Source organism: Gobio gobio (assembly GCF_949357685.1).
Source record: "Gobio gobio genome assembly, chromosome: 17".
In the NCBI taxonomy this organism is placed as follows: Eukaryota; Metazoa; Chordata; class Actinopteri; order Cypriniformes; family Gobionidae; genus Gobio; species Gobio gobio.
The window spans coordinates 52,998,054-53,070,142 of NC_137110.1; the positions used below are offsets into that span (position 1 = coordinate 52,998,054).

Consider the following 72,089-nt stretch of genomic DNA (forward strand, 5'->3'; position numbering starts at 1 on the left):
ATCGCGTGTCAAACCGCCAAACTGCTGATATTTGGCGATCCAAGCCGCTGAATCGACTCACTGATTCATAACGCTTCGAAGCTTCATGATGCCTTGTTTTGAAATCGTCATCACTATATAAGTCGTTATTTAGGGTTTTTTTGCGCACAGAAACTATTCTCGTCTTCATAAAGTTATTGTAGAGCCGCTGTAGTGAGATGGACTTTGTAACTTTAGTCTTTAGTGTCTTTTAAGGGTCTTGAGAGTGTAAAGTTGAGCCAATGGAGGCCTTTCAGAGCATCAGATTTACACTAAAATATCTTCATTTGTGTCTGAAGATGAACGGAGGTCTGACGGGTGTCCAACCACATGAGGCTCAGTCATTAATGACACAATTTACAGTTTTGGCTGAACTAACCCTTTAACTCTTCTCATGCCTTTCCGCTCAAGGTTACTCAGTTGATGAAGCGGTGGCAGGAGTGTGTGGGCGAACGCAACACAGGCCACAATGTCTGGCCTTGACCTGATTCTTTCACGTTCTTACATTTGTTAGAAAATGCATCTTCAGTTCCCGGTGACCTTCACTTCTTCTGCTTCGGCCTGACTCACGGGCGAGTGGGCATCTCCTTATCCTTTATATCCGTTGGAGGCATCTCCATCTTTTTAATCTATAACTCTCTGTCTACACACACACACACACACACACACGTACTCGAAGGCTCCCGTGAGCGAGGAGAGATCAGTGTGTTGAAGAGGTTTGGAGAATATCAGCGCTGTCATTTGAATACTGTGGCGAGATCCGAGTGCTGATGAATATTCATGAGTCGACGCCTCTGCAAACGGTCCTGCTGTCCTCATCTAAACACTCACATGGGGAACAATCGCATGTTAGGACGCTGACGGGAATTTGACACAAACACAAAATGTTTTGAAAATAGTTCAGAACGATGACGTATCAGTCATTCATTCTCATGGGCCCACGCCGTTAATTCTGTTGATGAGTTGACCAACAAACTGACTTCATTCCAGCCTTAACTTAACGTTTGGCTTTGACTGACCCATGGATCGCAGCAGACTCACACCTTGTCCAACTGGGCAGGTCTACTCATTCTCTCCATCTCTTTTCCTTGCAATTACACCTCTTTTGTACATCATGCCATCACTACATTTACATTTAGTCATTTAGCAGACGCTTTTATCCAAAGCGACTTACAAATGAGAGCAATAGAAGCAACTAGGACAGTCAAGGGCAACAGTATGAAAGTGCTGTAACAAGTCTCAATTAATATACAACCCCAAATTAGAAAAAGTTGGGACAGTATGGAAAACGCAAAAAAAAAAAAGAAAAAAGAAGTGATTTCTAAATTTACTTTGACTTGTATTTCATTGCAGACAATATGAACACAAAATATTTCATGTTTTGTCTGGTCAACTTCATATCATTTGTAAATGTGCATCCTTTCCTGTCATTCAGACCTGCAACACATTTCAAAAAAAGTTGGGACAGGAGCAATTTAGGGCTAGTAATGAGGTAAAATGGTTAAATAATGATGTGATTTGAAACAGATGATGTCAACAGGGGATTGTAATTATGATTTGGTATAAAAGCAGCATCCAAGAAAGGTCTAATCCTTTAGGAGCAAAGATGGGCCGAGGATCGCCAGTTTGCCAACAAATACGAGAGAAAATGTTTGAAATGTTTAAAAACAATGTTCCTCAAAGAAAGATAGGAAGAGATTTGGATATTTCACATTCAACAGTGCATAACATAATTAAAAGATTCAAGGAATCTGGAGGAATTTCAGTGCGTAAAGGACAAGGGCGCAAGCCTAAGCTGAACAACCGTGATCTCCGATCCCTCAGGCGGCACTGCATCAAGAATCGTCATCATCTAGAAGCCATATCACCACATGGGCTCAGGACTACTTTGGCAAACCTTTGTCAAGTACCACAATACGTAGTTACATCCACAAATGCCAGTTAAAACTGTACTGTGCCAAAAGGAAGCCCTATGTTAACAGTGTCCAGAAGCGCCGTCGACTTCTCTGGGCTCGGAGGCATCTGGGATGGACCATCACACAGTGGAAACGTGTACTGGGGTCAGATGAATCAGTATTTTTTGGGAGGAATGGACGCCGTGTGTACCGGACCAAAGAAGAAAAGGATCATCCAGACTGTTACCAGCAACAAGTCCAGAAGCCAGGGTCTGTCATGGTATGGGGTTGTGTCAGTGCCCTTGGCAAAGGTAACTTGCACTTCTGTGAAGGCACCATTAATGCTGAAAAGTGCATAGAGATTTTGGAGCATAATATGCTGCCTTCAAGAAGACATATTTTCCAGGGACGTCCATGCATATTTCAACAAGACAATGCAAAAGCACATTCTGCACACATTACAAAGTCCTGGCTGCGGAGGAAGAGGGTTCGGGTACTTGACTGGCCTGCCTCAGTCCTGACCTGTCTCCAATAGAGAATGTGGACAATGAAGACCCCGAACTGTTGCCCACCTTAAGACTTGTTTGCAGGAAGAATGGGACAAAATTACACCTGAAACACTTCATCACTTGGTGTCTTCAGTCCCTAAACGTCTTTTAAGTGTTGTGAAAAGGAATGGCAACATTACAAAGTGGTAAATGCTTTAATGTCCCAACTTTTTTTGAAATGTGTTGCAGGTCTGAATGACAGGAAAGGATGCATATTTACAAATGACATGAAGTTGACCAGACAAAACATTGACTAGTATTTCATTGCAGACAATATGAACACAAAATATTTAAAGTTAATTTAGAAATCACTTCTTTTTTTTTATTTGCGTTTTCCATACTGTCCCAACTTTTTCTGATTTGGGGTTGTAGAACAGAACACACAGGATTTTTTTATTTAGTTTTTTTTATTAAACAGACAAACAGAAAATGAATAGAGTGATAAGTGCTATTCTTGATTGGTTAGGTGCTGCTGGAGAAGATGTGTTTTTAGATGTTTCACTAATCCAGCCTAACTTGTGGCCATATCCCGTCCACCAGGTCAACTAGAAACGTCCTGGTGAAGTTAGATCTGCTGCGATCATCTTTTCCGGAGGACGGCACTCCATGTGTCATTCTTTGTGACTTCAACATCCACTTAGACTCAAGCAACTGACTTCCTTACTCTTCTGCCTTCATTTTGTAACAGATCAAGGATGGTTGGACTGTGACTGTAGTTCTATTCCTAAACACTAGTGGGCAATGACTTTAGGTATGAGGGTGAGGTCACCGATATAAGGAGAGAGCAAGTGAAGTTAAGGAAGTGTGGTAATATGAAATCAGGATGGTTGAGCTATAGCTCACTGTTTTCATCCTTTGTGAAACAGTTTCTGAAAGGCCATGATGGGAAAATGTGTTTATTTGTGCTGATCATCAGAGCCATATGTTTAAATTAAGTTTGTATTAAACGAGATCTTGAGTTAAGTTGCTCTATCTGACTAGTTCAACCGCTTAATGCGTGTGGGAAATGCCATTGGATTGTTGCCTGGAACTGGTAAACCTATGGAGAAGATACTAACTATCTGTGGAGTCGTCGTGGTTGGCGGTTTTGGAACGCTTCGGACAATCCGATTGGCAACGGCCAAACAGTGCTGGAAACCCAGGTTTCTTTGTAGGATTCCATTGACTGCTTTGAATGAACTTTTTTGTATATATTATGGTTAGGGGTGAAAACGGCTGTTTTTGTGTGAAGGTGGATTGTTTGTACTTTAGATATGAGGGTATCAAAAACTCAACGGTCCACATTTTCATTGTGTCTTTCTTTAAACTGCAATTTAGGAACGTTTATTACAATTTGACCTCAAGAGACGGGTGTAGCAACATTGAGTTTCGGGGAATAATTAATTCAAATGGTATAAATATTCATGAGTCTATGAATATGATTTGCTTGTTGTACAGACAATCTCAACGTATAACGGAACCTTTCGGTAACGATAACGGAATTATCAATCTTACAAACCTTAAGAAACATTAATCTGCTTGATCAGGACAAATAATATCTCTTATGTTTGTACAGTTTGTATCACTGAAGTAGTAATACAAGAAAATCAAGCTTAAATGGGTAGCTAAAATCTTACGTCTCATTGACTTTGATATTTGTGAGCAAAACAATACGGATTCACTTCAATGCAATCATTGGGTTTTAATAAAACAACTACAGTTTACAAAGCTACGAGTCATACGGGGGAAATATGCATATATATGTAGGAGAAAACAAACAATATGGTACAAACAAGGAAACATGAAACTTAACGAATAAGGGAAAAAGAATGATGGAAAGAGAGAATTAACGAGAGACAGAGAGAGACAGACAGAGAGAGAGAGAGAGAGAGAGAGAGAGAGAGAGAGAGAGAGACAGCTTCATAGTCCTTTCGCAAGAGCCCTCAAGGAATTAACAATTAATAATTCAGACAACCTTTTACAAGCAGTTGGATTGTGAAATAGAATACTTGCATTACTACGGCTTCTCGTGTAAGTGTCTGAGTTCGAATCGTCGGGGAAGTTCGCTAAGGATTTGCGGGTCCAGGAGAATTTCTTTGAAGTTTAGGAAAGTCGCTCCAGAAGTCTGCCGATTTCTCTCTCCGTGCAGGGAGGCCTTCTCTCAGGGTTGGTCTTCCCCTCCATGGCGAAATGCCAAGAGGTCCGTTCCTTGTGGTGGCGAAAATGCAAAGAGTTGATGGTCGCTCCTGTTCTTATAGAGGGGATGGCCGACGCCCAAAGAGTTCAACGCTCCAATCTCTTGCGGCTACACGATGACGCCTCGGATCTAATCAGCGTAGATGATTACATCAACACACAGGCCCTTTGTTTAAGTATGATTTGATTAGAAAAGTCATGAGGGCTGTGAGGTGTTCAGACTTTGGCCTTCCTGCTAGACGACTGATTGAATCATTACTGTTACACGGGTCACACTCCTGCAGGTCAAAGAACTGCACCATCCATCTTCTGACTCTACTACATCTCTCTGACCACTTCTCTCTCCATCTCTCTGACCCCTCCTCTGGTCTCCTGTCGTCCTAACCTCCGCTCTCTCTCTCCTACTCTCTTTTCCTCTGTGGTCTGGGTATCCCATTGCCCACTTCTCTTCTCTATGCTCCACACTAACATCCTGCCTTGAATATATCTGTCCTCTCACCTCTCACCAGTCCCCGGCTCACAGATGCTCTCCGTGATGGTCAAACAAAGCTCAGAGCTGCTGAGAGGAAATGGCACAAGACTAAACACCTGCTGACCTGAGCTCGTCCCATTCTCTCCTGTCCTCTTTCTCCTCTAGTGTTTCTGCTGCCAAGATATCCCACTCCCAAAACAAAATCAGCACCTCAGACACCCGGAGACTATTCAAAACATTAAGCTTCTCTTTCACAGAACAACCTTCAGTCTGGCTACGCCACGGAGACTCTTCGGCTGGCAAGAGTGAACGTAAAGAAGTCACCTTTTCTTATTCTGCTTGAACTTTCTGTGGCCTTTGACAGCGTTAACCCCCAGATCCTCCTGTCCACCCTCTCAGACTGTCCTTCAGTGGCTTCAGTCAGACCGCACTGCCAGATCAAGCTCACATCAGCTAATCACAGGGTGTGCCTCAAGGTTCAGATGATACACAGCTCTATCTTTCATCCAAACCCGATGACCACACCGTCTCATCTCGTATCTCTGCTTGGATAAAGGAGGGTCATCTGCAGCTCAACCTTGCAAAGACAGAGCTCCTCGTAATCCCTGCAAACCCATCAGCTGACCACAACATCACAACACGGACACCACCAGGACAGCAAGGAACCCGGGCTTAGTGTTTGACGACCAGCTGAGCTTTCCACCCACATCTCAACAATGGTCATGCAGGGTTAGTCTGAAATCTGACCATTCCTGTTAGAATATGCGGCACAGCTACTCGCCCAAGCTCTTGTAATTTCAAGACTGGACTACTGCAATGCTCTACTAGCAGTAGGGATGTGACGGTGAGGAAATTTTCCCACCGGTTAATTGATGTGTGACAACACCGGTAATACCGGTATCACCGGCGGAGGCTTTTAAATCACTAATTCTATCTAACCGAAAGTAACATGGAAAGAGAGAATTAAAATTTTCAAATCTTGCCTTAAAACTCATTTTTTTAGGGTAGCTTTTTATTGAACGTTTGTATCAATTTTATATAGTTTTTAATTGTTTTTGATATAACATTTTTCTTTTTAATCATTTTTCTTTTTTGTTTATTTCTACTTTTGTTTACTATGTTTTGTCTGTTTCTGTAAAGCGCTTTGAGATGTACATTTAAAGGCGCTATAGAAAATAAAGATTTATTATTATTATTATTATTATCTCACTCCGAGTCCAGTCGACGGTTCTAACGGTTGGTTTTCAGGACTAGCACTGGAACAGCTCAACCCACTGCCACCAATGTGTGTTGGTCCTGTGTTGGTCCTGTGTTCGTCTTCTCTGAGCGCAGGTCCACCATCTGAACTGGATACGGCCTGGATCCGGCTGACTGCAGTAAACCGCGGGATAAACAGAGAGACTAACATTAGCGTAGATGCCATTCTTCTGATGATGTCACGAGTACATCAGGTGTTATGGGAAGTGTTCCCGGTTCCGGCTGACCTAGTTAATGCAGCCTAACAATCATTTTATTGAAAAAGCGTTTTATGTGTATGCCACAGTAAAGAGATGTGTTTTTAGTCTAGATTTAAACTGACAGAGTGTGTCTGCTTCCCGAACAATGTTAGGAAGAGTTCCAGAGTTTAGGAGCTAAATAGGAAAAAGATCGACCGCCTGCAGTTGATTTGGATATTCTCGGTATTATCAACTGGCCAGAATTTTGAGACCGCAGTAGACGTGATGGAGTATAATATGTTAAGAGCTCGCTCAAGTATTGGGGAGCTAAACCATTTAGTGCTTTGTAAGTAATAAGTAAGATTTTAAAATGTATGCGATGTTTAATAGGCAGCCAGTGCAGTGTTGACAGAACTGGGCTAATATGGTCATACTTCCTGGTTCTAGTAAGAACTGGAGCTGCTGCGTTTTGGACCAGCTGGAGTTTATTTATTAAGCGAGCAGGGCAACCACCCAGTAGAGCATTACAATAATCTAACCTTGAGGTCATGAACGCATGAACTAACTGTTCAGCATTTTGCATTGAGAGCATGTGCCGTAATTTAGATATATTTTTAAGATGGTAGAAAGCAGTTTTACAGATGCTAGAAACGTGGCTTTCAAACGAAAGATTGGTATCAAAGAGCACACCCAGGTTCCTCAAGACAGCCATCAAGTGTTAGACAGTATTCTAGGTTACTACTTGTGGAGCTTTTTTGTCCAATAATTAAAAATTCATTTTTTTCTGAATTGAGTTGCAGGAAATTACCGGTCATCCAATGTTTTATATCAGCTATGCATTCCGTTAATCTTGTGAATTGGTAAGTTTCTTCAGGGCGTGAAGAAATCTAGAGCTGAGTATCGTCAGCATAACAATGAAAACTAACGCCATGCTTCCTAATGATATCTCCCAATGGTAGCATGTAGCAATTCTTCTTCTCCTATAGCAGTGAATGAGTGTAATTTTTCCTCAGTGACACTACAATGCTCTGTCTGATGTGATGCTGTATTAGACGGCTGCATGGTTAAAACATTTTTCCTAATATTATCAATCTTACATGTGAAGAAGTTCATAAAGTCATTACTGCTGTGCTGTTTACAATCATCAGAAGTTGAAGCTTTATTTTTGTTTAATTTAGCCACTGTATCGAATAAATACCTTGGGTTGTGTTTGTTTTCTTCCAAGAGAGTTGAGAAATAAGCAGATCTAGCAGTTTTTACGGCCTTTCTGTATGTGATCATGTGCTCTTTCCACGAATTACGAAATACCTCTAATTTTGTTTTCTTCCAGCTGCGCTCCATTTTTCTGGCTGCTGTTTTAAGGGCCCGGGTGTGCTCGTTGTACCACGGCGTTGGACTATTTTCTTTAATCTTCTTTAAGCGCAGAGGAGCAACTGTGTCTAAAGTGCTGGAAAAGAGAGAGTCAATAGTTTCTGTTGCAACATCGAGTTCTTCTATACTATCTGGGATGCTGAGCAGATGATACTGATGAGGGAGATTATTTAAAAAGCAATCTTTAGTAGCGGCAGTGATTGTCCTGCCATTTTTAAAGCGAGGGGGCGGCTTTGCAACCTTAGCTAAATTAAGTATACATGATACTAAGTAATGATCTGAGATGTCATCGCTCTGCTGCAGAATTTCAACGGTATCAACATTTATTCCATGTGACAATATTAGGTCTAAAGTATGATTATGGCGATGAGTGGCTTCTGACACGTGTTGCCTAACTCCAATAGAGTTTAGTGTGTCTTTAAATGCTAATCCCAATACGTCTTTTCCGTTGTCTACATGGATATTAAAATCACCAACAGTTAGTACTTTATCTACGGCCAGTACTAACTCTGATAGAAAATCAGCAAATTCTTTGATAAAGTCTGTATTATGCCCTGGTGGCCTGTATACAGTAGCTAACACAAATGTTGAACGGGTTTTATCATGTACACTACATAGCGTTACATAAAGCACCAAAACTTCGAAGGAATTATATTTGAAACTAGACTTCTGAGTAATACTGAAGATATTATTATAAATTACAGCAACCCCTCCCCCTTTACCTTTCAGACGCGGCTCATGTTTATAACAATAATCTTGGGGGGTGGACTCATTTAAGGTAATGTAGTCGTCAGGTTTTAGCCAGGTTTCTGTCAAACAGAGCACATCTAGATTATTATCTGTAATAATATCATTAACAATAAGCGCTTTTGGGGAAAGGGATCTAATATTCAGCAACCCAAGCTTTATCAATTGTTCATCTGTATTATATCTTTTGTTTATTTGTTGGACGTCAATTAAATTTTTACTGTTGAATGGTTTTGATGTTTTTTTGTATTTACTAATTCGGGGAACAGAAACAGTCTCTATATGATAATATCTAGGTGAAAGAGTCTCTATGTGCTGGGATTTATCTGACTCCGGTAACGTGAGACAGCTAGCAGACGGTCGGTTTAGCCAGTTTGTCTGCTTCCTGACCTGGGCCCTAGTGAGTCAAGGTTTAGCTCTAAGACTATGTGCCAGATTACTAGAGAGAAGAGCGGCACAACCCCAAGAGGGATGGATGCCATCCTTCTTCAACAGGTCAGGTCTGCCCCAAAAACTTTTCCAATTGTCTATGAACCCTATGTTATTTTGCAGACACCACTTAGACAACCAGCCATTGAGTGATGATAGTCTGCTAACTATCTCATCACTCCTTTTTACAGGGAGCGGTCCAGAACAAAAAACAGCCTCTGACATCGTACTAGCGAGTTCACACACCTCTTTAATGTTTATTTTGGTGATCTCCGACTGGCGAAGTCGAACATCATTAGTGCCGACGTGAATAATAATCTTAGAGAATTTACGATTAGCTTTAGCCAGCACTTTTAAATTTGCTTTGATGTCAGGTGCTCTGGCTCCCGGTAAACAAGTGACTATGGTGGCTAGTGTCTCTATCTTCACGTTCCGTGTAATAGAATCGCCAATGACTAGGGCACTTTCAACAGGATACTCAGTGGGTGCTTCACTGAGAGGGGAGAACCTGTTTGATGTTCTAACCGGAACGGAAAAGCGGTTCTTTGGTCTGCGACTATGCTGCCTCACTGTTACCCAGTTTCCCTGCTGCGAGGGCCCTGCAGCCGGAACCGAAGAATGTGCAGAGTTCACTAAGCTATTCGCATCCAAATCAGTGTCTAAAGCTGTTACATCCTCACTACTCTCAGATAAAGTATGGATGTGTGTTTCTAATTCTGAAATCTTCTCCGTCAGCCTAACTATCTCCTTACATTTATCACATGTGAAGCTCTGTTCGCCAGCGGAGAAGCCTATACTGAACATGCGACATGCGGTGCAAGTGATAATGACAGGAGAAGACATCACTTACCGTGTTTGTTGATTAATCCAATTTACCACTTACCACAATCGTTTGCTGGACACAATTTACTAATCCAAGTTATGGACTCAGAAAAAGGGAGACCCGGGTGCAGAGATAACAAGCTAACAGGCTAGCGAAATGCTAATGTGTGATGGTGATTTAGATTAAAAGCTAGCGATGTCAAATTTAACGTGATAGGCAATTTTTAAACAATGTATGGTGAAGAGTAAGTTATATTTAGCAGTATAAGAAAGAGGAAATATCAAAATAAAGATTCAAACGTAAGCAAGGCTCTACAGAGCTACAGACTTGAGCTACAGAGCAACAGACACAGCAGGCAGACAGGAGCAATCGATCAGCAAACTTCTCCAAATTCCTCAGCAAATTGATCAAAAATCAAGTCAAGAGAGTGAACAACGCACATCAAGAAAGGAATGTTATTCCACTCTTTAAGATGACACGTTTGGTATCCGGTGTGGAAAACACAACCCCGAGCTCTGTGACAGCGAGCTAAGTTATGTTCACGTACTATCACATTTAAACACATGTTTTTCTCACATTAGTGTGTTGCTTCATTCATTCATGTAATCTCATCCTGTCTCCAATCCAGCCTCTTGTTTACAAACGAATCCGCGGTGAAATGAAGGAACAGACGCAAAGTCTTCCCCTCGTGAGCTGGATCTTCATTAAAAATAGAGTTCAACCACACATTCCTAATATTAGAATCCGGAGGAAGCTTATGCAGCGACTGTTCTTCCACATCCGACACAGCTCAATATCTCGCTATCTTCGGCATCTTTATTACTCGGATCCGTTTAGCTCCACGAGGCGGTGGGCGGGGCTACAAAATTAGGCGTTCTTCTTCTTCTGTTGAGGCGGCGTTTCACCACACAATGACATCACAGCCGGACACATTCTGAGATTGAGCGTTTGCTGGGCCGGGTGTCTATAAAAGCTTTTCTTTGACTAACAAGGAAGTTTTCAGCTCTGAGACTTACAGGATATTCTTATATCATGATGAACTTCTATATATCAAAGGCTGAATGAAAAGTAGATTTCTCAATTCATGAGCCCTTTAAACACATCTGCATTTCTTCTCTTCTCTAGCTGGTTTCCTGACCTAGTCTAATAAACCTGGTGTTGTTTCCTTCAGCGACTGTTGGCTCTTTGACGAATGCTTTATAAAGTGCTGTATAAATAAACTCTGGATCTCAGAGCTGCTGCAAACACCCACATCTCTATGATCAGATGTGTTCTCACTGCTCATTTCTGTTGTGTGTGTATTTTGTTATTGAGAGGAAAGCTAGCAGCACTTGTTCATCTAAACGTTGCTCTCTCGCCGTCGCGACGTTGTTTATCGATGCTCACGTATTTCAAACTTCTTTACCCCAAAGTGAAAAATGAAAAAGACCTTTGCTGTGAGTATAACGGGCCTTTAGAGCAACACTAGAATGGTGTTTCAATCCATCCCACAGTTCGTCATTTCTAAAACAAGAGTTTCTTTTTCAAATGTTCCTCGCTCTCTCGATGTGTCCTCTGGCTTAAACAGAGATATGAATCAATAAACCCTCAGATATACGCTGACATCCCATGCTAAATTGATTTGTTTATTTTTACTGGCAGTAGAATGACCTTCATGAAGGGTCAGCACTTGGCACCTTGGGGGATTGCTGTATTTTTTTGTTTCATATGTTAAACAAATGGAGGTTGAGAGCGGTTAGAGGCAGAACTTTTGCCAGGAATGGTGCTGTTGCTACGGCAACAAATGGAGCGCTTAGGTAGAGTGAGCTTGAAGAGTTCTTCACTAACCCATCCAGAACGTGTGTGTGTGTGTGTGTGTGTGTGTGTGTGTGTGTGTGTGTGTGTGTGTGTGTGTGTGTGTGTGTGTGTGTGTGTGTGTGTGTGTGTGTGTGTGTGTGTGTGTGTGTGTGTGTGTGTGTGTGTGTGTGTGTGTGTGTGTGTGTGTGTGTGTGTGTGTGTGTGTGTGTGTGTGTGTGTGTGTGTGTGTGTGTGTGTGTGTGTGTTAGCTATAGTTTTGTAGTTTGTATCTTTCTTCAGTTGAATCTGGCAAAACCTCCTTACAGTGACATTAGTTGACATCTTCATTTGGAAAAATGATTCATAGATAAATCATTTTAAAATGAGGGTTTAGTTGGTGTGTCTTGATTTAGATAGTTGTGTGTGTGTGTGTGTGTGTGTGTGTGTGTGTGTGTGTGTCTGTCATCAATTAGCAGTGTAAATGAGTGTGGGTGGTTAATTGTGTGTTTGGGAGGTCAGCTGTAAAGCGCTCAGACACACATCTGGATTGTTTGTTTGGACTAATTGGACAGAAACACACTCTCAGTTAAGCTGATCTACAGAGAGTCATGTGATTGATTGTTCATTATTTGTTGTTCGTGTTCGGCTCTTTTCTGACCTTTTTGGAAACTTCGGCTGATAGTGAGTTCTGGGGAAGATCGAGTCGTCATCGAGCGCTTCCTTTGAGAAAACTCATTACATTTATATGAGCTAATATGAAATGTATGAATGAAGTGAATGTGTAAAGTTTCAACAGTTTTCTTTTAGTGGTAGGGTCAGTGTTGTTTCCGTTAGCAATGGTGATGTGCTCATTTGTGACTAACCCTAACCTTAGACTAAAGACTGAATATGTCCTGTGTGAGAGAGACGAGTCTTTCTTTCATGTTGTCTTATTACCGCATGAAAACCCTTTTTATCACAGATATCCAACTCCAGTATGACCTTGAAGAAATGCTCCAATAAAGCTTCACTGAAGTGAGTGAGTGTAAGGCATTATCCTGCCGTCTCTTCCTTCTGTTTGCTTTAGAAGCATCAGTTCTGTGACCGTTTGATTTATAATAAATACATGTCTAAGATATGTGCTATTGATTTCTTATCAAAATATCTAAACTGCTAAATATCTGTAAATGCTTTAGTGAAGAATGCTGAGCTATAAAAAGTCAGCAGTGTTTTATATTTGACTCCGAGGACGCTGATGGAGTCTCAGTCACTAACACACATTCTGTGACTGAAGGAAGAATACGCTGTTGCTAGGAGCTGCATTAGTGTGTGTGTGTGTGTGTGTGTGTGTGTGTGTGTCACTTGCTTCATTTTCACTTTCAGCATCCATTTTATTCCTCTAATGCCATTGGCTGCATATCAAGCGATCACCCGTCAGATGATCAACACAGATCACATGGGCTGTACAATTAGTGCACATTCTGTTATCCAAATCCAAATGCAGAGATTGTAAACGTTCTGGCAATCATTGCAAATGACAGATTTCTGCAAATTCACAATTTCAAGCTACAAGATTTTGTCATTTCAGTTTAGAAAATTAAAGTATTTTTTATAGTTCAGGGACTTTATTTTCAGATGGTTCCGATTATTTTAATGTCCCCAAACATTGTCCTGAAGTCTTTCTATGTTGATTGGACCTGAACGTGTGTTTTCCGTTGTATCCGGATGAGGGCGGTACAGTTTTACTGCATGCCTGATTAAACAGATCAGAATTCTTCCATATTTAGTGCCATTTAAAAGCTTATTACAATGTGAAAATAATGTGGACACTCTTAATTGAGATATTTATAGTTGTTAATTTATTGTTTGACTCCATGTAAACCCTAGAAAAGAGAAAATGTTTGATAAAGTTTCAAGCCTGTCATGATCTGTGTGACTGAGATGTGATTTATGACTGTAACCACTCGAGTGGGTCCTGACACGTGTTGCCTAACTCCAATAATCGCCGTAATCATACTTTAGACCTGATATAGTCAAATGGAATAAATGTTGATGCCAATGAAATTCTGCAGCAGAGCGATGACATCTCAGATCAGACCTAGTATCATGTATACTTCATTCAGCCAAGGATGAAAGCCGCCCCCTCGCTTCAAATATGGTAGAACTATCACTGCCGCCACTAAAGATTGCTTTGTAAATAATCTTCCTCATCAGTATCATCTCCTCAGCATCCCAGAGAGCTTAGAATAACTCGATGTTAGAAAACTCAGAAACTATTGACTCTCTTTCCCAGCACTTTAGACACCTGCTTCCAGAGGTCATAGATCCTCTTCTTAATATCATTAATTCATCTTTGTCATTAGGATATGTACCGAAAACTTTTAAGTTGGCTATTATTAAACCACTTATTAAAAAAACGCAACTTGATCCTCCAGAATTAGTCAATTACAGGCCAATCTCAAATCTACCCTTTCTGTCAGAAACACTAGAAAAGGCAGTGTCTTCACAATTATGTTCCTTTTTAGAAAGAAATGGTATCTGTGAGGATTTCCAGTCAGGATTTAGAGCGTATCATAGCACTGAGACTGCTCTCATCAGAGTTACACATGATTTACTCTTATCATCCGATTGTGGCTGTATCTCTCTATTAGTGTTACTCGATCTTAGCGCTGCATTTGATACTATCGACCTCAACATTCTTCTGAATTGACTCAAATTAGCTGTTGTAGCAGTTCGTTTTCATTGTTATGCTGATGATACCTCCGCGCGGAGTAACCTAGATTACTGTCTAACACTTGATGTCTGCTCTGTCAAGTGTTGATTATTTATTCTTCATCTCCAACGTCATTCTAAACTAACAAAGTTGTGGGAATTTTAGCATGTAGTAAAAATAACAAACCATGTGTATTAGATCGTTTGCTTGTGGTCGTGTCTGACATTTTAAAAGATGGAAACAATCGAAATACTTTTAATTTATGTTTTTTATTATTTCACTTAATCATAGACATACCGTCTAACTCTAAAATAAAAAAATTAAAACAATGAATGAATCACTGACCATCAACCAAGTACATTTACCAGGTTAGTTCCATTGACAGAGCTGATTGTTATACACTCTTAAACCATCTTAAAAAAAACAAGATTTTGTATATTTGAGACCAGCTTGTGCTGCTTACAAAATATTACACCCATGCACACAAAACACAGGCGAATGACAGGTCTTCATATTCTGTATTAAAATTTCCTTTCATATACAAATCTACTATGAACAGAACGTAGAAGCACACAATCAGTCTGTGCTAATGCTTGAAAACCCATGAACCGGTCAAAGTCTTCATCATGAAGCTCAATGTACCAAAAGTAATGCATGGGACTAAAATCCACCAGCACAAATAAGAAGCAGCAACAATAAAATATTCGGAACAAAGAAAACTGTACAAAGTAGGAATGACAGGAATTAAATTAATTGCTAAAACCTAAAAAAAAGTAACTAAACAAAAACAAAAGCTAAGCATTTTACAAGATTAACCAACTCGATTCTTTTGGAGGTGAAACTGTTGTGAGAGACACGGCTCAAGGTTCGTTTGAGAGCGACGCTCTGGAAGGCAAATAAAATGAACATTTCACATGCACATTGTATTGATTTTGTAGGTACCAATCCCGCCTCATGCATGGGGGTTTCCAACATTATCAAAGCTGCAACGGTTTGTTTGGAGAGCTGAAGAGGAACACGAGCTGATTTGGTACACGGTATTCTCCAGACTGGATCTTTTTTCTCCATGTAAATCCAATGGAATGAGTTTGAGCACAGAGGCAAAATCATTTAACATACACTGTGGTCTTGTGATCAGTCGAACACCTCACTTTTCAAGACTGTGTGTAGAAAAAGGTGCAACACAAGATGCTAACGCATGCTTTGAAATCCTGTTCTCCATTTCATTACAGTTGTTTTGCAGCTTTTTCCTGTAATGCACATGCAGGTCAATAAACGGGTCTGAAACGCCAACGCCTGCCTTCAGCTCTGTGGCGTGACTTTTGGCCACTGTTACAGCATCACTAGACAGTTCTGAGGCATCACTTACAGCAGCGTTTGTACAGCTCATCGAACACCGCTGTCCAAGTAAACATGCTGAAAAGGTGTTCTTTTCTCCAAACACACTGGAATAATGTGTTCATGACATTACTGACTTCAGGCAAAGTTCCTCAGAATTCATTGGCAGTTCCTCCACAAAGGCACAGCCTCTCTGAGAAGCTTCAGAAAAGTGGCGGAGACGAGTCAGGGCTCCACCGTGTGGTCAAACGCTGAAGTGCTTGTGCTGTGACGTTCATCTAGTGTTTCCAGAGCCTGTTGTGGGTTCGTTAGACCCTTGTTTTCCATCCACCCTTCTGGCAGAATGATCTGCTGGCTGATTTAAACGGCCCTCGGCATCTGCGACATATCAAGCCGATAAGACAGAAATCTCCAAAAACAAACACCTCAAGTGACTTCAGCTTGAATGCGTTGCTTTGGGGCCACAGTGCTAGCGGGCTACATCGCTAACATGGTGAGTTAGCCTTTGTGCCCTGAGGACTCTGTGCTGTCCTGCCGCCCTCAGCGAGAGTCTCCGTCAGACGAGACGCAGAAGAGCTCGGACGTTTGTAAACTCCCGTCCCCTACATCGGCGGCTCCTCTTCCATGGGCTCGTCCTCCGTCCTGAGGAGAAACACAACACAGATGGTGTGAGGAGAGGAAAGGCAAGGTCGGGTGAACATGAAAGGAGGGAAAACACTTGTACCTTTTCTCCATGGCCGCCACAGATAAAGAAGCCATCGCCGTCACCGTCTCATTCTCTTCAGAATCGCCCCTCTGAGCTTCCAGCAGAGACAGGCCGAGGCCGGACGCCGGCCGCTGGACGGACCTCCAGTACTGACCTACACACACACACACACACACATCAACCATACGGGATCGGTCCAGGTCCGGCTCTACTGACCGCATGTGTGTCATCAACGGCGGTTAAAATACTTTCATCGTCCCTCCGTTTGTAAAAAGAAGCCAAAGTCTCTGGAGTGAAGAATATCCTGGAGGCGTTACAAGCAGCTCATCATTTTATCAAAGCGTTTGTATATAATCGTTATCATGAATGTCATCTGAGCTGTTTGAACACAATGGACACATTAACTGTCATCGATCCTGTGATAAGTTCTAGCTTTAGTTCCTGCACAGCATGGGCTCCAATCCCCGGCTTCATGCACACCTCACTCTGGATTAAAGGGTTAGTTCACCCAAAAATGTAAATTCTGTCATTAATTCCTCACCCTCATGTGGTTGGACGCCCGTCAGACCTCCGTTCATCTTCAGACACAAATGAAGATATTTTAGTGTAAAGCTGATGCTGAGAAAGGCTTCTGATTGGCCTCCATTGGCATTCAGTTCATTTACACTCACAAGACCCATAAAAGGCACTAAAAACGTCGTTACAAAGTCCATCTCACCACAGTGACTCTACAATAATTTTACAAAGCGATGACAATCGTTTTTGTTTGCAAAAAAATCAAAATAACACCTTTATCCAGCTTGTTCTTGTCTTCCGTGTGTGTCTCCACGACGCATGCGTGAGAATATGAGCAGATCCGGCGTTCGGACACATGACCCAGAAGAGATTTGTTTACGAGCAGAGGAAGACGCGCGTATCTCAGCTGTTGAATTCTACACTGATCGTGCTTTAGGTCTCGCTGTAGAGCTCAAATGGGGCTAAAGTGGCATTTCATGGATTCCCGAACACCGGATCTGCTCATATTCTCACGCATGCGTCGTGGAGACACACACGGAAGACAAGAAGAAGTTGAATAAAGTCGTTATTTTGATTTTTTTTTTGCGTACAAAAACTATTGTCGTCGCTTCGTAAAATTATTGTAGAGTCACTGTGGTGAGATGGACTTTGTAACGATGTTTTTAGTGCCTTTTATGGGTCTTGTGAGTGTAAATGTACTGAATGCCAATGGAGGCCAATCTGAAGCCTTTCTCAGCATCAGCTTTACACTAAAATATCTTCATTTGTGTCTGAAGATGAACGGAGGTCTGACGGGTGTCCAACCACATGAGGCTCAGTCATTAAAGACACAATTGACATTATTGGGTGAACTAACCCTTTAAGGTAAAGGTGTCCATATAGAATATAAAAAGGTCAGTAAGTGATTCTTTCACACTAGTCCTCAGTCAAGCTGACTTCCACTGTAAGTCCATTAATGTGCAGATGATATTTGACTGAACCTGGAAAATTTGACAGAAGTAAATGATTATTTGTGATGATTTAAGACTTGAAATACCCACTGTGACTTTCTAAGACTTTCTCTAAGGACCTGACGGCGTTCTCATTGGGTCTCTGCTTCAGGATGTCTGCTGGAAATGGCTCTGGCTGTTCAACACACAAAGACAAGCGTGAGATCCTAACCACACACCTGCCTCATGCAAATGAAAACTTGCAAAGGATGATGGGAAATCAGAACTACCTCTATTCCCAGGAGCGCTGAGACACAGGCCTCGGACGCGTCACATATGGCCCTGAGGTCGTGACCTCCCTCCAGCGCCAGGACCACGCGACCCCCGGCCAATCCCATCAGCTGCTTGGTCAGGTGACCTAAACCTGTTCAAAGTATGTTGATGGCTTTTACTGAAACGGCCCAAATAATGACTCCACCTGGACAGTTGAGTTCAGGTTTCTAGCTCATAGTACTGAAGGAGGCGGGGCTTACATCTGGAGGTGAGTGTATATCCTCCCAGTGGCGGTGGATGACCCTCCACAGCATCAAACCCAGCTGACACCAGCACCACATCTGGAGCGAACTCGTTCGCGATCGGCATAACCACCGTCCTGCGACACACACACTTCACATTAATGAGCAATGGATGTTTATGTGGCCGTTCCTGATGAGACTCGCAGTCTTCTGCATCTGAGCTCTTCCTTCTGCTCTGCTCAGGACATTAAGAGCTCAAAATAAAATGTTTCCTCAAAACTCCCTGACAACATGACTAGCGCTCGAGCTGTGGCTAAAGCGTGAGAGACTGAGAGGATCGTCCTCATCTGATGGGTCGACACTCGCGATGTCTCGTAAATGATGATGATGATGAGCACGAAAGTGTAAGAAAGACTCGTCATCTTCGTTGAATGGGATTCAATTCGATTTTCTTTTCATGGTCAGAGAAACTGTAACTGTCCTTTTCATTGACACTGCAGTGAATTCTCTTTCATTAAATATTCACACATGAATTAAATAATTTCGCGACAGGACAGAATGAAGGAAGAACACTGCGTTACATTTACATTAGAATTTGTTAACTCGTGAGATTTGAGCTTCTGCAGAAAGCCATCGGTCAGCCAGAGCGCTGGAATCGGCCGAGATGAACACGCGTCGTCCAGTGTTTTCGAGAGAGCCTCTGGTGTGTGTGTGTGTGTGTGTGTGTGCTAGAAACACCGATGATTTACTGTTTTCTGTTCAGTCTAGCTCAGATTTCTGTCCTTGAAACCGCAAGAGCAGGGATGGCAGTGTGTAGAGACTGAGGATCTGTCATCTGCTCTACAAACATGTTGGACACGAGCTGCTCGACAAACAACACACGTGAGTGTCAGAGTGTGTGAATGTGTAAGAGTTTGAGAGAGAGTGTGTGTATGAGTGTGTGTGTGTGTGTGTGTGTGTGTGATGGGTAGGTTTAGGGGCAGGGGCAGTGTGTGTGTGTGTGTGTGTGAGATGGGTAGGTTTAGGGGCAGGGGCAGTGTGTGTGTGTGTGTGTGTGAGATGGGTAGGTTTAAGGGCAGGGGCAGTGTGTGTGTGTGTGAGAGATGGGTAGGTTTAAGGGCAGGGGCAGTGTGTGTGTGTGTGTGAGATGGGTAGGTTTAAGGGCAGGGGCAGTGTGTGTGTATGTGTGTGTGTGATGGATAGGTTTAGGGGCAGGCAGGGGTAGTGTGTGTGTGTGTGTGTGTGTGTGTGTGTGTGTGTGTGTGAGATGGGTAGGTTTAAGGGCAGGGGCAGTGTGTGTGTGTGTGTGTGTGTGATGGGTAGGTTTAGGGGCAGGGGCAGTGTGTGTGTGTGTGTGTGTGTGTGTGATGGGTAGGTTTAGGGGCAGTGTAAGGGGATAGAAAATACGGTTTGTACGGTATAAAAACCATTACGCCTATGGAATGTCCTCACATTTCACAAAAACAAACGTGTGTGTGTGTGTGTGTGTGAGTGTGTGAGAGAGTGTGAGTGTGTGTTCTCATGTAGTAAAACACTAAGCGCTTCCTGAAGTCTTCACCCATCAGGTGAACAGGTGAAGGGTCAGAGTCACTGGTACCTGAATGCTGTGAGATATTCCGGGTCGCCCATGGGCGGCTCCAGACCTCCAGTAAACGCCACATTGACATTGAACCCGACTCCCGGCCCACTGCCCACCTGTTGAAAGGCAGTGAAGTAAGGAAAGACAAAATCCTGCACGCAGTCGACTCGCTCATGATCTCGGCCTCACCTCTTCTGGAGCGCCGCTGCCCGGGAAGAAGTTGCCATCGTCATAGCGATGCAGAGAGACGTACAGAACGCCGGGGTCGCCGTAGAACGCCTGTTGGGTTCCGTTACCGTGATGGACGTCCTGAAGGTATTTAACAAAAACATCAAGAGTTAAAGGGTTAGTTCACCCAAAACTGTAAATTGTGTCATTAATGACTGAGCCTCATGTGGTTGGACACCCGTCAGACCTCCGTTCATCTTCAGACACAAATGAAGATATTTTAGTGTAAATCTGATGCTCTGAAAGGCCTCCATTGGCTCAACTTTACACTCTCAAGACCCTTAAAAGACACTAAAGACTAAAGTTACAAAGTCCATCTCACTACAGCGGCTCTACAATAACTTTATGAAGACGAGAATAGTTTCTGTGCGCAAAAAAACCCTAAATAACGACTTATATAGAGATGACAATTTCAAAACACGGCATCATGAAGCTTCGAAGCGTTATGAATCAGTGAGTCGATTCAGCGGTTCGGAGCGAGTTGAATCAGTGAGTCGATTCAGCGGTTCAGAGCGTTATGAATCAGTGAGTCGATTCAGCGGTTCGGAGCGAGTTGAATCAGTGAGTCGATTCAGCGGTTCAGAGCGTTATGAATCAGTGAGTCGATTCAACGGTTCAGAGCGTTATTAATCAGTGAGTTGATTCAGCGGTTCAGAACATTATGAATCAGTGAGTCGATTCAGCGGTTTAGAGCGTTATGAATCAGTGAGTCGATTCAGTGGTTTGAATCGCTAAAGTCAAGTGATTTCAGCAGTTTGGCGGTTTGACACGCGATCCGAATCATGAATCGACTCACTGATTCATAACGCTCTGAAGCTTCATGGTGCCGTGTTTTGAAATCGTCATCACTATATAAGTCGTTATTTAGGGTTTTTTTGCGCACAGAAACTATTCTCGTCTTCATAAAGTTATTGTAGAGCCGCTGTAGTGAGATGGACTTTGTAACTTTAGTCTTTAGTGTCTTTTAAGGGTCTTGAGAGTGTAAAGTTGAGCCAATGGAGGCCTTTCAGAGCATCAGATTTACACTAAAATATCTTCATTTGTGTCTGAAGATGAACGGAGGTCTGACGGGTGTCCAACCACATGAGGCTCAGTCATTAATGACACAATTTACATTTTTGGGTGAACTAACCCTTTAAACCAAGAGAAAAGAAAATATGATCTTAGTGCCAAGACATTGTTCAAAATGAACTCACCCAATCAACAATCAGAATTTTGCTGACATTGAGTCTTTGCTGTAAGAGTTTCGCTGCTATGGCAACAGAGTTAAAGTAACAGAAGCCCCTGTGATTGGACGAGAGCACCAGTGTTATTGACATGAATGAAGGATAAAGGAAAGAGCGACACAAGCGCAGAGGCGCGGCTCACATTGGCGTGCTTTCCTCCGCATGATGACCTGGGGGCCGAACCACAGCGAAGCCGTTCTGAGGGGAGAAACACGGCACTCTTCGTCAGTCAAATCACACACACACACACACACACACACACACACACACACACACACACACACACACACACACACACAGAGAAGAACAGAGGGAAAGACAGCGGCAGACCTTCAGCTCTCCTGATGCCACTTTGAAGACGAGTTCGACCACAGAACCGACGGCCAGACGTGCAGCACTCGACGAGTGGACCTCATTCCAGACGGTGTCACTGTCCACCTTCAGGAAACAACCCAGAATCCTCTTTAAAGGGTTAGTTCACCCAAAAATGTAAATTGTGTCATTAATGACTGAGCCTCATGTGGTTGGACACCCGTCAGACCTCCGTTCATCTTCAGACACAAATGAAGATATTTTAGTGTAAATCTGATGCTCTGAAAGGCCTCCATTGGCTCAACTTTACACTCTCAAGACCCTTAAAAGACACTAAAGACTAAAGTTACAAAGTCCATCTCACTACAGCGGCTCTACAATAACTTTATGAAGACGAGAATAGTTTCTGTGCGCAAAAAACCCCAAAATAACGACTTATATAGTGATGACGATTTCAAAACACGGCATCATGAAGCTTCAGAGCGTTATGAATCAGTGAGTCAATTCAGCGGTTCAGAGCGTTATGAATCAGTGAGTCGATTCAGCAGTTCAGAGCGTTATGAATCAGTGAGTCGATTCAGAGGTTCGGAGCATTATGAATCATTGAATCGATTCAGCGTTTCGGAGCGTTATGAATCAGTGAGTCGATTCAGCAGTTCGGATCGCCAAAGTCACGTATTTCAGCAGTTTGGCGGTTTGACACACGATCCGAATCATGATTCGACTCACTGATTCATAACGCTCTGAACTGCTGAATCGACTCGCTGATTCATAACGCTCCGAACCGCTGAATCGACTCACTGATTCATAACGCTTCGAAGCTTCATGATGCCGTGTTTTGAAATCGTCATCACTATATAAGTCGTTATTTAGGGTTTTTTGCGCACAGAAACTATTCTCGTCTTCATAAAGTTATTGTAGAGCCGCTGTAGTGAGATGGACTTTGTAACTTTAGTCTTTAGTGTCTTTTAAGGGTCTTGAGAGTGTAAAGTGCATTGAGCCAATGGAGGCCTTTCAGAGCATCAGATTTACACTAAAATATCTTCATTTGTGTCTGAAGATGAACGGAGGTCTGACGGGTGTCCAACCACATGAGGCTCAGTCATTAATGACACAATTTACAGTTTTGGGTGAACTAACCTTTTAATGCTGCACACGATGGAGAGATGGAGAGATGGACCTGGGCTGTGTCCGAAACCCCCCCAATAGCCCTAAATAGGGCCACATTTGAAGGCACTGCCCTTTATAGTGGTGTCCGAAACCGAATGCCCTCATTCAATCCCACAATGCACTGCAAAAATGAGTGTACAACTGATGCACACTCAACAGCTAGAGAATACCCACAATGCACTGGTCGTGCAGAATGAATGCCCGCGTCTCTCCAGAAGATGGCGCCGCAACTCAATCATCCATCCATCCATTTTCCAAGTGGCTACAGCGTAAACTCATATAGATTCCTTTTACTTTATTAAACAATTTGATTACGGTACGCTAGCTTCCATGACCTGGAGCTGAAGTTTCAAATGATTCTTAAACAGCAAAAGCGGCAATCAGTGTCCGAATTCCCTCACTCGTGTTCATTCCCTCCATCAAGGGGACATTATTAGTGGAGTAATGTAGGGAACAGGGAATGAGGGAAAAGGGGGCGATTTCAGACACAGCCCTGGTTTTTGTTTCTACTCACCCCAATACCGCCACACGGCAACCTGACAAACATGGATATGAGCGAACCTGCGACAGGAGAGACAGACAGGTGTGATTATAGTGAAGCCTCTGTCTGTCTGTCTGTCTGAGATCATGATGTCTTTAGGGTTGTGTAAGTCTTACTGTCCAGTTTCTGCCGGAGTGGGTTGGTCCCATACAACATGACATGAGCTTCAGAATGAACCGTCTGCAGCTCCTCTAATGTGGCCTTTCTTCCACGGATACACTGAAAATCCAAGGACAGAGATTGACTAGAGGAGGGGTTTTCAAACCGGGGTCCGGGGCCCCAGGGGTCTTCCATAAAGTTCTAAGCGTTCTAACGCGAGGCGTTATCTCTGTAGCCTATTCCCGGGACATCAGTGCCATATGAAGCCTTGTTTAAGGCTTTTAATAGTGTGGTTTTGGTCAAGTTTACTAAAGTAAACATTGTCGTGTATGTTCTTCTAGCCGCTGTTTCATGATGGTTTATAGAAAAATTACCCCGAGTCGTCCTCTGTCGTTTCAAAGAACAACACAACGGAGAGCGCAGGAGGCCGCGTTAGGGTTGTGCTGACATTGTGATGCCACGCCCCCGTTGCGAGTCTGTTGTGTGCGACACACACTAATCCTCTTCTATAGTATTAGTTAAACAAAATTTTTTGCAGGGATTGCTCTGTAAATTAAATTGAGAATGTAACTAATGCATATATGCTATTTTAAATACTGTAGTCTATGCCAGATATATAGCCTACATTTGAAATAATTTGAGGCTGAAACATCCATAAGCATGCGGGTGAATATATAAAACAAAAATGATTTTCAGTAAATAATGGTAACTTCAAGAATATATGAAAATTAAATATTAGTATTCAAAAACCCCTTATGATGACAAAAAAAAAGGAGGACCGTGACGTCGCCCGGTACGGCGCAGCCGGGGCCCCACCCTGGAGCCAGGCCTGGGGTTGGGGCTCGTATGCGAGCGCCTGGTGGCCGGGCCTTCCCCCACGGGGTCCGGCCGGGCTCAGCCCAAAGGAGCGACGTGGGGACACCTTCCCGTGGGCCCACCACTCACAGGAGGGACCGTAAGGGGCCGGTGCAGAGAAAATCGGGCAGCAGTCGAAGGCAGGAGCCTAGACAACCCGATCCCTGGACAAGGAAACTGGCTCTTGGGACATGGAATGTCACCTCACTGGTGGGGAAGGAGCCTGAGATTGTGCGTGAGGTTGAGAGGTTCCGACTAGAGATAGTCGGAATCACCTCTACGCACGGCTTGGGCTCTGGAACCACACTCCTCGAGAGAGGATGGACTCTTCACCACTCCGGAGTTGCCCATGGTGAGAGGCGGCGGGCTGGTGTGGGTTTGCTTATAGCCCCCCAGCTCTGCTGCCATGTGTTGGAGTTCACCCCGGTGAACGAAAGGGTCGTTTCCCTGCGGCTTCGGCTCAGGGATAGGTCTCTCACTGTCGTTTGTGCCTTCGGGCCGAATAGCAGTGCAGAGTATCCAACCTTTTTAGAGTCTCTGGGAGGGGTGCTGGAAAGTGCTCCGACTGGGGACTCACAGTGACACACAGGGACTCACAGTGGGCAATGAAAGTGACACCTGGAGGGGCGTGATTGGGAGGAACGGCCCCCCTGATCTGAACCCGAGTGGTGTTCAGTTATTGGACTTCTGTGCTAGTTACGGTTTGTCCATAACGAACACCATGTTCAGGCATAAGAGTGTCCATCAGTGCACATGGCACCAGGACACTCTAGGTCGTAGGTCAATGATCGACTTTATGGTCGTTTCATCTGACCTGCGGCCGTATGTCTTGGACACTCGGGTGAAGAGAGGGGCGGAGCTGTCAACTGATCACCACCTGGTGGTGAGTTGGATCCGATGGCGGGGGAGGAAGCTGGACAGACCCGGCAGACCCAAGCGTACTGTAAGGGTCTGCTGGGAACGTTTGGCCGAGTCTCCTGTCAGAGAGATCTTCAACTCCTACCTCCGGCAGAACTTCGACCGGATCCCGAGGGAGGCTGGAGATATTGAGTCCGAATGGACCATGTTCTCCACCTCCATTGTCAAAGCGGCCACTCGGAGCTGTGGCCGTAAGGTCTCCGGTGCATGTCGAGGCGGCAATCCCCGAACCTGGTGGTGGATACCGGAAGTAAGGATGCCGTCAAGCTGAAGAAGGAGTCCTATCGGGCCTGGATGGCTTGTAGGACTCCTGAGGCAGCTGACACGTACCGGCAGGCCAAGCGGACTGCAGCCCGGGTGGTTGTGGAGGCAAAAACTCGGGCCTGGGAGGAGTTCGGTGAGGCCATGGAAAAGGACTATCGGCTGGCCTCGAAGAGATTCTGGCAAACCGTTCGACGCCTCAGGAGGGGGAAGCAGTGCCCTACCAACACTGTTTACAGTGGCGATGGACGGCTGTTGACCTCAACTGGGGATATCGTCGGGCGGTGGAAGGAATACTTTGAGGATCTCCTCAATCCCGCCATCACGTCTTCCATTGAGGGCTCGGAGGTGGACTCGTCCATCACCCAAGCTGAAGTCACCGAGGTGGTCAAGAAACTCCTTAGTGACAAGGCACCGGGGTTGGATGAGATCCGCCCTGAGTACCTCAAGTCTCTGGATGTTGTGGACACTCTACAGGGTGCTGGAGGGTTCATGGGAGTTTGCCCAACCAGTCCACATGTGTTTTGTGGATTTGGAGAAGGCATTCGACTGTGTCCCTCGCGGCATCCTGTGGAGGGTGCTCAGGGAGTATGGGTGCTCAGGGAGTCCTTTGCTAAGGGCTGTCCGGTCCCTGTATGACCGAAGCAGGAGTTTGGTCCGCATTGCCGGCAGTAAGTCAGACTTGTTCCCGGTGCATGTTGGACTCCTTCAGGGCTGCCCTTTGTCGCCGGTTCTGTTCATCATTTTTATGGACAGAATTTCTAGGCGCAGCCAGGGGCCGGAGGGTATCAGGTTTGGGGACCACGCGGTTTCGTCTCTGCTCTTTGCGGATGATGTTGTCGTGTTGGCCTCCTCGAGCCAGGACCTTCAACACTGGGGCGGTTTGCAGCCGAGTGTGAAGCGGCTGGGATGAGGATCAGCACCTCCAAATCCGAGGCCATGGTCCTCAGTCGGAAAAGGGTGGCTTGCCCACTTCAGGTTGGTGGAGAGTTCCTGCCTCAAGTGGAGGAGTTCAAGTATCTTAGGGTCTTGTTCACGAGTGAGGGGAGGATGGAACGGGAGATTGAAACACGGATCGGTGCAGCTTCTGCAGTAATGCGGTCGATGTACCGGTTTGTTGTTGTGAAGAAAGAGCTAAGCCGTAAGGCGAAGCTCTCGATTTACCGGTCAATCTACGTTCCTACTCTCACCTATGGTCATGAGCTTTGGGTCATGACCGAAAGGACAAGATCCCGGATACAGGTGGCCGAAATGAGCTTTCTCCGCAAGGTGGCTGGGCGCTCCCTTAGAGATAGGGTGAGAAGCTCAGTCACTCGGGAGGAACTCGGAGTAGAGCCGCTGCTCCTCCACATCGAGAGGGGTCAGCTGAGGGGGCTCGGGCATCTGTTCCGGATGCCTCCTGAACGCCTTCCCGGGGAAGGTGTTTCAGGCATGTCCAACCGGGAGGAGGCCCCGGGGAAGACCAAGGACACGCTGGAGGGATTATGTCTTCCGGCTGGCCTGAGAACGCCTCGGTGTCCCCCCCGGAAGAGCTGGAGGAAGTGGCTAGGGAGAGGGAAGTCTGGGCATCTCTGCTTAGACTGCTGCCCCCACGACCCAGCCCTGGATAAAGCGGAAGAAGATGGATGGATGGATGGATAAATATTAGTAAGAAAAATATTTGATTCATACTATTTCCCCGCAAAGATGCGTCATTACCGCTCTGCGCTTTGAGAGGAATGGGACACTGGATAGACACCTTCTTGAATATCTTCGTCTTCATATGTTCTACTGATGTTGCAAAGCAACACTTGTTGTAAAAGGTCTGAAGAGCGGATTTTATCTTCCACAGGGTCAAGACATTTAGGCAATGTTTGATTATTCACTGCCAGAGAAAACTAAACTAAAATCACCGGCGTGTGTGAAATGCGCCATTCAAATAAACCAAACTTGACGCGCCTTACCAAGTTTAATAACAAGAACAAACTGTGTTAAATAAAATTTGAAGTAAAAAGGTATTCGTCCAACAGTGTTTTTGATCCTTTCCCACAGTAAAGGATGTGAATAGTTATAATAGACTTAATTATAAGCAAACAAAAGGAAGAAACGTTTACAATCCCCTGCGAACATGGCGACGTGAGTGAAGATTTGGGAAAAGAAACGAGATGTCTATGTCCATTGGGATAAAATGGACTAGGCCTATTGTTCAAATTCACGGAAAATCGAGTGACCTGATCCAGATCGCAAAACAGAATGAAAAAGTGCTATCTGACATTATTACCTTTCTAGGCTCAAAAAAGCTTTGTGCTTCACTCCTGTGGTAATATTCACGTGAAACAACATTCACATACAAAACACTGGGTTAGTAAAATAACAAAATTATTTTTTTAAAAGTAGAAAATAGTATTTATGTAAAGAGATATATTTAAAATAAAAAGAGCTCAACTCTTAAGTGGAAGGAACCTATTTTTCCCCCTCACGTGCAACCTATAGCGGATGAATCATTATTTGGGTTAGTAAAAATAACGAAATGATAGTTTTAAGAGAATAGTATATATATGCAGCAGTTTGCACGGTAAAATAAAATACATTTTGGCTGCTGTCTGTAGATTCCTTCATGCACAACTCGTATTCTCTCGGATGTTTCTTATGCAAATGTTTTAACAGCAGCTGTTGTTTAGGCTCCTTGTCATCACGAGACAAATCGGCATTGCAAATTGAACACGTAGCTCAACTTGAATCGCCTTCTTTTGACTTAAAGTAGCTACTGCCACGTTTTCTGTTCATGAGTTCCATTTTCACTTTCAACGGCGGCGTCATTACGTTCGACCAGCGGGGCGCGCATAGTGCAAGCCTAGGATTCGGGTTCGGTGGAAAAAAATTCTAAGGTTCGGCAGAAACCGAACCCAGTCAAAAAGCCCAATATTCGGCCGAATCCGAACCCGAATCCTGGATTCGGTGCATCCCTACTGAATATTCTAACTGTTTGATTTCTGTTTCATGTTTCTCTCCTTTCTTGCGGTATACATTGCAGAATTATATATCTTTGCTTTATATCTTTAGTGAGTTTTTCTCACCATCGTCCCCTTTATCTCGCTCACCAGCAGTTTTCTTTACACAGTACCCAAGCTTCTTACACTCTAAAAAATGCTGGGTTAAAAATAACCCAAGTTGGGTTGAAAATGGACTAACCCAGCGATTGGGTTGTTTTAAGCAAACATTTAACCCAACCGCTGGGTTAAAACAACCCAATTGCTGGGTTAATCCATTTTCAATCCAACTTGGGTTATTTTTAACCCAGCATTTTTTAGAGTGTACATACATTTATTGTGAAAGTTGCTTATACAAATGATTTTTAATGGAAAATGTTCTTCTTCAGGTTTATACGTCCAACATCAACAACAAAATAACCCAAGTTGGGTTGACAATGGACTAACCCAGCAATTGGGTTGTTTTAAGCAAACATTTAACCCAACTGCTGGGTTAAAACAACCCAATTGCTGGGTAAGTCCATTTTCAACCCAACTTGGGTTATTTTTAACCCAGCATTTTTTAGAGTGTATGTTGTATTTATAATGGCACACTTGCTATTTATCTGACAGCTTAAATGTTTTTTCGTATATAAAAATAGATGGATTTTAGGAAGGGGGTCCCTCATAAAGATTCATCATATTTGGGGGTTCTTGGCATCATAGAGTTTGAAAACCCCTGGACTAGAGCGCCACCTGCTGACAGGTCCAAAAATCAACACTCGTCAATAAAACATTACTCGCTTTATTATTGCAACACACGCTTGAATTAAACTGTAACGATGTGTCCTAACCAGGCGTGATAAAAGCGTCTTTTCCACGTTAGTCAGAGTTTCAGCAGCGGCGATTAGAACAACATACAAATCTCAGCCACTGAGTTAATGTGAAAAGCGTCTCATGTGAGTATGAACATCATGCTGTGTACCCTTTAGAACTACTGAAAGCCATAATGGATAATGCAGCTAAATGAAAAAGGAAACACTAACTCGTGTGTGTGTGTGTGTGTGTGTGTGTGTGTGTGTGTGTGTGTGTGTGTGTGTGTGTGTGTCGCACCTCACACTAACTCATGTGTGTGTTTGTGTGTGTATGTGTCGCACCTCACACTAACTCATGTGTGTGTCGCACCTCACACTAACTCGTGTGTGTGTGTGTTTGTGTGTGTATGTGTCGCACCTCACACTAACTCATGTGTGTGTCGCACCTCACACTAACTCATGTGTTTGTGTGTGTTTGTGTGTGTGTGTGTCGCACCTCACACTAACTCATGTGTGTTTGTGTCGCACCTCACACTAACTCATGTGTGTGTGTGTGTGTGTTTGTGTGTGTGTGTGTCGCACCTCACACTAACTCATGTGTGTGTCGCACCTCACACTAACTCATGTGTGTGTGTGTGTTTGTTTGTGTGTGTGTGTCGCACCTCACACTAACTCGTGTGTGTGTTGCACCTCACACTATCTCATGTGTGTGTGTGTCGCACCTCACACTAACTCGTGTGTGTGTGTGTGTGTGTGTGTGTGTGTGTGTCGCACCTCACACTGGCTGCGCAGACCGGTCTCCTGAAGCCTGGACCAGATGCTCTGGATGCGGCCGGCGTGCTCGGGGTGTGTGTTGGTGTTTCCACACATGCACTGGTGCTTCTGCATCAGAGAGTCGTACACCAGACCTAAACAACAATGCACACACACACACACACACTCATTCAACAGTTCAACAGTCTGAGTGATGTTTAGAGTTGTGCAGAGAGAGAGAGAGAGCGAGAGAGAGAGAGCGAGAGAGAGCGAGAGAGAGCGAGAGAGAGCGAGAGAGAGCGAGAGAGAGCGAGAGAGAGTGAGAGAGAGCGAGAGAGAGCGAGAGAGCGAGAGCGAGAGAGAGCGCGAGAGCGAGAGAGCGCGAGAGCGAGCGAGCGAGAGAGAGCGCGAGAGAGCGAGAGAGAGCGAGAGAGCGAGAGAGCGAGAGAGCGAGAGAGCGCGAGAGCGAGCGAGCGAGAGAGAGCGCGAGAGAGCGAGAGAGAGCGAGAGCGAGCGAGCGAGAGAGAGCGAGAGAGAGCGCGAGAGAGCGAGAGAGCGCGAGAGCGAGCGAGCGAGAGAGAGCGCGAGAGAGAGAGAGAGCGAGAGAGAGAGCGAGAGAGAGAGCGAGAGAGAGAGCGAGAGAGAGAGCGAGAGAGAGAGCGAGAGAGAGAGCGAGAGAGAGAGCGAGAGAGAGAGCGAGAGAGAGAGCGAGAGAGAGAGCGAGAGAGAGAGCGAGAGAGAGAGCGAGAGAGAGAGCGAGAGAGAGCGAGAGAGAGCGAGAGAGAGCGAGAGCGAGCGAGCGAGAGAGAGCGAGAGAGAGCGCGAGAGAGCGAGAGAGCGCGAGAGCGAGCGAGCGAGAGAGAGCGCGAGAGAGAGAGAGAGCGAGAGAGAGAGCGAGAGAGAGAGCGAGAGAGAGAGCGAGAGAGAGAGCGAGAGAGAGAGCGAGAGAGAGAGCGAGAGAGAGAGCGAGAGAGAGAGCGAGAGAGAGAGCGAGAGAGAGAGCGAGAGAGAGCGCGAGAGAGCGAGAGAGAGCGAGAGCGAGCGAGCGAGAGAGAGCGAGAGAGAGCGCGAGAGAGCGAGAGAGCGCGAGAGCGAGCGAGCGAGAGAGAGAGCGAGAGAGAGAGCGAGAGAGAGAGCGAGAGAGAGAGCGAGAGAGAGAGCGAGAGAGAGAGCGAGAGAGAGAGCGAGAGAGAGAGCGAGAGAGAGCGAGAGAGAGAGCGAGAGAGAGAGCGAGAGCGAGAGCGAGAGCGAGAGCGAGAGCGAGAGAGAGAGAGAGAGCGAGAGCGCTGCACCTGTGGTGGAGTGAGCTTTGGGCTGGTCCTGTGAGCTGATGAAGGAGGCGGAGGCTGGAGACGACTGGGCTCTGGAGAGCGGACGGTGCCCCGGGAAACTGACTGAAGCTCCACCTGCCTCCATCGATGCCTGGTAGTTCCTGAGCTGATGGATCCTCTGCTGCTCCAACAGAAGGGCCTGCTACTCTCACACACACACACACACACACGATGAGAAGGTGAAGTCTGCGATTAGGTCATCAACATCTGTGATTCGTTTTAACGGAAGTGAGAGACTGTAAGTTTTGAAACACACCAGCTTATTCATAACCTTAAGCTAAGATAATCACACTTAAAGCTAAAAAACGATACTCGGTTACTTAACGTAACCTCGGTTCTCTCTAGAAGAGGGAACGAGTATTGCGTAAGTTTCCTTACGCATCGGGAAAGTATTCTTTCTTCGAGATTTCTGAAAAACCCAAAATTATCCTTAATTTTGTAACATTGTCAACGCAGTGCGGCAGCCTGGCAGACCATAGCAGGCAATTCCAGCGTGCTATTGGCTGCTCTGCTGGCAACTGCAGCAGCCTATCGGTGAGCCCGCGTGACGTGGCGACCAATGAGGGCGCTTCGCGCCCACCTGGCTTCATTTGCCTACAGGTGGGGCGTGGCCACGTGTATATAAGCGGGGCTCACGGGCTGCGTATTCGGTTTTCGTAGTTCTGAAGCGTAAAAGCCCGCGGGGCGCACGGCAAGGAACGCAATACTCGTTCCCTCTTCTAGAGAGAACCGAGGTTACGTTAAGTAACCGAGTATCGTTCTCTTACGAGAGGTTCTCTCGTATTGCGTAAGTTTCCTTACGCATCGGGAACACATTGTCAACGCCGTGCGCGCCTCGCGTACAGCATATGTATCCCAGGGAACCGGGGACCATAACACTGCTCGGGCAGGGTGGCCGGTAAGGAAAACGGGCCACCACATATACCGACACTTCATTCGAACTGACGGGTGGTTACAACGGGTGGTTACAACGGGTGGTTACAACACCCGGTCTCATGAATGAGGGAACGGCAACGCCGGTCGCCTTCAAATTCACAATATCTTGTTATATGAGTGAGGTAATGGCACCGCCGGTCACCTTCAAACTCATAACAGCTTGTCTCGTAAATGAGGGAACGGCACCGCCGGTCTCCTTCAAATTTACATAAGCCTCGTACCGAACTTACTACCAGTATGTGAGCTATGTCTGCGCAGAATCACTGGGCAGAACCAACAGCCCCATTAAACTGATAACACTTTCGCCTGTAAGGCAGGAACTTCCAGATTGTAAAATCTCACGAACGTAGATGGGGAGGCCCAGCCTGCCGCCATACAGATATCGTGGATGGAAATCCCTCTGGCCCAAGCCCACGAAGAGGCCATGCCTCTAGTGGAGTGTGCTCTGACACCTAGCGGGCACTGCAGGTGTTTGGAAGCGTATGCTGTTGCAATCGCGTCCACTATCCACCTGGACAGGGTCTGTTTCGAGGAGGCGAGACCTTTAGTGCGCCCACCAAACGAAACAAATAGCTGCTCAGAACGCCTGAAGGCGGCGGAGCGTGTGACATAAACCCTCAATGCCCTGACAGGGCAGAGGACATTGCCACCGTCCCCCTCAACGGATGCTGGCAGAGTCGAGAGGGAGACAATCTGCGCCCTGAAGGGAGTGCCTATCGCTTTGGGGACATAACCATGCCTCGGCCTAAGAATGACCTTGGAGTCATTCGGGCCGAACTCCATACACGTCGGGCTCACTGAGAGCGCGTGTAGATCCCCCACGCGTTTTACTGAAGCCAGAGCTATCAGGAACGCGGTTTTTAGCGAAAGGAACCTTGGTTCCACAGTCTCGAGCGGTTCAAAGGGACAAAGGGATGAGCCTTCAGGGCCTCTAGGACCAAGGCCAGATCCCATATAGGAACCGATGGGGGCCGCGGGGGATTCATCCGTCTGGCTCCTCTGAGGAAACGGATGACGAGCTTGTTCCTTCCTAGCGTGCTACCTAGCGTCGTCTGAGCGAACGCTGCTATAGCCGCCACATACACTTTGAGCGTGGAAGGGGACCTGCCCAGTTCCAAAAGCTCCTGGAGGAAGGAGAGCACCCGCTGGACCCCACATTGCTGTGGGTCCAATCCCTTGGAAACACACCACTCAGTGAACACCGACCACTTACAACTATATAACCGCCTCGTCGAGGGGGCTCTAAGAGTGTGAAATCGTGTTCATAACCCCTTCGGGCAGGTCAACGGGTATCCGTTGGTCACCCATACATGCAGGAGACCATCGCTCTGGATGGGGATGCCAAACTGACCCTCCTGCTTGAGAGAGGAGGTCTGCTCTCAGCGGAACTGGCCAGGGGGGTGAGTGCGACAGCTTCACCAGCTCTGGGTACCAAATCTGGTTCTCCCAGCGCGGTGCTATAAGGAGCACCGGGCGGCGCGTCTCCCTGATTTTCGCCATGACCTGGGGCAATAGGGAAATCGGCGGGAAAGCATACAGCGGGAGGCTGGGCCAAGGTTGGGACAGCGCATCCTCGCTTTTGGACAGAAACGTCGGGCAGCGGGCGTTCTCTTTTGTTGCAAAGAGGTCAAGCTCCGCTCTGCCGAATAGGCGCCATACCAGCTGGACTGTCTGGGGGTGCAGGGACCATTCTCCTGGGAGAATGAGGCCCCTGGACAGCTTGTCCAGGACCACATTGAGGTGGCCCGGTACGTGCGCAGCTCTCAGCGAGCGCAGCGCAGCGGACCTGACACCGCCCTGCCGGTTCACATAGGACACCACTGTGGTATTGTCCGACCGGACCAACACGTGGTGTCCTCGTATAAGCGGTAGAAACTGCTTGAGCGCGTTCTCTACCGCTATCATCTCCAAACAGTTTATGTGTAGGAGCTTTTCTCCGCTCGACCAGAGGCCCGAGGCCGATCTGCCCTCGAAAACGGAGCCCCAACCCGAGGTGGAGGCGTCCATCGAGATGACCTTGCGGTGTGAGATGGCTCCCATCGTCACTCCCCGCTGGTACCAGTCGGCTACTAACCAGGGCTCTAGGGCTGAAACGCAGCCCTGAGTCACTCTGATCCTGAAGCCTCCGGACGCCCAGGCTCTGTGAGGCACTCGGGCGTTTAACCAGCATTGCAGCGGGCGCATGCGCCAGCTGAGGCCATATGTCCCAGCATCCTCTGAAAGAGCTTGAGAGGTGCGATTTTGCCCGGCCGGAAGTACGCAGCCATGTGCCGAACTTGGCGCGCGCGTTGGGGTGACAGGCGGGCTGACATTGCCACAGTGTCCAGATTCAAACCCAGAAATGAGGTTGATTGCGTGGGCACTAATGAGCTCTTGGTCCAATTGACCGTGAGCCCCAGGCTGTCCAGATGGCTGAGCAGCATTGCCCTGTGGGCGAGGAGCTCGGCCTCTGACTGCGCCAGGATGAGCCAATCGTCCAGATAGTTCAATACTCGCATCCCTCGACTTCTCAGGGGAGCGAGGGCCGCGTCCATGCACTTCGTAAATGTACGGGGTGCTAGTGACAGGCCGAACGGAAGGACGGTGTATTGATAAGCCTGGCCGTCGAAGGCGAATCGTAAGAATGGCCTGTGACGCGGCGTTATCTTGATTTGAAAATATGCATCTTTCAAATCTAGGGAGATTAGCCAGTCTCTCGGGCGAATATGCGCGAGGATCTGCTTGGTCGTGAGCATCTTGAACGATCTTCTCATAAGAGCTTTGTTCAGACGCCTCAGATCCAGAATCGGTCTGAGCGACCCATCCCTTTTTGGCACGAGAAAATACCGGCTGTAAAAGCCTGACTCGCTCATAGAATGGGGAACCGGTTCTATAGCCCCTTTGCACAGCAGCGTGGCTATCTCTGCTCGAAGTAGATGTGCTACTTCCTCGCTCACTCTCGTCTCCGTACGCGCACAGAAGCGCGGAGGGCAGCGAGCGAACTGCAGAGTGTAGCCGTGCTTCACTGTTTTCAGCACCCATTCTGATACCTCTGGAATGGCTTCCCACGCTCTCGCGTGTGCCACACGGGATAGAACGGCCTCCGGGCTCGAAACGCCGCGCTTCGCGGGTTTGACGGCCTGTATAGGAGGGGCGGGCGCAGTGCGCGCGCTCTCTGTGCTGTGGGCCAGCCGATCGCTCGCGATGGCTGGCCGCCCTACACACTGTACAGGGAGTGCAGAATTATTAGGCACGTTGATTTTCTGATCATATTTTTTTTCCAGGCACATTTGACCAATTCCAAACCACAGTAATCCTAATAACTACTATTGATTTAGTATTTAATAATGTATAAGTGATATATAATTGTTCATGAAGGCTGGAAATGAAAAACACCTTATATTCAGGTGTGCAGAATTATTAGGCATGTTTTCTTTTACAGATAAATTGAGCCAAAAAAGAGATTTAACTCAGACTGAAAAGTCAAAAAGTATTAAATGCCCATGAGAAGGTTGCAATACTAATGCAATACTAGACATTGCAGTTAAGGCATGACCATTGGACAGTGAAATGCTCGTTGGGTCAGCAGGGTCAGACAAAAACATGTGGCGGAGAAAAGACACCTATTAACTGCAAAAGAATTAAGAATTAAGGTGAAGAATTAAGTGTGAAACCATCAGGAACCCTTTAATCTCCAGCGCCACCATTTTCCAGAGCTGCAACCTACCTGGAGTCTCCAGAAGTGCAGGTGTCAGGATCTCAGAGACTTCAGTTAGGTAAAGAATCCTAAAAAATGACCCCCACTAAATAAGAATCATAAGCTGAAGTGTTGTAAAATACATGAAGCCTGCTTTTTTATAGGCTTTATAGGTTTTATAGGTTGAGAATGACTCTTGAAGGACCAGCACCACATCCTCTAGTACCACTGTTTGAAGAATTCATCTTCCAGAATCTGGCAGTACGTTTTGGGAGTTCATTTTAGTCCATCCTGAAGTCCGTTTTGCAGAGATGGACTAAAAATGAACTCCCAAAACGTACTGCCAGATTCTGGAAGATGAATTCTTCAAACAGTGGTACTAGAGGATGTGGTGCTGGTCCTTCAAGAGTCACTCTCAACCTATCTGTCCATAAAGCCTATAAAAAAACCTTCATGTATTTTACAACACTTCAGCTTGTGATTCTTATCTAGTGGGGGTCATTTTTTAGGATTCTTTACCTAACTGAAGTCTCTGAGATCCTGACACCTTGCACTTCTGGAGACTCCAGGTAGGTTCAGCTCTGGAAAATGGTGGCGCTGGAGACTAAAGGGTTCCTGATGGTTTCACCCTTAATTCTTCACCTTAATTCTTAATTATTTTGCAGTTAACAGGTGTCTTTTCTTCACCACCTGTTTTTGTCAGATCCTGCTGACCCAACAAGCATTTCACTGTCCAATGGTCATGCCTTAACTGCAATGTCTAGTATTGCATTAGTATTGCATCCTTCTCATGGGCATTTAATACTTTTTGACTTTTCAGTCTGAGTTAAATCTCTTTTTTGGCTCAATTTATCTGTAAAAGAAAACATGCCTAATAATTCTGCACACCTGAATATAAGGTGATTTTCATTTCCAGCCTTCATGAACAATTATATATAACTTATACATTATTAAATACTAAATCAATAGTAGTTATTAGGATTACTGTGGTTTGGAATTGGTCAAATGTGCCTGGAAAGCGGGGCTAGCGCCGGGGCGTCGAGGCAGGAAGAGGTTCATGGCCTGAGTCGTCTTCTGCACTTCAGAGAAACGTTCGACAATCCCCTTGACCGCTGGTCCGAAGAGCCCAGACGGGGAGAGCGGGGCGTTTAGAAAGGCTGCGCGCTCTGTTTCTCGCATATCCGCGAGCGTGAGCCAGAGGTGGCGCTCAGCTACCGTGAGGGAGGCCATAGAGCGTCCGAGGGCCTGTGCTGCGGTCTTGGTAGCGCGAAGGGCGAGATCCGTCGCGCTTCGCAAATCCGGGACCAACTCAGTGTCATAGCTTTTCTCGTCCAGGTCGCGGAGGAGATTAGCTTGGAGGATTTGCAGCACGGCCATAGAGTGCAGAGCAGATGCCGCTTGACCGGAGGCAGCGAAAGCGCGGCCGATCAGCGATGACGTCACTCTGCAGGCCTTAGACGGGAGGGCAGCCTTTGAGCGCCAACCAGAAGGCGGGCAAAGGTGCCCTGCGACCGCCTCTTCCACTGGAGGGATAGCATTGTAGCCTTTCTCAGCCGCGCCGTCAACTTGTGAGAGCGCCGAAGAAGCCTGAGACGAGACCCTCGCGGAGAATGGCGCGTTCCAGGACTTCGCGAGCTCCTCGTGAAGCTCTGGCAGAAAAGGTGCAGTCCTGGAGGTGGGCGCACGGCGACGACTGTTTAGGAAGCATCCGTCAAGTCGATTCGGCGCTGCCACCTTGGGCGGGGCCCATTCGAGGCCTAGCTGCCCGACAGCCCGGGTGAGAAGACGCAACAGTTCCGCGTCCTCACCCGCTCGAGAGCGTCCGGAGGCCCGGACTGAAGAGGTCGCGGAAGACCAGTCCTCGCTGTCGGAAGCCATGATGGAGCAGCTGTCAGCTCGTTCCGCGGCCGCATCCGCCTCATCCCCGGAGGCGGCAACAGAAATGGCGGCCTGGGGTGGGGGCGGGAAAGGCGAGAGTGAAGCCGGCGGGAAGGGTTCCGGCGAGCTTCTCTCTGCGAACTCCGGAGTCCGCTGCGAGCGGTGCTTCTTTCTGGGCGGCTTAGCAGGGACTGGAGGGATGTCGTCATCGAACTGATCGAGTCGAGCCCGCAGGGTCAACATCGTCAGTTCCTCGCACTCCGGGCATCCGCCGGCGGCATGATCACGGCCCAGGCAGAGAGCGCAGATCACATGGCGGTCCCCGGAACTGAGCTGCGCGTGACACGAGCCGCAGGTGGAACGAGACATTTTGTAACAAACGCTCGGCTCTTTTTGAGAAAAGTGTGACGCAGCGGCGACAACACTTGAGCGTAAAAGGATATGGGCTGCCGGATAGCAGAGCAGGCACGGATGGCTGAAGGTGGCGCGATGCTGCCGGCTTCTTCAGGCGCTGTCCTCTGCTTGCTCGTCTGCACGATCACGGCGGCGGGTTCCAGATCCAGCGATGCGAAGGGCTTCGCTGAAGAAAAGAAAATCGAATACGCAGCCTGTGAGCCCCGCTTATATACACGTGGCCACGCCCCATCTGTAGGCAAATGAAGCCAGGTCATTGGTCGCCACGTCACGCTATGTTACAAATGTTACAAAATTAAGGATAATTTTGGGTTTTTCAGAAATCTCGAAGAAAGAATACTTTCCCGATGCGTAAGGAAACTTACGCAATACGAGAGAACCTCTCGTAAGAGAACTTCCATTTTGATTTCAGTGGGCCTTTAAATCGAAATGTCATCCTCAATAAACCCGTCTCCGGCGTGTTGCCTCCGATCCTTTGATTATGACCTCTGACCTGTAAAGTTTCCAGAATAATAATAATACGCTGTTTGTTAATTGGCCAGAGGAGAACTGCCCCCCCGACTGAGCCTGGTTTCTCCAAGGTTTATTTTCCTCCATTCTGCTCCTGATGGGTTTGGGTTTCCTTGCCACTGTTGGGTTTTCATGTTTAATGGGGACTTTCCATAGGCGTAATGGTTTTTATACCGTACATACTGTATATTCTATCCCCCTACACTGCTCCTGCCCCATCACAGGAGACATTCCACTTATTTTTAAGTCTACAGTTTATCTCACTTATCATATCCACTTACTTTATATTTAATATTTGTATTTATTTTTTTATTTTTATCTTATTTCCTATTTTTATCTTACTTGATTTATTTATAACTCTACTTATGTTAATACTTTTTATTCTAATTTTATTCTATTTCTATTTTAATTTCCCTTGTGTTCTTGTAACTGTTATTTGCACTGTCCATGGAGCGGACCTGTTTACATTTCACTGCCAGTTGTATATTGTGTATATAACTGTGTATGTGACAAATAAAACTCTTGAATCTTGAAACATTCTGCATTTTTAAATTATCAAAAAACATCACTTAGTCAGATTTATAAGATGTTTTCCTCATGGGGACCTAAAAATGTCCCCACAAGGACGAGGATTTCGGATATTGCCATCTTTGCCATATTGCCACATAACGTAGGGATTACCACCCCCCCCCCACCCCCCCCCCCCCCCCCCCACACACACACACACACACACACACACACACACCATCTCTCCTCTGGAGCTCCAGCTGTTCCTCTCACCTGGTTGAAGAGCAGCTCCTGCTCCTCCTGTCTCTGCTCCTCTGTCAGATCTGGTTCCTGTTTAATGGAGAGGCTCATGGGAAGGGTTTCCGTCTGAGTGGCGTCCTGCAGCTCTTCCTCCGTCTCCTCTGGGTGACTCTGGTGCTGCCGATCGCTCGGTTTACCCAACATCTAACAGACAGAGAACAGATAAATCAGCATTTAAAACACCGTTGCTGCTAAAAACATATGATGAGTTTATTAGTCGTTTAGCAAATACTTTATTAACGACTTGCATTGCATTAACCCTCTGGAGTCTGAGCTGGTTTAAGGCCCTGGAGAAGTCTTGACATGACATTTGTGTTTTTTTCAGTTGCTTATAACACATGAAGTGTACTTACACTGTATTCAGCACAAACTGGGCTACCAGAATATGAGAGCAACATGTATGTATATGCTTGAATTTCTGAGAGAAAAATGTTTATGCATGATTTTTTTTTAAACTAAAAAACTAAATAAAATTAAGGCCTCAAAACACACAATAGATATGTGTTCACAAGACCTTTGAATAATGAGTGTATTTGCATTGAGTTTTTGCTTCAAACTGATGTGAGAATCATTGAGCCTACTCATTCACATGAAACAATACACTGATTTAAAAATTGAAAGACAGTTTTTCTTTACAAAGCCAGTATGCGAGGAGGCGTGATTTCTAATGAATAATGCTGGGTATCACCTGAGAAGACAAGAGAACATAATGAGCCGCATAATGAGCCGCATAATGAATGAGCTTCGGGTACTTATGTGACTGAGAGCAGCAGGACAAAGGACATTATATTGTACTTATCTAGTAAATGCATCTTGATTTAAGAATGTTTAAATGTTTAGACTAGAAACAAGACAAAAATTACTAAGATCATTTTTTTCTACATTTTTTTTCAAATTAAGATACATTTTATACAAAACGAAATTCGCTTTAAAGAAAGCAATTCTCTTTCTACAAAAAAAACCTCCAGAATCATTTCTGACAAACTTTGATATTAAATAAAAAAAATAACATTAGGCTATAATATTTAAACATCAATATGAAGCAAAATACGTTTGACTGGTACTATATTTATAGCATCTGAGCAGACATTTGCGAATAAAAGCTTTACTGATGTGACACTAGGCTCTTTTACAATAAACACATTATAATCTGTCCAAAACAAGCAAAATAAATCTTGTCTAAGAAAACACAATATTGCGTGTATGACATTTAATGTTGCAACAGGATTCCTATTTAAACTTTTTTTATGTAATATTCACAGATGCTAACAGAATAAATTGACCTTATCGGCGGAGTCCTTTGCTTTCAGAAATGAACAGCTTTGCATGAGGAGAATAAATCCAGGATTATTGCTCAAACACGTCTCAAAGCGATGTAGCTGAAGTAACGCTAAAGTGCTTCACTAGATGTGTTTGTATGAGTTGATGCGTGGATCGCCAGTGTTTGAATCTGAAAAAGCACGATCTGTGTGGGCGTGGTCGCATTAGTGGATAATGAAGTAGCTTGCGTGACTGACGTGTATTGCTTTTCGAACAGATTACATAAACACAGAATATTTGTTTTAAATTTGGTTTACATTGTTTAAAACCTGACATTTCAGCGTTTCTTTAGACATATGTCTCATGTTTGTTAGACAAGTATTCACTAAGCTAGAGGTCATTTTCTGAATGAACGTCTTTGACAGAGAGGCTGCAGATCGCACATCATGTTTGATTTCTTTATTTTGCAAAAAGCTAAACATTTTGTTTTTATTGTGACTGTACACAAAAAAAAGAAACTTAACAGATTATAATGATGCATAACACTTGCACTGATAAGAAAAAAAGAGCCGATCGACTCGAGAAGGTTAAAGGTGTACATGTTATCGGTTCATGAATCCCATGGGCATCAAACCCATGACCTTGCCATTGCTAGAGCCGCTCTACTTTTGAACCATTTTTCACTTTTTCACCAGGCTTTCTTGTACCATTTTCAGGTGTTTGCCTCAGTTAGAGAGAAAACTGCTCTTCATTCAGGAGAGTGAGAAATTAAGTCTTGCCTTGACCGCCACGGACTCGCTTTGGTTCAATCAAGGGCATAAGGAAGAGCACAGGACTGACAAGAACGGTTTTATTCACAGTGACCTGACGGCCATTTATCCCTGTGTGTGTTTCCTGGGAACTGAACCCATGACCTCGGCATTGCTAGCGCCATTGTCTACCTATTCAATTAATTTTTTACATCTGGAGACTGAATCTTTTATTCATGCAGTACTTCAATGATTACGTTGCTGAACTTAAGAAAAAACGTAACACTAAAAAATCTGAAGCTGAAGCTACGGCTGCCAGACCGAGGTCATGAACGGCAGAGGAAGCCTCTTTTATTATCTTTGCTTCAAAACAAGCGTTTCTATTTTCCCAGAGCGAGAGCTTAATACATGAGCTTAAAGGGTTAGTTCACCCAAAAATGTAAATTCTGTCATTAATTCCTCACCCTCATGTGGTTGGACACCCGTCAGACCTCCGTTCATCTTCAGACACAAATGAAGATATTTTAGTGTAAATCTGATGCTCTGAAAGGCTTCAGATTGGCCTCCATTGGCATTCAGTTCATTTACACTCACAAGACCCATAAAAGGCACTGAAAACGTCGTTACAAAGTCCATCTCACCACAGTGACTCTACAATAATTTTACGAAGCGACAACAATAGTTTTTGTGCGGAAAAAAAAATCAAAATAACGACTTTATCCAGCTTGTTCTTGTCTTCCGTGTGTGTCTCCACGACGCATGCGTGAGAATATGAGCAGATCCGGCGTTCGGGAATCCATGAAATGCCACTTTAGCCCCATTTGAGCTCTACAGCGAGACCTAAAGCACGATCAGTGTAGAATTCAACAGCTGAGATACGCGCGTCTTCCTCTGCTTGTAAACAAATCTCTTCTGGGTCATGTGTCCGAACGCCGGATCTGCTCATATTCTCACGCATGCGTCGTGGAGACACACACGGAAGACAAGAACAAGCTGGATAAAGGCGTTATTTAGATTTTTTTTGCGCACAAAAACTATTGTCGGTGCTTTGTAAAATTATTGTAGAGCCACTGTGGTGAGATGGACTTTGTAGCGACGTTTTAGTGCCTTTTATGCGTCTTGTGAGTGTAAATGTACTGAATGCCAATGGAGGCCAATCTGAAGCCTTTCTCAGCATCAGCTTTACACTAAAATATCTTCATTTGTGTCTGAAGATGAACGGAGGTCTGACGGGTGTCCAACCACATGAGGGTGAGGAATTAATGACAGAATTTACATTTTTGGGTGAACTAACCCATTAAGACGGTGGTCACTCCAAACAGGGTATTAGTGGGAAACTCAGATCCTCATCTGTCACACACCATCACACACTGGTAAGATATCGGTTTCCTAACCATGTGAAGCAGTGAACAGAACCGCAGGCTTGGTGATAATCACATCCACCCGAGAGATCGGTCTAAACTGAAAATTATTACAGCCAGTAAATCTGTCATGGTAGGGTTAGGGTGAGAAGTCTGATCTCTGACCTTGTTGATGTGAAGCTGCTGGAAGTGCTGCTTGTGTTTCTCCAGGAACTGCTGGTGCTGCTGCTGGACCACGAGCTGCTGGAGGGCCTGTCCACTCTGGGGCAGAGGAGCCGACTGAGTGCGTCCCAGCGGCCGGTGCTGCTTCAGCTTCTGCAGGCTCGGAGACATCCCGGCCATACCTGTGCAGAACACACGCCTCATGAACACACGCCTCATGAACACACGCCTGTGTTTTATTCACATCAGATACATGCACATTATACAGTAACTCTATAGTTTTCTCTATTCTTCTTCCAGTTCACTGGTCACTTAATTTCATGCATTTTGTGAGACGAGAATGAACTCAAGTGTTGTAAAACCGACAGATCCGATTCTGAGGCGTAAACTAACATGGCGCCGCCCATTGCGCTTTATAGATCAACTAACACACATTCACTCACACATTTGAACATCAGATAGTTCGTGACACAGTTAAGAAGTTTGTGAATATTTTGAATAAAAAGAAAAAACGAAATAAACCCGATACAGCTGAGCTGTTAGCCTTATTGTGGCCGCTGTGTGTTATGTGAGAAACATGACGTGTCGCCATGGAAACAATAAGGCCATGCGTTCTAAAATATTTAGCCAGACAATATGATCATATTTCAAAATAAAGCTGAAGCTTGAAGCTGGTTTGTAGCAGAGCAAGAACACAGATGACTGCTGTTATTACTGTAACTGTTATTTAGAGTTATATAAGGCTTGTTGTAGTTGAGTTAGTGGCTTAGGTTTTACTGTGAATTTGTAAATAAGTCAATAATAATTTGTAAATAAGTAAATTGTGTTTTGTATTTATTTATATTCATACATTTAAGTATACATTAAACTTTAAATAAATGGTTCAATTTAAATAAAAAATATATATAAAAAAGCCATTTAATGTCATCCACCTCGTTTTGTGGCCTTTTTTTTAAAGTATCGGTTCAGGCACCGGTACCGTTTTAAAAGTATCGGTTTGGCACCGGAATGGAAAAAAACCCAAACGATACCCAACCCTAATGAACACACACACACACACACACACACACACACACACACACACACACACACACACACACACACACACACACACACACACACACACACACACACACACACACACACACACACACACACACACACACACACACACACACACACACACACACACACACACACACTCATGACGGCTGGCTTCAACCGGAAGTCTCCAGAAGCACATCGGAACGCATGTCTATCCATTCAGGATCCTCCAGACGTCACGAGCGTCCATGCGTGGCGGACCTGGCAGCTGAAAATGGCTCTGAGCGGGATCGTTGTTTCATTCAGGGACTCAGAGGGGTATTCTTCTGAGCCTGCGCGAGAGCGAACCCCGCGCTGGCACGGAGACAGACCCGCCCAGCACTGATCTAATGACCTGTGAGGAGCCCTGATTTGGTTATGAAGAGCGGCCCATACACACATCTCACGGTTTACATAACGCTTTCACACCGGCCCTGGGAAACGCTCAGCCATTGCACAAATCAAGAGGTTTTTAACAGACTCTGAGCTCTACTCACCTGTGGCTAAAGGACTCGGTGGGGCAGATTGCTCCAGAAGGACCATGTGCTGCAGCAGTGCATTGTGGGAGTTTGCAGTGTCTGAATTGCCAAGGAACGACGGAAGGTGAGAAGCGGCCAGGAACGGAGAGCTTATGGGTAAACCAGTCACCGACAAATGATCACTGTCTGGCTGGGTAGACGTCACCTTGTGGAAGAAATGACAAAATGAAACTCAATCTTTTCCTAAGCATCACATTATGAAGCAAAAGGAAGACGAGCGCCAAAAAAACACACTCCAGAGCTCAAACACACGCCTCAGATCGACCCTGACCATTTCTCACACACACACAAACTATTCGCTAATCGTTTCTACAACCCCAAATCAGAAAAAGTTGGGACAGTATGGAAAACGCAAATAAATAAAAAAAGAAGTGATTTCTAAATTTACTTTGACTTGTATTTCATTGCAGACAATATGAACACAAAATATTTCATGTTTTGTCTGGTCAACTTCATGTCATTTGTAAATATGCATCCTTTCCTGTCATTCAGACCTGCAACACATTTCAAAAAAAGTTGGGACAGGAGCAATTTAGGGCTAGTAATGAGGTAAAATAGTTAAATAATGATGTGATTTGAAACAGGTGATGCAAACAGGTTACTGTAATTATGATTTGGTACAAAAACAGCATCCAAGAAAGGTCTAATCCTTTAGGAGCAAAGATGGGCCGAGGATCGCCAGTTTGCCAACAAATATGTGAGAAAATTATTGAAATGTTTAAAAACAATGTTCCTCAAAGAAAGATAGGAAGAGATTTGGATGTTTCACATTCAACAGTGCATAACATAATTAAAAGATTTGAGGAATCTGGAGGAATTTCAGTGCGTAAAGGACAAGGGCGCAAGCCTAAGCTGAACAACCGTGATCTCCGATCCCTCAGGCGGCACTGCATCAAGAATCGTCATCATCTAGAAGCCATATCACCACATGGGCTCAGGACTACTTTGGCAAACCTTTGTCAAGTACCACAATACGTAGTTACATCCACAAATGCCAGTTAAAACTGTACTGTGCCAAAAGGAAGCCCTATGTTAACAGTGTCCAGAAGCGCCGTCGACTTCTCTGGGCTCGGAGGCATCTGGGATGGACCATCACACAGTGGAAACGTGTACTGGGGTCAGATGAATCAGTATTTTTTGGGAGGAATGGACGCCGTGTGTACCGGACCAAAGAAGAAAAGGATCATCCAGACTGTTACCAGCAACAAGTCCAGAAGCCAGGGTCTGTCATGGTATGGGGTTGTGTCAGTGCCCTTGGCAAAGGTAACTTGCACTTCTGTGAAGGCACCATTAATGCTGAAAAGTGCATAGAGATTTTGGAGCATAATATGCTGCCTTCAAGAAGACATATTTTCCAGGGACGTCCATGCATATTTCAACAAGACAATGCAAAAGCACATTCTGCACACATTACAAAGTCCTGGCTGCGGAGGAAGAGGGTTCGGGTACTTGACTGGCCTGCCTCAGTCCTGACCTGTCTCCAATAGAGAATGTGGACAATGAAGACCCCGAACTGTTGCCCACCTTAAGACTTGTTTGCAGGAAGAATGGGACAAAATTACACCTGAAACACTTCATCACTTGGTGTCTTCAGTCCCTAAACGTCTTTTAAGTGTTGTGAAAAGGAATGGCAACATTACAAAGTGGTAAATGCTTTAATGTCCCAACTTTTTTTGAAATGTGTTGCAGGTCTGAATGACAGGAAAGGATGCATATTTACAAATGACATGAAGTTGACCAGACAAAACATTGACTAGTATTTCATTGCAGACAATATGAACACAAAATATTTAAAGTTAATTTAGAAATCACTTCTTTTTTTTTATTTGCGTTTTCCATACTGTCCCAACTTTTTCTGATTTGGGGTTGTAGAACAGAACACACAGGATTTTTTTATTTAGTTTTTTTTATTAAACAGACAAACAGAAAATGAATAGAGTGATAAGTGCTATTCTTGATTGGTTAGGTGCTGCTGGAGAAGATGTGTTTTTAGATGTTTCACTAATCCAGCCTAACTTGTGGCCATATCCCGTCCACCAGGTCAACTAGAAACGTCCTGGTGAAGTTAGATCTGCTGCGATCATCTTTTCCGGAGGACGGCACTCCATGTGTCATTCTTTGTGACTTCAACATCCACTTAGACTCAAGCAACTGACTTCCTTACTCTTCTGCCTTCATTTTGTAACAGATCAAGGATGGTTGGACTGTGACTGTAGTTCTATTCCTAAACACTAGTGGGCAATGACTTTAGGTATGAGGGTGAGGTCACCGATATAAGGAGAGAGCAAGTGAAGTTAAGGAAGTGTGGTAATATGAAATCAGGATGGTTGAGCTATAGCTCACTGTTTTCATCCTTTGTGAAACAGTTTCTGAAAGGCCATGATGGGAAAATGTGTTTATTTGTGCTGATCATCAGAGCCATATGTTTAAATTAAGTTTGTATTAAACGAGATCTTGAGTTAAGTTGCTCTATCTGACTAGTTCAACCGCTTAATGCGTGTGGGAAATGCCATTGGATTGTTGCCTGGAACTGGTAAACCTATGGAGAAGATACTAACTATCTGTGGAGTCGTCGTGGTTGGCGGTTTTGGAACGCTTCGGACAATCCGATTGGCAACGGCCAAACAGTGCTGGAAACCCAGGTTTCTTTGTAGGATTCCATTGACTGCTTTGAATGAACTTTTTTGTATATATTATGGTTAGGGGTGAAAACGGCTGTTTTTGTGTGAAGGTGGATTGTTTGTACTTTAGATATGAGGGTATCAAAAACTCAACGGTCCACATTTTCATTGTGTCTTTCTTTAAACTGCAATTTAGGAACGTTTATTACAATTTGACCTCAAGAGACGGGTGTAGCAACATTGAGTTTCGGGGAATAATTAATTCAAATGGTATAAATATTCATGAGTCTATGAATATGATTTGCTTGTTGTACAGACAATCTCAACGTATAACGGAACCTTTCGGTAACGATAACGGAATTATCAATCTTACAAACCTTAAGAAACATTAATCTGCTTGATCAGGACAAATAATATCTCTTATGTTTGTACAGTTTGTATCACTGAAGTAGTAATACAAGAAAATCAAGCTTAAATGGGTAGCTAAAATCTTACGTCTCATTGACTTTGATATTTGTGAGCAAAACAATACGGATTCACTTCAATGCAATCATTGGGTTTTAATAAAACAACTACAGTTTACAAAGCTACGAGTCATACGGGGGAAATATGCATATATATGTAGGAGAAAACAAACAATATGGTACAAACAAGGAAACATGAAACTTAACGAATAAGGGAAAAAGAATGATGGAAAGAGAGAATTAACGAGAGACAGAGAGAGACAGACAGAGAGAGAGAGAGAGAGAGAGAGAGAGAGAGAGAGAGAGAGACAGCTTCATAGTCCTTTCGCAAGAGCCCTCAAGGAATTAACAATTAATAATTCAGACAACCTTTTACAAGCAGTTGGATTGTGAAATAGAATACTTGCATTACTACGGCTTCTCGTGTAAGTGTCTGAGTTCGAATCGTCGGGGAAGTTCGCTAAGGATTTGCGGGTCCAGGAGAATTTCTTTGAAGTTTAGGAAAGTCGCTCCAGAAGTCTGCCGATTTCTCTCTCCGTGCAGGGAGGCCTTCTCTCAGGGTTGGTCTTCCCCTCCATGGCGAAATGCCAAGAGGTCCGTTCCTTGTGGTGGCGAAAATGCAAAGAGTTGATGGTCGCTCCTGTTCTTATAGAGGGGATGGCCGACGCCCAAAGAGTTCAACGCTCCAATCTCTTGCGGCTACACGATGACGCCTCGGATCTAATCAGCGTAGATGATTACATCAACACACAGGCCCTTTGTTTAAGTATGATTTGATTAGAAAAGTCATGAGGGCTGTGAGGTGTTCAGACTTTGGCCTTCCTGCTAGACGACTGATTGAATCATTACTGTTACACGGGTCACACTCCTGCAGGTCAAAGAACTGCACCATCCATCTTCTGACTCTACTACATCTCTCTGACCACTTCTCTCTCCATCTCTCTGACCCCTCCTCTGGTCTCCTGTCGTCCTAACCTCCGCTCTCTCTCTCCTACTCTCTTTTCCTCTGTGGTCTGGGTATCCCATTGCCCACTTCTCTTCTCTATGCTCCACACTAACATCCTGCCTTGAATATATCTGTCCTCTCACCTCTCACCAGTCCCCGGCTCACAGATGCTCTCCGTGATGGTCAAACAAAGCTCAGAGCTGCTGAGAGGAAATGGCACAAGACTAAACACCTGCTGACCTGAGCTCGTCCCATTCTCTCCTGTCCTCTTTCTCCTCTAGTGTTTCTGCTGCCAAGATATCCCACTCCCAAAACAAAATCAGCACCTCAGACACCCGGAGACTATTCAAAACATTAAGCTTCTCTTTCACAGAACAACCTTCAGTCTGGCTACGCCACGGAGACTCTTCGGCTGGCAAGAGTGAACGTAAAGAAGTCACCTTTTCTTATTCTGCTTGAACTTTCTGTGGCCTTTGACAGCGTTAACCCCCAGATCCTCCTGTCCACCCTCTCAGACTGTCCTTCAGTGGCTTCAGTCAGACCGCACTGCCAGATCAAGCTCACATCAGCTAATCACAGGGTGTGCCTCAAGGTTCAGATGATACACAGCTCTATCTTTCATCCAAACCCGATGACCACACCGTCTCATCTCGTATCTCTGCTTGGATAAAGGAGGGTCATCTGCAGCTCAACCTTGCAAAGACAGAGCTCCTCGTAATCCCTGCAAACCCATCAGCTGACCACAACATCACAACACGGACACCACCAGGACAGCAAGGAACCCGGGCTTAGTGTTTGACGACCAGCTGAGCTTTCCACCCACATCTCAACAATGGTCATGCAGGGTTAGTCTGAAATCTGACCATTCCTGTTAGAATATGCGGCACAGCTACTCGCCCAAGCTCTTGTAATTTCAAGACTGGACTACTGCAATGCTCTACTAGCAGTAGGGATGTGACGGTGAGGAAATTTTCCCACCGGTTAATTGATGTGTGACAACACCGGTAATACCGGTATCACCGGCGGAGGCTTTTAAATCACTAATTCTATCTAACCGAAAGTAACATGGAAAGAGAGAATTAAAATTTTCAAATCTTGCCTTAAAACTCATTTTTTTAGGGTAGCTTTTTATTGAACGTTTGTATCAATTTTATATAGTTTTTAATTGTTTTTGATATAACATTTTTCTTTTTAATCATTTTTCTTTTTTGTTTATTTCTACTTTTGTTTACTATGTTTTGTCTGTTTCTGTAAAGCGCTTTGAGATGTACATTTAAAGGCGCTATAGAAAATAAAGATTTATTATTATTATTATTATTATCTCACTCCGAGTCCAGTCGACGGTTCTAACGGTTGGTTTTCAGGACTAGCACTGGAACAGCTCAACCCACTGCCACCAATGTGTGTTGGTCCTGTGTTGGTCCTGTGTTCGTCTTCTCTGAGCGCAGGTCCACCATCTGAACTGGATACGGCCTGGATCCGGCTGACTGCAGTAAACCGCGGGATAAACAGAGAGACTAACATTAGCGTAGATGCCATTCTTCTGATGATGTCACGAGTACATCAGGTGTTATGGGAAGTGTTCCCGGTTCCGGCTGACCTAGTTAATGCAGCCTAACAATCATTTTATTGAAAAAGCGTTTTATGTGTATGCCACAGTAAAGAGATGTGTTTTTAGTCTAGATTTAAACTGACAGAGTGTGTCTGCTTCCCGAACAATGTTAGGAAGAGTTCCAGAGTTTAGGAGCTAAATAGGAAAAAGATCGACCGCCTGCAGTTGATTTGGATATTCTCGGTATTATCAACTGGCCAGAATTTTGAGACCGCAGTAGACGTGATGGAGTATAATATGTTAAGAGCTCGCTCAAGTATTGGGGAGCTAAACCATTTAGTGCTTTGTAAGTAATAAGTAAGATTTTAAAATGTATGCGATGTTTAATAGGCAGCCAGTGCAGTGTTGACAGAACTGGGCTAATATGGTCATACTTCCTGGTTCTAGTAAGAACTGGAGCTGCTGCGTTTTGGACCAGCTGGAGTTTATTTATTAAGCGAGCAGGGCAACCACCCAGTAGAGCATTACAATAATCTAACCTTGAGGTCATGAACGCATGAACTAACTGTTCAGCATTTTGCATTGAGAGCATGTGCCGTAATTTAGATATATTTTTAAGATGGTAGAAAGCAGTTTTACAGATGCTAGAAACGTGGCTTTCAAACGAAAGATTGGTATCAAAGAGCACACCCAGGTTCCTCAAGACAGCCATCAAGTGTTAGACAGTATTCTAGGTTACTACTTGTGGAGCTTTTTTGTCCAATAATTAAAAATTCATTTTTTTCTGAATTGAGTTGCAGGAAATTACCGGTCATCCAATGTTTTATATCAGCTATGCATTCCGTTAATCTTGTGAATTGGTAAGTTTCTTCAGGGCGTGAAGAAATCTAGAGCTGAGTATCGTCAGCATAACAATGAAAACTAACGCCATGCTTCCTAATGATATCTCCCAATGGTAGCATGTAGCAATTCTTCTTCTCCTATAGCAGTGAATGAGTGTAATTTTTCCTCAGTGACACTACAATGCTCTGTCTGATGTGATGCTGTATTAGACGGCTGCATGGTTAAAACATTTTTCCTAATATTATCAATCTTACATGTGAAGAAGTTCATAAAGTCATTACTGCTGTGCTGTTTACAATCATCAGAAGTTGAAGCTTTATTTTTGTTTAATTTAGCCACTGTATCGAATAAATACCTTGGGTTGTGTTTGTTTTCTTCCAAGAGAGTTGAGAAATAAGCAGATCTAGCAGTTTTTACAGCCTTTCTGTATGTGATCATGTGCTCTTTCCACGAATTACGAAATACCTCTAATTTTGTTTTCTTCCAGCTGCGCTCCATTTTTCTGGCTGCTGTTTTAAGGGCCCGGGTGTGCTCGTTGTACCACGGCGTTGGACTATTTTCTTTAATCTTCTTTAAGCGCAGAGGAGCAACTGTGTCTAAAGTGCTGGAAAAGAGAGAGTCAATAGTTTCTGTTGCAACATCGAGTTCTTCTATACTATCTGGGATGCTGAGCAGATGATACTGATGAGGGAGATTATTTAAAAAGCAATCTTTAGTAGCGGCAGTGATTGTCCTGCCATTTTTAAAGCGAGGGGGCGGCTTTGCAACCTTAGCTAAATTAAGTATACATGATACTAAGTAATGATCTGAGATGTCATCGCTCTGCTGCAGAATTTCAACGGTATCAACATTTATTCCATGTGACAATATTAGGTCTAAAGTATGATTATGGCGATGAGTGGCTTCTGACACGTGTTGCCTAACTCCAATAGAGTTTAGTGTGTCTTTAAATGCTAATCCCAATACGTCTTTTCCGTTGTCTACATGGATATTAAAATCACCAACAGTTAGTACTTTATCTACGGCCAGTACTAACTCTGATAGAAAATCAGCAAATTCTTTGATAAAGTCTGTATTATGCCCTGGTGGCCTGTATACAGTAGCTAACACAAATGTTGAACGGGTTTTATCATGTACACTACATAGCGTTACATAAAGCACCAAAACTTCGAAGGAATTATATTTGAAACTAGACTTCTGAGTAATACTGAAGATATTATTATAAATTACAGCAACCCCTCCCCCTTTACCTTTCAGACGCGGCTCATGTTTATAACAATAATCTTGGGGGGTGGACTCATTTAAGGTAATGTAGTCGTCAGGTTTTAGCCAGGTTTCTGTCAAACAGAGCACATCTAGATTATTATCTGTAATAATATCATTAACAATAAGCGCTTTTGGGGAAAGGGATCTAATATTCAGCAACCCAAGCTTTATCAATTGTTCATCTGTATTATATCTTTTGTTTATTTGTTGGACGTCAATTAAATTTTTACTGTTGAATGGTTTTGATGTTTTTTTGTATTTACTAATTCGGGGAACAGAAACAGTCTCTATATGATAATATCTAGGTGAAAGAGTCTCTATGTGCTGGGATTTATCTGACTCCGGTAACGTGAGACAGCTAGCAGACGGTCGGTTTAGCCAGTTTGTCTGCTTCCTGACCTGGGCCCTAGTGAGTCAAGGTTTAGCTCTAAGACTATGTGCCAGATTACTAGAGAGAAGAGCGGCACAACCCCAAGAGGGATGGATGCCATCCTTCTTCAACAGGTCAGGTCTGCCCCAAAAACTTTTCCAATTGTCTATGAACCCTATGTTATTTTGCAGACACCACTTAGACAACCAGCCATTGAGTGATGATAGTCTGCTAACTATCTCATCACTCCTTTTTACAGGGAGCGGTCCAGAACAAAAAACAGCCTCTGACATCGTACTAGCGAGTTCACACACCTCTTTAATGTTTATTTTGGTGATCTCCGACTGGCGAAGTCGAACATCATTAGTGCCGACGTGAATAATAATCTTAGAGAATTTACGATTAGCTTTAGCCAGCACTTTTAAATTTGCTTTGATGTCAGGTGCTCTGGCTCCCGGTAAACAAGTGACTATGGTGGCTAGTGTCTCTATCTTCACGTTCCGTGTAATAGAATCGCCAATGACTAGGGCACTTTCAACAGGATACTCAGTGGGTGCTTCACTGAGAGGGGAGAACCTGTTTGATGTTCTAACCGGAACGGAAAAGCGGTTCTTTGGTCTGCGACTATGCTGCCTCACTGTTACCCAGTTTCCCTGCTGCGAGGGCCCTGCAGCCGGAACCGAAGAATGTGCAGAGTTCACTAAGCTATTCGCATCCAAATCAGTGTCTAAAGCTGTTACATCCTCACTACTCTCAGATAAAGTATGGATGTGTGTTTCTAATTCTGAAATCTTCTCCGTCAGCCTAACTATCTCCTTACATTTATCACATGTGAAGCTCTGTTCGCCAGCGGAGAAGCCTATACTGAACATGCGACATGCGGTGCAAGTGATAATGACAGGAGAAGACATCACTTACCGTGTTTGTTGATTAATCCAATTTACCACTTACCACAATCGTTTGCTGGACACAATTTACTAATCCAAGTTATGGACTCAGAAAAAGGGAGACCCGGGTGCAGAGATAACAAGCTAACAGGCTAGCGAAATGCTAATGTGTGATGGTGATTTAGATTAAAAGCTAGCGATGTCAAATTTAACGTGATAGGCAATTTTTAAACAATGTATGGTGAAGAGTAAGTTATATTTAGCAGTATAAGAAAGAGGAAATATCAAAATAAAGATTCAAACGTAAGCAAGGCTCTACAGAGCTACAGACTTGAGCTACAGAGCAACAGACACAGCAGGCAGACAGGAGCAATCGATCAGCAAACTTCTCCAAATTCCTCAGCAAATTGATCAAAAATCAAGTCAAGAGAGTGAACAACGCACATCAAGAAAGGAATGTTATTCCACTCTTTAAGATGACACGTTTGGTATCCGGTGTGGAAAACACAACCCCGAGCTCTGTGACAGCGAGCTAAGTTATGTTCACGTACTATCACATTTAAACACATGTTTTTCTCACATTAGTGTGTTGCTTCATTCATTCATGTAATCTCATCCTGTCTCCAATCCAGCCTCTTGTTTACAAACGAATCCGCGGTGAAATGAAGGAACAGACGCAAAGTCTTCCCCTCGTGAGCTGGATCTTCATTAAAAATAGAGTTCAACCACACATTCCTAATATTAGAATCCGGAGGAAGCTTATGCAGCGACTGTTCTTCCACATCCGACACAGCTCAATATCTCGCTATCTTCGGCATCTTTATTACTCGGATCCGTTTAGCTCCACGAGGCGGTGGGCGGGGCTACAAAATTAGGCGTTCTTCTTCTTCTGTTGAGGCGGCGTTTCACCACACAATGACATCACAGCCGGACACATTCTGAGATTGAGCGTTTGCTGGGCCGGGTGTCTATAAAAGCTTTTCTTTGACTAACAAGGAAGTTTTCAGCTCTGAGACTTACAGGATATTCTTATATCATGATGAACTTCTATATATCAAAGGCTGAATGAAAAGTAGATTTCTCAATTCATGAGCCCTTTAAACACATCTGCATTTCTTCTCTTCTCTAGCTGGTTTCCTGACCTAGTCTAATAAACCTGGTGTTGTTTCCTTCAGCGACTGTTGGCTCTTTGACGAATGCTTTATAAAGTGCTGTATAAATAAACTCTGGATCTCAGAGCTGCTGCAAACACCCACATCTCTATGATCAGATGTGTTCTCACTGCTCATTTCTGTTGTGTGTGTATTTTGTTATTGAGAGGAAAGCTAGCAGCACTTGTTCATCTAAACGTTGCTCTCTCGCCGTCGCGACGTTGTTTATCGATGCTCACGTATTTCAAACTTCTTTACCCCAAAGTGAAAAATGAAAAAGACCTTTGCTGTGAGTATAACGGGCCTTTAGAGCAACACTAGAATGGTGTTTCAATCCATCCCACAGTTCGTCATTTCTAAAACAAGAGTTTCTTTTTCAAATGTTCCTCGCTCTCTCGATGTGTCCTCTGGCTTAAACAGAGATATGAATCAATAAACCCTCAGATATACGCTGACATCCCATGCTAAATTGATTTGTTTATTTTTACTGGCAGTAGAATGACCTTCATGAAGGGTCAGCACTTGGCACCTTGGGGGATTGCTGTATTTTTTTGTTTCATATGTTAAACAAATGGAGGTTGAGAGCGGTTAGAGGCAGAACTTTTGCCAGGAATGGTGCTGTTGCTACGGCAACAAATGGAGCGCTTAGGTAGAGTGAGCTTGAAGAGTTCTTCACTAACCCATCCAGAACGTGTGTGTGTGTGTGTGTGTGTGTGTGTGTGTGTGTGTGTGTGTGTGTGTGTGTGTGTGTGTGTGTGTGTGTGTGTGTGTGTGTGTTAGCTATAGTTTTGTAGTTTGTATCTTTCTTCAGTTGAATCTGGCAAAACCTCCTTACAGTGACATTAGTTGACATCTTCATTTGGAAAAATGATTCATAGATAAATCATTTTAAAATGAGGGTTTAGTTGGTGTGTCTTGATTTAGATAGTTGTGTGTGTGTGTGTGTGTGTGTGTGTGTGTGTGTGTGTGTGTGTCTGTCATCAATTAGCAGTGTAAATGAGTGTGGGTGGTTAATTGTGTGTTTGGGAGGTCAGCTGTAAAGCGCTCAGACACACATCTGGATTGTTTGTTTGGACTAATTGGACAGAAACACACTCTCAGTTAAGCTGATCTACAGAGAGTCATGTGATTGATTGTTCATTATTTGTTGTTCGTGTTCGGCTCTTTTCTGACCTTTTTGGAAACTTCGGCTGATAGTGAGTTCTGGGGAAGATCGAGTCGTCATCGAGCGCTTCCTTTGAGAAAACTCATTACATTTATATGAGCTAATATGAAATGTATGAATGAAGTGAATGTGTAAAGTTTCAACAGTTTTCTTTTAGTGGTAGGGTCAGTGTTGTTTCCGTTAGCAATGGTGATGTGCTCATTTGTGACTAACCCTAACCTTAGACTAAAGACTGAATATGTCCTGTGTGAGAGAGACGAGTCTTTCTTTCATGTTGTCTTATTACCGCATGAAAACCCTTTTTATCACAGATATCCAACTCCAGTATGACCTTGAAGAAATGCTCCAATAAAGCTTCACTGAAGTGAGTGAGTGTAAGGCATTATCCTGCCGTCTCTTCCTTCTGTTTGCTTTAGAAGCATCAGTTCTGTGACCGTTTGATTTATAATAAATACATGTCTAAGATATGTGCTATTGATTTCTTATCAAAATATCTAAACTGCTAAATATCTGTAAATGCTTTAGTGAAGAATGCTGAGCTATAAAAAGTCAGCAGTGTTTTATATTTGACTCCGAGGACGCTGATGGAGTCTCAGTCACTAACACACATTCTGTGACTGAAGGAAGAATACGCTGTTGCTAGGAGCTGCATTAGTGTGTGTGTGTGTGTGTGTGTGTGTGTGTGTGTCACTTGCTTCATTTTCACTTTCAGCATCCATTTTATTCCTCTAATGCCATTGGCTGCATATCAAGCGATCACCCGTCAGATGATCAACACAGATCACATGGGCTGTACAATTAGTGCACATTCTGTTATCCAAATCCAAATGCAGAGATTGTAAACGTTCTGGCAATCATTGCAAATGACAGATTTCTGCAAATTCACAATTTCAAGCTACAAGATTTTGTCATTTCAGTTTAGAAAATTAAAGTATTTTTTATAGTTCAGGGACTTTATTTTCAGATGGTTCCGATTATTTTAATGTCCCCAAACATTGTCCTGAAGTCTTTCTATGTTGATTGGACCTGAACGTGTGTTTTCCGTTGTATCCGGATGAGGGCGGTACAGTTTTACTGCATGCCTGATTAAACAGATCAGAATTCTTCCATATTTAGTGCCATTTAAAAGCTTATTACAATGTGAAAATAATGTGGACACTCTTAATTGAGATATTTATAGTTGTTAATTTATTGTTTGACTCCATGTAAACCCTAGAAAAGAGAAAATGTTTGATAAAGTTTCAAGCCTGTCATGATCTGTGTGACTGAGATGTGATTTATGACTGTAACCACTCGAGTGGGTCCTGACACGTGTTGCCTAACTCCAATAATCGCCGTAATCATACTTTAGACCTGATATAGTCAAATGGAATAAATGTTGATGCCAATCAAATTCTGCAGCAGAGCGATGACATCTCAGATCAGACCTAGTATCATGTATACTTCATTCAGCCAAGGATGAAAGCCGCCCCCTCGCTTCAAATATGGTAGAACTATCACTGCCGCCACTAAAGATTGCTTTGTAAATAATCTTCCTCATCAGTATCATCTCCTCAGCATCCCAGAGAGCTTAGAATAACTCGATGTTAGAAAACTCAGAAACTATTGACTCTCTTTCCCAGCACTTTAGACACCTGCTTCCAGAGGTCATAGATCCTCTTCTTAATATCATTAATTCATCTTTGTCATTAGGATATGTACCGAAAACTTTTAAGTTGGCTATTATTAAACCACTTATTAAAAAAACGCAACTTGATCCTCCAGAATTAGTCAATTACAGGCCAATCTCAAATCTACCCTTTCTGTCAGAAACACTAGAAAAGGCAGTGTCTTCACAATTATGTTCCTTTTTAGAAAGAAATGGTATCTGTGAGGATTTCCAGTCAGGATTTAGAGCGTATCATAGCACTGAGACTGCTCTCATCAGAGTTACACATGATTTACTCTTATCATCCGATTGTGGCTGTATCTCTCTATTAGTGTTACTCGATCTTAGCGCTGCATTTGATACTATCGACCTCAACATTCTTCTGAATTGACTCAAATTAGCTGTTGTAGCAGTTCGTTTTCATTGTTATGCTGATGATACCTCCGCGCGGAGTAACCTAGATTACTGTCTAACACTTGATGTCTGCTCTGTCAAGTGTTGATTATTTATTCTTCATCTCCAACGTCATTCTAAACTAACAAAGTTGTGGGAATTTTAGCATGTAGTAAAAATAACAAACCATGTGTATTAGATCGTTTGCTTGTGGTCGTGTCTGACATTTTAAAAGATGGAAACAATCGAAATACTTTTAATTTATGTTTTTTATTATTTCACTTAATCATAGACATACCGTCTAACTCTAAAATAAAAAAATTAAAACAATGAATGAATCACTGACCATCAACCAAGTACATTTACCAGGTTAGTTCCATTGACAGAGCTGATTGTTATACACTCTTAAACCATCTTAAAAAAAACAAGATTTTGTATATTTGAGACCAGCTTGTGCTGCTTACAAAATATTACACCCATGCACACAAAACACAGGCGAATGACAGGTCTTCATATTCTGTATTAAAATTTCCTTTCATATACAAATCTACTATGAACAGAACGTAGAAGCACACAATCAGTCTGTGCTAATGCTTGAAAACCCATGAACCGGTCAAAGTCTTCATCATGAAGCTCAACGTACCAAAAGTAATGCATGGGACTAAAATCCACCAGCACAAATAAGAAGCAGCAACAATAAAATATTCGGAACAAAGAAAACTGTACAAAGTAGGAATGACAGGAATTAAATTAATTGCTAAAACCTAAAAAAAGTAACTAAACAAAAACAAAAGCTAAGCATTTTACAAGATCAACCAACTCGATTCTTTTGGAGGTGAAACTGTTGTGAGAGACACGGCTCAAGGTTCGTTTGAGAGCGACGCTCTGGAAGGCAAATAAAATGAACATTTCACATGCACATTGTATTGATTTTGTAGGTACCAATCCCGCCTCATGCATGGGGGTTTCCAACATTATCAAAGCTGCAACGGTTTGTTTGGAGAGCTGAAGAGGAACACGAGCTGATTTGGTACACGGTATTCTCCAGACTGGATCTTTTTTCTCCATGTAAATCCAATGGAATGAGTTTGAGCACAGAGGCAAAATCATTTAACATACACTGTGGTCTTGTGATCAGTCGAACACCTCACTTTTCAAGACTGTGTGTAGAAAAAGGTGCAACACAAGATGCTAACGCATGCTTTGAAATCCTGTTCTCCATTTCATTACAGTTGTTTTGCAGCTTTTTCCTGTAATGCACATGCAGGTCAATAAACGGGTCTGAAACGCCAACGCCTGCCTTCAGCTCTGTGGCGTGACTTTTGGCCACTGTTACAGCATCACTAGACAGTTCTGAGGCATCACTTACAGCAGCGTTTGTACAGCTCATCGAACACCGCTGTCCAAGTAAACATGCTGAAAAGGTGTTCTTTTCTCCAAACACACTGGAATAATGTGTTCATGACATTACTGACTTCAGGCAAAGTTCCTCAGAATTCATTGGCAGTTCCTCCACAAAGGCACAGCCTCTCTGAGAAGCTTCAGAAAAGTGGCGGAGACGAGTCAGGGCTCCACCGTGTGGTCAAACGCTGAAGTGCTTGTGCTGTGACGTTCATCTAGTGTTTCCAGAGCCTGTTGTGGGTTCGTTAGACCCTTGTTTTCCATCCACCCTTCTGGCAGAATGATCTGCTGGCTGATTTAAACGGCCCTCGGCATCTGCGACATATCAAGCCGATAAGACAGAAATCTCCAAAAACAAACACCTCAAGTGACTTCAGCTTGAATGCGTTGCTTTGGGGCCACAGTGCTAGCGGGCTACATCGCTAACATGGTGAGTTAGCCTTTGTGCCCTGAGGACTCTGTGCTGTCCTGCCGCCCTCAGCGAGAGTCTCCGTCAGACGAGACGCAGAAGAGCTCGGACGTTTGTAAACTCCCGTCCCCTACATCGGCGGCTCCTCTTCCATGGGCTCGTCCTCCGTCCTGAGGAGAAACACAACACAGATGGTGTGAGGAGAGGAAAGGCAAGGTCGGGTGAACATGAAAGGAGGGAAAACACTTGTACCTTTTCTCCATGGCCGCCACAGATAAAGAAGCCATCGCCGTCACCGTCTCATTCTCTTCAGAATCGCCCCTCTGAGCTTCCAGCAGAGACAGGCCGAGGCCGGACGCCGGCCGCTGGACGGACCTCCAGTACTGACCTACACACACACACACACACACATCAACCATACGGGATCGGTCCAGGTCCGGCTCTACTGACCGCATGTGTGTCATCAACGGCGGTTAAAATACTTTCATCGTCCCTCCGTTTGTAAAAAGAAGCCAAAGTCTCTGGAGTGAAGAATATCCTGGAGGCGTTACAAGCAGCTCATCATTTTATCAAAGCGTTTGTATATAATCGTTATCATGAATGTCATCTGAGCTGTTTGAACACAATGGACACATTAACTGTCATCGATCCTGTGATAAGTTCTAGCTTTAGTTCCTGCACAGCATGGGCTCCAATCCCCGGCTTCATGCACACCTCACTCTGGATTAAAGGGTTAGTTCACCCAAAAATGTAAATTCTGTCATTAATTCCTCACCCTCATGTGGTTGGACGCCCGTCAGACCTCCGTTCATCTTCAGACACAAATGAAGATATTTTAGTGTAAAGCTGATGCTGAGAAAGGCTTCTGATTGGCCTCCATTGGCATTCAGTTCATTTACACTCACAAGACCCATAAAAGGCACTAAAAACGTCGTTACAAAGTCCATCTCACCACAGTGACTCTACAATAATTTTACAAAGCGATGACAATCGTTTTTGTTTGCAAAAAAATCAAAATAACACCTTTATCCAGCTTGTTCTTGTCTTCCGTGTGTGTCTCCACGACGCATGCGTGAGAATATGAGCAGATCCGGCGTTCGGACACATGACCCAGAAGAGATTTGTTTACGAGCAGAGGAAGACGCGCGTATCTCAGCTGTTGAATTCTACACTGATCGTGCTTTAGGTCTCGCTGTAGAGCTCAAATGGGGCTAAAGTGGCATTTCATGGATTCCCGAACACCGGATCTGCTCATATTCTCACGCATGCGTCGTGGAGACACACACGGAAGACAAGAAGAAGTTGAATAAAGTCGTTATTTTGATTTTTTTTTTGCGTACAAAAACTATTGTCGTCGCTTCGTAAAATTATTGTAGAGTCACTGTGGTGAGATGGACTTTGTAACGATGTTTTTAGTGCCTTTTATGGGTCTTGTGAGTGTAAATGTACTGAATGCCAATGGAGGCCAATCTGAAGCCTTTCTCAGCATCAGCTTTACACTAAAATATCTTCATTTGTGTCTGAAGATGAACGGAGGTCTGACGGGTGTCCAACCACATGAGGCTCAGTCATTAAAGACACAATTGACATTATTGGGTGAACTAACCCTTTAAGGTAAAGGTGTCCATATAGAATATAAAAAGGTCAGTAAGTGATTCTTTCACACTAGTCCTCAGTCAAGCTGACTTCCACTGTAAGTCCATTAATGTGCAGATGATATTTGACTGAACCTGGAAAATTTGACAGAAGTAAATGATTATTTGTGATGATTTAAGACTTGAAATACCCACTGTGACTTTCTAAGACTTTCTCTAAGGACCTGACGGCGTTCTCATTGGGTCTCTGCTTCAGGATGTCTGCTGGAAATGGCTCTGGCTGTTCAACACACAAAGACAAGCGTGAGATCCTAACCACACACCTGCCTCATGCAAATGAAAACTTGCAAAGGATGATGGGAAATCAGAACTACCTCTATTCCCAGGAGCGCTGAGACACAGGCCTCGGACGCGTCACATATGGCCCTGAGGTCGTGACCTCCCTCCAGCGCCAGGACCACGCGACCCCCGGCCAATCCCATCAGCTGCTTGGTCAGGTGACCTAAACCTGTTCAAAGTATGTTGATGGCTTTTACTGAAACGGCCCAAATAATGACTCCACCTGGACAGTTGAGTTCAGGTTTCTAGCTCATAGTACTGAAGGAGGCGGGGCTTACATCTGGAGGTGAGTGTATATCCTCCCAGTGGCGGTGGATGACCCTCCACAGCATCAAACCCAGCTGACACCAGCACCACATCTGGAGCGAACTCGTTCGCGATCGGCATAACCACCGTCCTGCGACACACACACTTCACATTAATGAGCAATGGATGTTTATGTGGCCGTTCCTGATGAGACTCGCAGTCTTCTGCATCTGAGCTCTTCCTTCTGCTCTGCTCAGGACATTAAGAGCTCAAAATAAAATGTTTCCTCAAAACTCCCTGACAACATGACTAGCGCTCGAGCTGTGGCTAAAGCGTGAGAGACTGAGAGGATCGTCCTCATCTGATGGGTCGACACTCGCGATGTCTCGTAAATGATGATGATGATGAGCACGAAAGTGTAAGAAAGACTCGTCATCTTCGTTGAATGGGATTCAATTCGATTTTCTTTTCATGGTCAGAGAAACTGTAACTGTCCTTTTCATTGACACTGCAGTGAATTCTCTTTCATTAAATATTCACACATGAATTAAATAATTTCGCGACAGGACAGAATGAAGGAAGAACACTGCGTTACATTTACATTAGAATTTGTTAACTCGTGAGATTTGAGCTTCTGCAGAAAGCCATCGGTCAGCCAGAGCGCTGGAATCGGCCGAGATGAACACGCGTCGTCCAGTGTTTTCGAGAGAGCCTCTGGTGTGTGTGTGTGTGTGTGTGTGTGCTAGAAACACCGATGATTTACTGTTTTCTGTTCAGTCTAGCTCAGATTTCTGTCCTTGAAACCGCAAGAGCAGGGATGGCAGTGTGTAGAGACTGAGGATCTGTCATCTGCTCTACAAACATGTTGGACACGAGCTGCTCGACAAACAACACACGTGAGTGTCAGAGTGTGTGAATGTGTAAGAGTTTGAGAGAGAGTGTGTGTATGAGTGTGTGTGTGTGTGTGTGTGTGTGTGATGGGTAGGTTTAGGGGCAGGGGCAGTGTGTGTGTGTGTGTGTGTGAGATGGGTAGGTTTAGGGGCAGGGGCAGTGTGTGTGTGTGTGTGTGTGAGATGGGTAGGTTTAAGGGCAGGGGCAGTGTGTGTGTGTGTGAGAGATGGGTAGGTTTAAGGGCAGGGGCAGTGTGTGTGTGTGTGTGAGATGGGTAGGTTTAAGGGCAGGGGCAGTGTGTGTGTATGTGTGTGTGTGATGGATAGGTTTAGGGGCAGGCAGGGGTAGTGTGTGTGTGTGTGTGTGTGTGTGTGTGTGTGTGTGTGTGAGATGGGTAGGTTTAAGGGCAGGGGCAGTGTGTGTGTGTGTGTGTGTGTGATGGGTAGGTTTAGGGGCAGGGGCAGTGTGTGTGTGTGTGTGTGTGTGTGTGATGGGTAGGTTTAGGGGCAGTGTAAGGGGATAGAAAATACGGTTTGTACGGTATAAAAACCATTACGCCTATGGAATGTCCTCACATTTCACAAAAACAAACGTGTGTGTGTGTGTGTGTGTGAGTGTGTGAGAGAGTGTGAGTGTGTGTTCTCATGTAGTAAAACACTAAGCGCTTCCTGAAGTCTTCACCCATCAGGTGAACAGGTGAAGGGTCAGAGTCACTGGTACCTGAATGCTGTGAGATATTCCGGGTCGCCCATGGGCGGCTCCAGACCTCCAGTAAACGCCACATTGACATTGAACCCGACTCCCGGCCCACTGCCCACCTGTTGAAAGGCAGTGAAGTAAGGAAAGACAAAATCCTGCACGCAGTCGACTCGCTCATGATCTCGGCCTCACCTCTTCTGGAGCGCCGCTGCCCGGGAAGAAGTTGCCATCGTCATAGCGATGCAGAGAGACGTACAGAACGCCGGGGTCGCCGTAGAACGCCTGTTGGGTTCCGTTACCGTGATGGACGTCCTGAAGGTATTTAACAAAAACATCAAGAGTTAAAGGGTTAGTTCACCCAAAACTGTAAATTGTGTCATTAATGACTGAGCCTCATGTGGTTGGACACCCGTCAGACCTCCGTTCATCTTCAGACACAAATGAAGATATTTTAGTGTAAATCTGATGCTCTGAAAGGCCTCCATTGGCTCAACTTTACACTCTCAAGACCCTTAAAAGACACTAAAGACTAAAGTTACAAAGTCCATCTCACTACAGCGGCTCTACAATAACTTTATGAAGACGAGAATAGTTTCTGTGCGCAAAAAAACCCTAAATAACGACTTATATAGAGATGACAATTTCAAAACACGGCATCATGAAGCTTCGAAGCGTTATGAATCAGTGAGTCGATTCAGCGGTTCGGAGCGAGTTGAATCAGTGAGTCGATTCAGCGGTTCAGAGCGTTATGAATCAGTGAGTCGATTCAGCGGTTCGGAGCGAGTTGAATCAGTGAGTCGATTCAGCGGTTCAGAGCGTTATGAATCAGTGAGTCGATTCAACGGTTCAGAGCGTTATTAATCAGTGAGTTGATTCAGCGGTTCAGAACATTATGAATCAGTGAGTCGATTCAGCGGTTTAGAGCGTTATGAATCAGTGAGTCGATTCAGTGGTTTGAATCGCTAAAGTCAAGTGATTTCAGCAGTTTGGCGGTTTGACACGCGATCCGAATCATGAATCGACTCACTGATTCATAACGCTCTGAAGCTTCATGGTGCCGTGTTTTGAAATCGTCATCACTATATAAGTCGTTATTTAGGGTTTTTTTGCGCACAGAAACTATTCTCGTCTTCATAAAGTTATTGTAGAGCCGCTGTAGTGAGATGGACTTTGTAACTTTAGTCTTTAGTGTCTTTTAAGGGTCTTGAGAGTGTAAAGTTGAGCCAATGGAGGCCTTTCAGAGCATCAGATTTACACTAAAATATCTTCATTTGTGTCTGAAGATGAACGGAGGTCTGACGGGTGTCCAACCACATGAGGCTCAGTCATTAATGACACAATTTACATTTTTGGGTGAACTAACCCTTTAAACCAAGAGAAAAGAAAATATGATCTTAGTGCCAAGACATTGTTCAAAATGAACTCACCCAATCAACAATCAGAATTTTGCTGACATTGAGTCTTTGCTGTAAGAGTTTCGCTGCTATGGCAACAGAGTTAAAGTAACAGAAGCCCCTGTGATTGGACGAGAGCACCAGTGTTATTGACATGAATGAAGGATAAAGGAAAGAGCGACACAAGCGCAGAGGCGCGGCTCACATTGGCGTGCTTTCCTCCGCATGATGACCTGGGGGCCGAACCACAGCGAAGCCGTTCTGAGGGGAGAAACACGGCACTCTTCGTCAGTCAAATCACACACACACACACACACACACACACACACACACACACACACACACACACACACACACACACACAGAGAAGAACAGAGGGAAAGACAGCGGCAGACCTTCAGCTCTCCTGATGCCACTTTGAAGACGAGTTCGACCACAGAACCGACGGCCAGACGTGCAGCACTCGACGAGTGGACCTCATTCCAGACGGTGTCACTGTCCACCTTCAGGAAACAACCCAGAATCCTCTTTAAAGGGTTAGTTCACCCAAAAATGTAAATTGTGTCATTAATGACTGAGCCTCATGTGGTTGGACACCCGTCAGACCTCCGTTCATCTTCAGACACAAATGAAGATATTTTAGTGTAAATCTGATGCTCTGAAAGGCCTCCATTGGCTCAACTTTACACTCTCAAGACCCTTAAAAGACACTAAAGACTAAAGTTACAAAGTCCATCTCACTACAGCGGCTCTACAATAACTTTATGAAGACGAGAATAGTTTCTGTGCGCAAAAAACCCCAAAATAACGACTTATATAGTGATGACGATTTCAAAACACGGCATCATGAAGCTTCAGAGCGTTATGAATCAGTGAGTCAATTCAGCGGTTCAGAGCGTTATGAATCAGTGAGTCGATTCAGCAGTTCAGAGCGTTATGAATCAGTGAGTCGATTCAGAGGTTCGGAGCATTATGAATCATTGAATCGATTCAGCGTTTCGGAGCGTTATGAATCAGTGAGTCGATTCAGCAGTTCGGATCGCCAAAGTCACGTATTTCAGCAGTTTGGCGGTTTGACACACGATCCGAATCATGATTCGACTCACTGATTCATAACGCTCTGAACTGCTGAATCGACTCGCTGATTCATAACGCTCCGAACCGCTGAATCGACTCACTGATTCATAACGCTTCGAAGCTTCATGATGCCGTGTTTTGAAATCGTCATCACTATATAAGTCGTTATTTAGGGTTTTTTGCGCACAGAAACTATTCTCGTCTTCATAAAGTTATTGTAGAGCCGCTGTAGTGAGATGGACTTTGTAACTTTAGTCTTTAGTGTCTTTTAAGGGTCTTGAGAGTGTAAAGTGCATTGAGCCAATGGAGGCCTTTCAGAGCATCAGATTTACACTAAAATATCTTCATTTGTGTCTGAAGATGAACGGAGGTCTGACGGGTGTCCAACCACATGAGGCTCAGTCATTAATGACACAATTTACAGTTTTGGGTGAACTAACCTTTTAATGCTGCACACGATGGAGAGATGGAGAGATGGACCTGGGCTGTGTCCGAAACCCCCCCAATAGCCCTAAATAGGGCCACATTTGAAGGCACTGCCCTTTATAGTGGTGTCCGAAACCGAATGCCCTCATTCAATCCCACAATGCACTGCAAAAATGAGTGTACAACTGATGCACACTCAACAGCTAGAGAATACCCACAATGCACTGGTCGTGCAGAATGAATGCCCGCGTCTCTCCAGAAGATGGCGCCGCAACTCAATCATCCATCCATCCATTTTCCAAGTGGCTACAGCGTAAACTCATATAGATTCCTTTTACTTTATTAAACAATTTGATTACGGTACGCTAGCTTCCATGACCTGGAGCTGAAGTTTCAAATGATTCTTAAACAGCAAAAGCGGCAATCAGTGTCCGAATTCCCTCACTCGTGTTCATTCCCTCCATCAAGGGGACATTATTAGTGGAGTAATGTAGGGAACAGGGAATGAGGGAAAAGGGGGCGATTTCAGACACAGCCCTGGTTTTTGTTTCTACTCACCCCAATACCGCCACACGGCAACCTGACAAACATGGATATGAGCGAACCTGCGACAGGAGAGACAGACAGGTGTGATTATAGTGAAGCCTCTGTCTGTCTGTCTGTCTGAGATCATGATGTCTTTAGGGTTGTGTAAGTCTTACTGTCCAGTTTCTGCCGGAGTGGGTTGGTCCCATACAACATGACATGAGCTTCAGAATGAACCGTCTGCAGCTCCTCTAATGTGGCCTTTCTTCCACGGATACACTGAAAATCCAAGGACAGAGATTGACTAGAGGAGGGGTTTTCAAACCGGGGTCCGGGGCCCCAGGGGTCTTCCATAAAGTTCTAAGCGTTCTAACGCGAGGCGTTATCTCTGTAGCCTATTCCCGGGACATCAGTGCCATATGAAGCCTTGTTTAAGGCTTTTAATAGTGTGGTTTTGGTCAAGTTTACTAAAGTAAACATTGTCGTGTATGTTCTTCTAGCCGCTGTTTCATGATGGTTTATAGAAAAATTACCCCGAGTCGTCCTCTGTCGTTTCAAAGAACAACACAACGGAGAGCGCAGGAGGCCGCGTTAGGGTTGTGCTGACATTGTGATGCCACGCCCCCGTTGCGAGTCTGTTGTGTGCGACACACACTAATCCTCTTCTATAGTATTAGTTAAACAAAATTTTTTGCAGGGATTGCTCTGTAAATTAAATTGAGAATGTAACTAATGCATATATGCTATTTTAAATACTGTAGTCTATGCCAGATATATAGCCTACATTTGAAATAATTTGAGGCTGAAACATCCATAAGCATGCGGGTGAATATATAAAACAAAAATGATTTTCAGTAAATAATGGTAACTTCAAGAATATATGAAAATTAAATATTAGTATTCAAAAACCCCTTATGATGACAAAAAAAAAGGAGGACCGTGACGTCGCCCGGTACGGCGCAGCCGGGGCCCCACCCTGGAGCCAGGCCTGGGGTTGGGGCTCGTATGCGAGCGCCTGGTGGCCGGGCCTTCCCCCACGGGGTCCGGCCGGGCTCAGCCCAAAGGAGCGACGTGGGGACACCTTCCCGTGGGCCCACCACTCACAGGAGGGACCGTAAGGGGCCGGTGCAGAGAAAATCGGGCAGCAGTCGAAGGCAGGAGCCTAGACAACCCGATCCCTGGACAAGGAAACTGGCTCTTGGGACATGGAATGTCACCTCACTGGTGGGGAAGGAGCCTGAGATTGTGCGTGAGGTTGAGAGGTTCCGACTAGAGATAGTCGGAATCACCTCTACGCACGGCTTGGGCTCTGGAACCACACTCCTCGAGAGAGGATGGACTCTTCACCACTCCGGAGTTGCCCATGGTGAGAGGCGGCGGGCTGGTGTGGGTTTGCTTATAGCCCCCCAGCTCTGCTGCCATGTGTTGGAGTTCACCCCGGTGAACGAAAGGGTCGTTTCCCTGCGGCTTCGGCTCAGGGATAGGTCTCTCACTGTCGTTTGTGCCTTCGGGCCGAATAGCAGTGCAGAGTATCCAACCTTTTTAGAGTCTCTGGGAGGGGTGCTGGAAAGTGCTCCGACTGGGGACTCACAGTGACACACAGGGACTCACAGTGGGCAATGAAAGTGACACCTGGAGGGGCGTGATTGGGAGGAACGGCCCCCCTGATCTGAACCCGAGTGGTGTTCAGTTATTGGACTTCTGTGCTAGTTACGGTTTGTCCATAACGAACACCATGTTCAGGCATAAGAGTGTCCATCAGTGCACATGGCACCAGGACACTCTAGGTCGTAGGTCAATGATCGACTTTATGGTCGTTTCATCTGACCTGCGGCCGTATGTCTTGGACACTCGGGTGAAGAGAGGGGCGGAGCTGTCAACTGATCACCACCTGGTGGTGAGTTGGATCCGATGGCGGGGGAGGAAGCTGGACAGACCCGGCAGACCCAAGCGTACTGTAAGGGTCTGCTGGGAACGTTTGGCCGAGTCTCCTGTCAGAGAGATCTTCAACTCCTACCTCCGGCAGAACTTCGACCGGATCCCGAGGGAGGCTGGAGATATTGAGTCCGAATGGACCATGTTCTCCACCTCCATTGTCAAAGCGGCCACTCGGAGCTGTGGCCGTAAGGTCTCCGGTGCATGTCGAGGCGGCAATCCCCGAACCTGGTGGTGGATACCGGAAGTAAGGATGCCGTCAAGCTGAAGAAGGAGTCCTATCGGGCCTGGATGGCTTGTAGGACTCCTGAGGCAGCTGACACGTACCGGCAGGCCAAGCGGACTGCAGCCCGGGTGGTTGTGGAGGCAAAAACTCGGGCCTGGGAGGAGTTCGGTGAGGCCATGGAAAAGGACTATCGGCTGGCCTCGAAGAGATTCTGGCAAACCGTTCGACGCCTCAGGAGGGGGAAGCAGTGCCCTACCAACACTGTTTACAGTGGCGATGGACGGCTGTTGACCTCAACTGGGGATATCGTCGGGCGGTGGAAGGAATACTTTGAGGATCTCCTCAATCCCGCCATCACGTCTTCCATTGAGGGCTCGGAGGTGGACTCGTCCATCACCCAAGCTGAAGTCACCGAGGTGGTCAAGAAACTCCTTAGTGACAAGGCACCGGGGTTGGATGAGATCCGCCCTGAGTACCTCAAGTCTCTGGATGTTGTGGACACTCTACAGGGTGCTGGAGGGTTCATGGGAGTTTGCCCAACCAGTCCACATGTGTTTTGTGGATTTGGAGAAGGCATTCGACTGTGTCCCTCGCGGCATCCTGTGGAGGGTGCTCAGGGAGTATGGGTGCTCAGGGAGTCCTTTGCTAAGGGCTGTCCGGTCCCTGTATGACCGAAGCAGGAGTTTGGTCCGCATTGCCGGCAGTAAGTCAGACTTGTTCCCGGTGCATGTTGGACTCCTTCAGGGCTGCCCTTTGTCGCCGGTTCTGTTCATCATTTTTATGGACAGAATTTCTAGGCGCAGCCAGGGGCCGGAGGGTATCAGGTTTGGGGACCACGCGGTTTCGTCTCTGCTCTTTGCGGATGATGTTGTCGTGTTGGCCTCCTCGAGCCAGGACCTTCAACACTGGGGCGGTTTGCAGCCGAGTGTGAAGCGGCTGGGATGAGGATCAGCACCTCCAAATCCGAGGCCATGGTCCTCAGTCGGAAAAGGGTGGCTTGCCCACTTCAGGTTGGTGGAGAGTTCCTGCCTCAAGTGGAGGAGTTCAAGTATCTTAGGGTCTTGTTCACGAGTGAGGGGAGGATGGAACGGGAGATTGAAACACGGATCGGTGCAGCTTCTGCAGTAATGCGGTCGATGTACCGGTTTGTTGTTGTGAAGAAAGAGCTAAGCCGTAAGGCGAAGCTCTCGATTTACCGGTCAATCTACGTTCCTACTCTCACCTATGGTCATGAGCTTTGGGTCATGACCGAAAGGACAAGATCCCGGATACAGGTGGCCGAAATGAGCTTTCTCCGCAAGGTGGCTGGGCGCTCCCTTAGAGATAGGGTGAGAAGCTCAGTCACTCGGGAGGAACTCGGAGTAGAGCCGCTGCTCCTCCACATCGAGAGGGGTCAGCTGAGGGGGCTCGGGCATCTGTTCCGGATGCCTCCTGAACGCCTTCCCGGGGAAGGTGTTTCAGGCATGTCCAACCGGGAGGAGGCCCCGGGGAAGACCAAGGACACGCTGGAGGGATTATGTCTTCCGGCTGGCCTGAGAACGCCTCGGTGTCCCCCCCGGAAGAGCTGGAGGAAGTGGCTAGGGAGAGGGAAGTCTGGGCATCTCTGCTTAGACTGCTGCCCCCACGACCCAGCCCTGGATAAAGCGGAAGAAGATGGATGGATGGATGGATAAATATTAGTAAGAAAAATATTTGATTCATACTATTTCCCCGCAAAGATGCGTCATTACCGCTCTGCGCTTTGAGAGGAATGGGACACTGGATAGACACCTTCTTGAATATCTTCGTCTTCATATGTTCTACTGATGTTGCAAAGCAACACTTGTTGTAAAAGGTCTGAAGAGCGGATTTTATCTTCCACAGGGTCAAGACATTTAGGCAATGTTTGATTATTCACTGCCAGAGAAAACTAAACTAAAATCACCGGCGTGTGTGAAATGCGCCATTCAAATAAACCAAACTTGACGCGCCTTACCAAGTTTAATAACAAGAACAAACTGTGTTAAATAAAATTTGAAGTAAAAAGGTATTCGTCCAACAGTGTTTTTGATCCTTTCCCACAGTAAAGGATGTGAATAGTTATAATAGACTTAATTATAAGCAAACAAAAGGAAGAAACGTTTACAATCCCCTGCGAACATGGCGACGTGAGTGAAGATTTGGGAAAAGAAACGAGATGTCTATGTCCATTGGGATAAAATGGACTAGGCCTATTGTTCAAATTCACGGAAAATCGAGTGACCTGATCCAGATCGCAAAACAGAATGAAAAAGTGCTATCTGACATTATTACCTTTCTAGGCTCAAAAAAGCTTTGTGCTTCACTCCTGTGGTAATATTCACGTGAAACAACATTCACATACAAAACACTGGGTTAGTAAAATAACAAAATTATTTTTTTAAAAGTAGAAAATAGTATTTATGTAAAGAGATATATTTAAAATAAAAAGAGCTCAACTCTTAAGTGGAAGGAACCTATTTTTCCCCCTCACGTGCAACCTATAGCGGATGAATCATTATTTGGGTTAGTAAAAATAACGAAATGATAGTTTTAAGAGAATAGTATATATATGCAGCAGTTTGCACGGTAAAATAAAATACATTTTGGCTGCTGTCTGTAGATTCCTTCATGCACAACTCGTATTCTCTCGGATGTTTCTTATGCAAATGTTTTAACAGCAGCTGTTGTTTAGGCTCCTTGTCATCACGAGACAAATCGGCATTGCAAATTGAACACGTAGCTCAACTTGAATCGCCTTCTTTTGACTTAAAGTAGCTACTGCCACGTTTTCTGTTCATGAGTTCCATTTTCACTTTCAACGGC

General features: G+C 44.8%; 2 protein-coding genes across 4 annotated transcripts in view; both read right to left on the reverse strand.

Annotated features, from left to right (window-relative positions):
• Nucleotides 1-15,207: 15,207 nt before the first annotated feature.
• On the reverse strand, nucleotides 15,208-46,912 carry LOC307140503 (histone deacetylase 4-like; the record flags this gene model as incomplete). Its single annotated transcript, XM_079840062.1, has 18 exons — nucleotides 15,208-16,362; nucleotides 16,445-16,580; nucleotides 17,983-18,067; nucleotides 18,162-18,295; nucleotides 18,405-18,523; nucleotides 19,984-20,081; nucleotides 20,155-20,274; nucleotides 21,390-21,477; nucleotides 21,562-21,617; nucleotides 21,750-21,857; nucleotides 23,416-23,462; nucleotides 23,559-23,661; nucleotides 30,113-30,246; nucleotides 31,384-31,564; nucleotides 39,617-39,787; nucleotides 43,179-43,357; nucleotides 44,756-44,942; nucleotides 46,814-46,912. 18 exons carry the CDS (start codon nucleotides 46,910-46,912, stop codon nucleotides 16,323-16,325), a joined length of 2,085 nt encoding a protein of 694 aa, XP_079696188.1. The 3' UTR covers nucleotides 15,208-16,322.
• An 11,474-nt stretch (nucleotides 46,913-58,386) lies between these two features.
• LOC307140945 (histone deacetylase 4-like) overlaps nucleotides 58,387-72,089 on the reverse strand; it is a 98,510-nt gene continuing 84,807 nt past the window's right edge. For all 3 annotated transcript variants that reach the window (XM_079840763.1, XM_079840764.1, XM_079840765.1), the window contains 12 exons: nucleotides 67,282-67,384; nucleotides 67,139-67,185; nucleotides 65,473-65,580; nucleotides 65,283-65,338; nucleotides 65,111-65,198; nucleotides 63,876-63,995; nucleotides 63,705-63,802; nucleotides 62,126-62,244; nucleotides 61,883-62,016; nucleotides 61,704-61,788; nucleotides 60,166-60,301; nucleotides 58,387-60,083 (listed from right to left, as the gene is read on the reverse strand). In XM_079840763.1, the coding sequence (XP_079696889.1) occupies nucleotides 60,044-60,083; nucleotides 60,166-60,301; nucleotides 61,704-61,788; nucleotides 61,883-62,016; nucleotides 62,126-62,244; nucleotides 63,705-63,802; nucleotides 63,876-63,995; nucleotides 65,111-65,198; nucleotides 65,283-65,338; nucleotides 65,473-65,580; nucleotides 67,139-67,185; nucleotides 67,282-67,384 (1,134 nt within the window). In that variant the 3' untranslated portion in view covers nucleotides 58,387-60,043. The remainder of the gene's footprint in view (nucleotides 60,084-60,165; nucleotides 60,302-61,703; nucleotides 61,789-61,882; nucleotides 62,017-62,125; nucleotides 62,245-63,704; nucleotides 63,803-63,875; nucleotides 63,996-65,110; nucleotides 65,199-65,282; nucleotides 65,339-65,472; nucleotides 65,581-67,138; nucleotides 67,186-67,281; nucleotides 67,385-72,089) is intronic.